This window comes from Lactuca serriola, chromosome 2 (genome assembly GCF_051521515.1).
Source record: "Lactuca serriola cultivar US96UC23 chromosome 2, Lser_US96UC23_V15, whole genome shotgun sequence".
Classification (NCBI taxonomy): domain Eukaryota; kingdom Viridiplantae; phylum Streptophyta; class Magnoliopsida; order Asterales; family Asteraceae; genus Lactuca; species Lactuca serriola.
Genome location: NC_136409.1, coordinates 201,860,796 through 201,932,567, shown reverse-complemented (window position 1 = coordinate 201,932,567; position 71,772 = coordinate 201,860,796). Strand labels below are relative to the sequence as shown.

The 71,772-nt window shown below is 37.7% G+C and overlaps 5 protein-coding genes across 7 annotated transcripts in view; 2 read left to right on the top strand and 3 right to left on the bottom strand.

Moving 5' to 3' along the window:
• Positions 1 to 3,300, bottom strand: part of LOC145088154 (AT-hook motif nuclear-localized protein 14-like) — a 3,714-nt gene extending 414 nt beyond the window's left edge. The window contains exons 1-5 of one of the 2 annotated variants that reach the window (XM_079026377.1): positions 2,767 to 3,300; positions 2,411 to 2,463; positions 2,168 to 2,299; positions 1,025 to 1,177; positions 667 to 952 (exon numbers count right to left, since the gene is read on the bottom strand). In XM_079026377.1, the coding sequence (XP_078882503.1) occupies positions 667 to 952; positions 1,025 to 1,177; positions 2,168 to 2,299; positions 2,411 to 2,463; positions 2,767 to 3,196 (1,054 nt within the window). In that variant the 5' untranslated portion in view covers positions 3,197 to 3,300. The remainder of the gene's footprint in view (positions 1 to 666; positions 953 to 1,024; positions 1,178 to 2,167; positions 2,300 to 2,410; positions 2,464 to 2,766) is intronic. The other variant, XM_079026378.1, reaches the window with a different exon arrangement.
• A 28,117-nt stretch (positions 3,301 to 31,417) lies between these two features.
• LOC145088153 (c-Myc-binding protein) lies at positions 31,418 to 33,132 on the top strand. Its single transcript, XM_079026376.1, has 5 exons — positions 31,418 to 31,573; positions 32,401 to 32,473; positions 32,566 to 32,614; positions 32,697 to 32,820; positions 32,905 to 33,132. The coding sequence occupies exons 1-5, from the start codon at positions 31,571 to 31,573 to the stop codon at positions 32,983 to 32,985; spliced, it is 330 nt and encodes a 109-aa protein (XP_078882502.1). The 5' UTR covers positions 31,418 to 31,570; the 3' UTR covers positions 32,986 to 33,132.
• Positions 33,133 to 33,177: 45 nt separating this feature from the next.
• Positions 33,178 to 36,418, bottom strand: LOC145088151 (uncharacterized). The gene is made up of 2 exons (XM_079026375.1): positions 33,721 to 36,418; positions 33,178 to 33,630 (listed from the first exon to the last, which is right to left on the bottom strand). Exons 1-2 carry the CDS (start codon positions 36,398 to 36,400, stop codon positions 33,254 to 33,256), a joined length of 3,057 nt encoding a protein of 1,018 aa, XP_078882501.1. The 5' UTR covers positions 36,401 to 36,418; the 3' UTR covers positions 33,178 to 33,253.
• Positions 36,419 to 42,675: 6,257 nt separating this feature from the next.
• SWC2 (DNA binding protein SWC2) lies at positions 42,676 to 45,434 on the top strand. Of its 2 annotated transcripts, none has more exons than XM_079026373.1 (11): positions 42,676 to 43,170; positions 43,336 to 43,405; positions 43,488 to 43,559; positions 43,645 to 43,688; positions 43,760 to 44,012; positions 44,099 to 44,174; positions 44,269 to 44,388; positions 44,486 to 44,554; positions 44,651 to 44,693; positions 44,781 to 44,846; positions 44,906 to 45,434. In XM_079026373.1, exons 1-11 carry the CDS (start codon positions 43,106 to 43,108, stop codon positions 45,105 to 45,107), a joined length of 1,080 nt encoding a protein of 359 aa, XP_078882499.1. In that variant the 5' UTR covers positions 42,676 to 43,105; the 3' UTR covers positions 45,108 to 45,434. The 2 variants fall into 2 exon arrangements, with proteins under 2 accessions (XP_078882499.1, XP_078882500.1); XM_079026374.1 differs by having other exon boundaries at positions 42,678 to 43,170; positions 44,915 to 45,434.
• Positions 45,435 to 45,902: 468 nt separating this feature from the next.
• Positions 45,903 to 51,418, bottom strand: LOC145088149 (Homeodomain-like transcriptional regulator). Its single transcript, XM_079026372.1, has 16 exons — positions 50,992 to 51,418; positions 50,381 to 50,439; positions 49,974 to 50,276; positions 49,851 to 49,904; positions 49,558 to 49,774; positions 49,362 to 49,462; positions 49,177 to 49,263; positions 48,932 to 49,063; positions 48,701 to 48,841; positions 48,487 to 48,609; positions 47,987 to 48,403; positions 47,521 to 47,913; positions 46,835 to 47,443; positions 46,652 to 46,756; positions 46,341 to 46,539; positions 45,903 to 46,261 (listed from the first exon to the last, which is right to left on the bottom strand). The coding sequence occupies exons 1-16, from the start codon at positions 51,254 to 51,256 to the stop codon at positions 46,233 to 46,235; spliced, it is 3,234 nt and encodes a 1,077-aa protein (XP_078882498.1). The 5' UTR covers positions 51,257 to 51,418; the 3' UTR covers positions 45,903 to 46,232.
• Positions 51,419 to 71,772: the final 20,354 nt, after the last annotated feature.

Genomic DNA, 71,772 nt, shown 5'->3' with positions numbered 1-71,772 from the left:
ACTTAAAGTTGCCTTAAATCCTGGTTATTGATTTGAATGTATTAACAAGTTCTTTATAATAAATAAATAAATAAAAAGTGAAAACATAAGCGAATGAGTGCTTGGATATTGCACAAAATAGCTTTTGTTTATCGACTTAAATAATCATTTTCGGATAAGTTTGTTATATTTACACTTATCCATTTATTGTGTTTTGGTATCGCATAAATTGTTTTATTTTAAAACTAAATGATAATTTATCAACATATTGAGTTTAGGCATCAGATAAGCTCTTGCAACCGTTTTCTACAGTATTTTAATATAGCTAATAGACATTTAGTTAATTTAGTTAAAGTATAAGTTGTTTTATGTAAGCAATCCCAAACACCCTTTAATATATAAATTTATAAAGAAAGTAAGTGTAAAAAAAGTTCTTTTAAATAACATGCTTTTATATTATTAAAAAAAAAAAAAAAAAAAAAAAAAAAAAAAACGTTTAATAATATATTAAAAAAGATTGTTATGCAAGTGGGCGCCCACATGGTTTTTTTGTCAAACAACCCCATATTTACAGATAGATTTAAACTGCCCTATTTTGCAAAAAAGATTTCTAAACAATTCTATAATCGAGAAAAACTCCAAACTGTGTGATGTTTCATTAACCCAAAAATGCAGGGTGATATATACCTGAGAAATCATAACCACCAGTGTTCCTTGAATCATTGTTATTCCTCCAATCACCTACAGGCAAACTCCTATTGGCAATCATGAACTGGTACCCATCAATACTTTGCTGCTCCTCACCACCACCAACCACCACGTTTCTTCCGGAAGACTCTGGCGGCGATAGGAAGCCAAGGTTCGGAACTGGTGGCGGCCCGACATTATGTGGTGGCAACTTGGTAGAAGCATCACCTTTTATGACTGTAACAGCTTCTTTCTTACCCTCAATAGCAAAGGTGCCAACAATTACCTGAAAAAAGCAATCAAAATATGAGAATAAATGTCACAGCAAAAAGTACACCCCAACTTAAATGAATAATACCTGCACGGGGCCCGCGGCTATGAGCGGCCCATCGATGCTGCCGCCTATAATATGCCCGTCTTGACTAGATAAACACACGCTTAATCCACCCGTGCTGCCACCAAAATCAGTACGTACATATGATCCACAGAGTGATAGGATCTCGAAACGACCCTGGTATCAAATAAAAAACTCAGTGTCTGTTAAGTCCATTAAGTAAAAGAAAAACAAAAAATTATCGATATGTCAAAGTGATAGAATTGTTACGACAAAAAATAGTTTAGAGACCTTTAATGGACAAAAAAAAAAATCTATAGTTGATTATTACTATATAATTTAATTAGTCATATATATTTTTTTGTAATTATATAAATTCCTTAATTTATATTATTTTTATCCATCAAATTAAGGTTAAATTTAATAAATAGGAGCTTATTATTTGTATATCAATATATAATTTTAGCTGCTATAATTTGGTAGATTATTCATATTATAATTTTCGAAAATTTTGTAGATTATATAAATTACAATGTTTTAACAATTTATTATTGTTATCACCTAACTATTTGTTGTTCATATTTGGCCACTTTAGATTTTTTTTTTGTCCAATAAAGGTCCTAAGCTATTCTTGTTGTATTGATTATACCCAAGGTTGTAAATGGTGTGAGGCGGGGCGTGGCGGCTAGGTCAAGCCTCAAACTTTTACGTACATGACGTTGATGTTTTTCAACATCTAACTTAAGACGAAAATTATATATATATATATATATATATATATATATATATATATATATATAATATACTATTTGGTTTTTAAAAGAGTTATATGAGCACCTAATAACAAAAAGTTAACAAGTATTCAATGGTTTTATTCATTAAAAAAAAAGTGTCATAAAAAAACCCGTATCATAACACGTCTTGACCCGCCATGATACGCACCACACCTAATATTTCTGCCATGAGATGGCGTAAAAACCATGAGTATACCATTATAACCGTCAGACAACATGCTATAAAATTAAAAGGTGTTGATGGTGCATTTTTTTATGAATTTAAAAAGTTTAGCAATTTGGATGTTGACAAAAATATGCGAACACTTATATAAAGGATTTCAACATAAAACCTATAAAAATGGTGGATATAAAAGTGCTTGAACTAGTTTACCTCATAAGCAATATTTCCCCCGGATGTGGCTGGCTGGCTTAAAGATGCATTAGAAATCGAACCAGATGCTGAGAGGACACACATCTCTAGCTTACTTTGTTGCATAAACGACATGATTTTCTGGCCAATATCCTGCAAAGAATCCAAAAATATCACAAAAGCAAAAAGCAAAAAGTGTGGCATTGTTTAAACTTAACACCTTCAACAAAAACTATAAGGGAATTATAGTTTCGTATTTCATACCTCTCCAGCAGTCACTGTAATGACATGAGGTATAAAACCTTGCCCGGTGTTCCCTAAATTAACAGAGAAAGAAATGGAGTTAAGTTTGTAGATGATTTTCCAACTAAATCGAAGAAACAACAATGGACAAATTCATGTTTGCTGAAAAAAACACATTAAAAGTTTGGAGTAATATCTGGAGATATTCCAAGCACAAATCAATAAGCAATGCATCATATGCATGAAAGAAGCAACGAACAGAGACATATAGCTCATATACAAAGCAAATATAACAAAAGAATACTCAACAAACCCTTTAAACTCAATGGGATTTAATTCATAATGGTATAAATTACAGAAGTTAAAGAGATACCCACCAAGAGAAGATTTCTTGAAAGAAGTAGAAGCGGAGGAGCCGCCGACACCCAAAGATAAGTCCTTTTTCCTCGGCGACAAAGGTGGAACAGAGGTGGACGGAGAAGACGAGGAGGATAATCTCTTTGCAGCGGCGGCTTGCTCCGGCGTTCCATACTTTCTGGGTCTCCCTCTCTTCCTCCGGACGGCGGTCTCTAAGGGAGACGAGACGGCGGAGGGGGCAGAATTATGAGCATAGAGTATTTGAGAGGGTCTGGGATCGGTGTTGGTGTTTTGTAGCATTCCATTGGTGATGGTTGTGGGAGGTTGTGATGGTTGCTGGTGTGGGTGGCGTTGCGGTTGTGGTTGCGGTGGAGGCTGGGGCTGGGGCTGCGGCTGCGGGTGGTGGTGGTGGTGATAGTAGGAGCCTAGACCAAGGTCATCCGGTTCCATCAGAATGGTGTGAGAAAAAAAAAGATTTAAATTTTAATTTATTTTATAATTTCGGTTGATATTGTTTCCCTATTTTTGAGGAATTTGGATTGGGATTAGTTTGTGTTTGTGTTATTTTACAGTTCTTTCGGATGAGGTGTTGATCCTCTGCCGCATGATTGGTGGCGGGTGTGAACAGTTGATGGAGTTTGACCCTCGCAATTTTGACTCTTGATCAACAATGTGGTCAAATGTATCAAAAAGTCAAAACTATTATACTTCATAAATTTGGATTATATTTTTTCTATATATACAAATACTGGTACACTCATACATTAAGTTGTTATCAATAAATTACAATTGAGAAAAAAATAAATTAAACATACCATATTTGAATATACATGGAATGAAACTTAAATAAAATACCTTCTATTCGGTAGTACAAAATAATTATAATAAGACTATTTTGATATTTATTGATTGAGTCATATATGATTACGTCAATACATAATTAAGTCGGACACAACCTTTTATCAGACCAATAAAAAACATATAGATTCTATATGACTTATGCATCTAATTGAGATATCAAATAGTTTTAACTTAATCTTTGCAAACTTAGTAAGAAGCATATCAAAGAGTCTCTAAATTCATGAAAAACATAATATAAGAATTTTGGATCGTAAACAAACTGAATACTCAATTAACCATTCATGAATCATTTGACATAGAACTCTTTTATATTTATCTATTTAACAGACCGACAAAAATGAATAATTTTTTTCATTTACTTAAAAAACATTATGTTTGTTTTATATTGATTATTACGTTGTAGTATATATTATACAACCGATGATAATAAAGAGGAACTTCTAAGTGTGGTTCGATCTTTGCAACATATAAATATCGTAACATATCAAAATTAACACCTTTAGATACAATCAAAGAGAAAATGACAATTAATTTTTTCTCAAACAAACAATCATGTAATAAACATTCACATTAATGAGATAAAATATTTAAAAAGCAATCCTAAAACAGGAACAACACGAAATTAATTTATAACTCAATTCCAGACAGATATTTCTAGGCTTTTGATAATTATAAAGAAGAGGCTTAAACTTAAAATCAATGATTCAACGTATTTTAATAAGAAAAATAAATTAAACGGTACATTATTTAAACCATAATATTATTTAATATAATATTAAAAATACAATGTTATAATTATGTTATAATTAAAAAAGTAACGTACTTTTGTTAATTATAACATCATGCTTTTGTTTATTTTTTATTATAGCATTGTACTTTTAATATTATATTACATAATATTATGGTTTAAATAATGTACCGTTTAACTTGATTTTCTTAGCAATTTCATAATTTTATTAATTATAATCATACATTTGCGGTTAAGTTTTTCTTTAATAGTAACATACTTTTCTTAAAGTATTCTATTTTCACTTCTTTTTTGTTATTAGTTTTTTTATCTTCATTTTTCTTTATCTTTTTGTTGTTTTTTTGAATTATAGCATTGTTTTTCATATTCATATTACCCAAGCACTTATCAATGTAGAGTTTTTTCCATTTCATATTCAATTATACCATTGTACTTTTCTTAAATTGTATTGTTATCATTAAGCATTTATCAATGTAGCACTTTATCAATTTACATTTTAACCATTTAATCACCAAACACTTATCATAAAATGAAATACAACACTTTAAGCACTTATCAATTAAGCACTTTATTACTTCATCTTATATGCACTCAAACTAATAAAACTAAACAACTTACACAATCCTATATATTATACATTTTAGACATCCAATTCCGGTTTCCTTCAATCATACAATACTACTTTCATACAATCATACAATACATACAACCACAAAATCAAACAAATTATACCTAAAATTAGTGAATCTTAATCATAAAACATGAGCAGAATCAGTTCAATACAAACAAATTATACCTAGAATTGGTTTCATTCAACCAAAACCAGAAAAAAAAAATGGGACTGAAATGAACTTACCTATGATGTTGGGACAAACGACGGTGGCCGACAATGGTGGTGATGTTTGGTCCCCAAAAAACCTCAAATCTTTCTACGAAATTAAACCCAAAATCCTCAAAAACTTTCATAAAACATTAGAAAACAACAAAAACACGAAGGAACGAAAAAATTATCAGTTAAAAACTGATGGAATGTGTCGGAGTCACATTTTCGTCAAGAGAGAATGTGGTGAAAAGTGGCGATTGTGAATGGGATCGATTAGGGTACCAAATAAGATGAAACCATATACCAAGGTCGGCATAGGGTACATAAACACGACGTCGTTTCGAGTTTGCCTGCTAAATTTCAAATAATAATAATAATAATAATAATAATAATAATAATAATAATAATAATAATAAACATATTTCAACGACTTGTTTTCGGCATACATTTAACATGGATCGACCTACCTTTATTCCGACGACTTGTCATCAACATAGAGGTAAAAAAACACGACATCGTTTCTCTTTTATATGCAGCATTAAAATTTAAAAAGTAGACATTATTTATATAAAATCTATACTGACGACTTGTCGACGGAATATATTTTCAGAAAAGCGAGATTTTTTTTATTTACACGCCCTATCTACGCAGACAATATGTTGTCGGATTTTGGTCAACATGACATTTGGTTAACCCTATTTCCACGACATGCCGTCGATATAGTCTGACTTGTACAGAAGACGGTTGTCGTCGGCATAGGTGTCGTCAGCATAGGTGTGGATTCTTGTAGTGAGATTATTTACTATTGATTATTAAAAGAAAAAACAACGATATTTTATTTTAAGATATGCCTAGAATCAAAGATGTTTACTCTTAAAAATAGCTATTACGAAGAGACTGAGACTCCGACATATATGGTAACTAGGGGTATAAACGAGCCGAGTTGAACCCGAGCTTGGACAGACTTGGTGATAGGTGCATTTTATGCACCTATTTTGCATGATTATTTTCGTCTTTTTATAGCATTCTACTTCATAATTCTTGCATTTAGTTGATTATTAGGGTAGTTGCATATTTCATTAAGAATGTCTGGTACTTCACTATATTTGATTTATTTTGCAGGCATTATGGAGCATGAAACGTGGAGCTTGGATGCATGGATGCATGGAGCTTGGATTCTTGGAGCATTGGAGCATGTAGAGAAGATGAACCGGTCATTCCATGGAGGAAAGCATGAAGACATAACCCGAGTCGTTGTTGCATTATCTTCATAGCAAAGGATTACGTTTAAAACGCGGTCCTTGTCACTTTGACACGGGTCGTGTTTGTCCTTTATCATCTCATATTTGAGCAACATGACTCGTGGTGAAGCTAGATTGAAGATGGAGTCAACAGTGAAGACGTTTTGGAATTTTAGCAAAAAGCATGGGCCATGCCAAAAACACATGGTCAAGACAAATGGCCATGCCAAAAACACATGGGCAAAAGTCATGGCCATGACAAAAAACGCATGGCCTCATGGCATGTCACGTGAACTTTAATAAAAGAGCAGGAGACGTCATTTTGAAGAGAACGGTTTTGGGAGCAGTTTCTGGCGATCTAGGGCAATTTTGGGAGAATTCTTGGAGCTTTTGAGAAGACTTAATCATTTCAAACATTTGGATTTCATTTTTGTAAGGATTAAACATTCCAATTCCATCTTTATTCTTGTTTGATTTGTTCTTAGCCATGTGTGGCTAAGAAACCCTAGTTTTTAGTTCTTGTTCAAAACATGTTGATTGCTTGACTTGAAGCATATGATTTGATGTTTGATTTGTGATTCTATTATAATGATTATCTTTTTGTTTAAACTAGAATCCTTGAATTTGATTTGTGTTTGATTGGCCACTTTCATGAATTGAATTTTTGTGCAGTTAATTAAATTTTAGGGCACCTAATCGTTCTATTGAGTTAATAATTGGTAACAAGCAATAAGTTTTCTTATTGTAAAACATATATCACATGTTTTCACACTTCCGAGCGTATGAGAAGAAATGAACATTGTTGGGAAGCTTGTACAAAACTTAATGCAGTTTTTCAATACAATCTAAGAGCGTGTTTAGATTGAATTAGTAGAGCTAGGTCTAATCAAAGAGCGTGTTTTGGTTAGATAATTTGGCAAGGGAGAGGTATTAGAGCGTGTTAATATCTTTTAGTACCAACATAGAATAGCAATCTTGAATTACATCAAGTCATAATGTTACGACCCGTCTCTGGTATGTTGCTTCCATGGCATTTAATTAGAAGTTTTCAAGAGGGACTCGGCGAGTCTATAGCCTGACTCGCCGAGTAGGGACGGGATTTTGTGCACGTGTTAGTCGGCGACTTGGCGAGTCCATATTCGGGACTCGGCGAGTCTGCCTGCCTGGAAGAAACCCTAAATCCCCGGGTTGCACCCTATTTAAACAACCTTATAGCCCCCAAACCCACCTCCTTCACCCTCAGAGAGCTGTGAGAAAACCCTAATCCATCCTTTGAGTGATTTAAGTGTTTTTGTGTGGATTTTGAAGGCTTGAAGAGGAAGAAGAAGAAAGGAACAAGGAAAAGAGGTGTATAGCAAAGATCTAAGGGCAAAACCAGAGTTCATTGAGGTATTCTTCGGATTCCTTCTGTTTTATGCTTTAAACCTCCATTAGAACACTTTTAGGGCTAGTTTGATGTATTTTCCAAACCCTATAGTTGTATGGATGCCTTAATAGGTCGAGATAACCTTAGATCTGTTCATTTAGGAGTTGTAGAGCCCGAATCTATTGCCTTTTTGAAGATACTTTGCATGAGAACTCTAGATCTAGCCTTTATATGCTTTTTGAGCCATTTTATCTTCATGGATGCATATGGGCACGTAAAGATAGAATGTTTACGTGCTAATCGAGTTAAGGGAGCCCAGATCTATAAGTTTTATACATTGGATTCAAGCAGAATCGAGTTTAGAGTGACTGCATGCAAGCGACTCGGCGAGTCGGAAGAACGACTCGGCGACGAGTCGCAAGTCCCCGATTTTCCCTGTTTGAGTGATGCCGAGTGGGGACCAGTGAGTAGTAGAGTGGACTCAGCGAGTTGGAGGTCAGACTCAGTAATGGAGGGACTCGGCGAGTTGTTCATACAACTCGGCGAGTCCAAGGCAATCTTCTTAGCTCGAAGAACAATTCGTCGAGTTGTTCATACGACTGGGCGAGTCGGATGCAGATTGCCTGAGTTGTAGATTCGAAAGGGAACTCGTCGAGTTGATGCCATACTTGACGAGTAGCAGCGAGTAGAGTTGAGAAGTGAGAATAGGGACTCGGCGAGTTGGCGGCCCAACTCGACGAGTCAGGTCAACTGTAGGTTGACTTTGACCAGGAGAGTTGACTTTGACCAGGGGTAAAAGAGTCATTTTATCCTATGCAGTGATTAGCATCTGATTGAGTGTGTTATGGAATTGTAGCCGGGGAGATACCGGAGCAGCAGCAGTTAGTTTTCAGAGCCATACACACAGCAGCCAGTTCACGAGGTGAGTTTCATTCCAGTAGGGACGGGTCTAAGGCCGCAATGCCGGCCCGTTCAGTTAGCAGTAGTTTCAGGACTTCGGTTCAAATGCAGTAGTTAGTATGTTTGACGCCTCTGTGGCTCAGACAGGACGTATGTGTTTATGCTAGTTGATATGTGATGCTATGCTGTGATCAGTCAGTCAGCTTCAGACTTCGGTCCGATGTAGGGGACAAGGTCCCAGTCAATCAGCTTCGGACTTCGGTCCGATGTAGGGGACAAGGTCCCAGTCAGTCAGCTTCGGACTTCGGTCCGATGTAGGGGACAAGGTCCCAGTCAGCCAGCTTCGGACTTCGGTCCGATGTAGGGGACAAGGTCCTAGTTAGTCAGCTTCGGACTTCGGTCCGATGTAGGGGACAAGGTCCCAGTCAGTCAGCTTCGGACTTCAGTTCGATGGAGGGGGCAAGGCCCCAGTATGTGCTTTATATGTTATTGCATGGTATGTGGTAGTTTGGGGGAGCTCACTAAGCTTCGTGCTTACAGTTTCAGTTTTGGTTTCAGGTACTTCCGCAAGCAAAGGGAAGAGCTCGGGATGATGGCATCACACACACCACAGCTTTAGTTTTGTACTGGGAGTTGATTCAGTTTTTGACATATTTGGATACAGTTGTGATACATCTTTCTCACAGTGTTTTATTATGGATCTTGATCACGCAGCATATGGTTTTTGTTATGTGATACTCAGTTTCATGGTTTTGTTATAATAAAAATCAAAAAAAAATTGGTAGTATTTTTGGGTCGTTTCAAGTTGGTATCAGAGCCTTGGTTTGAGGTATTCGGGCGCACTCCCGAGTGTGTCTGAACTCAAACTAAGGAAGTGGTATAAAGTTTTCAAGAGAAAAACCATGGTTACAAAAGAATTTTTGAGAAAAGAAAACAATTTTAGAAAAATTATAAAGAAAAGAGTTTTAGAAAAAGCAGAAAGAGTTTTTGAAAGAGAAAAGGGTGTGGTGCATGCAATCAGCCGAGCTCAAGTAAGTACCCCAAAATACCCATACAAGTTTATGTTATGATTATCAGTTGATAGAACAGCATGCTAGAATAAGACTAAGGATCTAGGGATGATGCCTTATGTGCCTGTTATTTGTGCTTTTGAGCTGCATAGTAGTGTTGAGTAGACAGTAATAGGATAGCCTGTTTAGGTTATGCCTGATTTATGAGTTCGTGTTGCATGCTAGTTCAGATTCTTGCTATGTGGATATGATTGCTTGAGTATGTTATGGTTAGATTTTCCCTTGTTCGAATGCTGCTTGCTTTGTGCATTGTGGGATTCTGAGTGATGGGAGTTAGCCATTAGGTGGATACGACAAGTCACATGCGATCAGGGTTGAATAATCTCAGAGTGCTGGATTTGGTCCTATTGTGCAGCTCTCGTTTGAGTCCAACCGTTGTAGGGACGAGTATTTTACTTGAAGGATTATCTGAGCCTCGTCGCATGTGATGGTATCCAGGTGATGGCTAATTGGCATCACAAGGAGACCTTCAGCAGCTGAGGACTGTTTTGAGTGGAGTCAGAGATTTCCCTAGGGCAAGCCTAGGATAAGAGTAGCAGAGATTAGTGGCAGTAGAGTGACTTGGTGGATTTGAGGTAACTCTTGAGGAAAGTACGGATAGATGTGGAAGGTAGTATGGGCCCGTATTACTGAAAGCAGAGGATCCGTACTCGATTCAAGAGGGGCCAAGGAAAAAACCAGGAAACTAGTAGAGTGTGTGAGAGATCCCTCAGCAGTAGTGTATAAATTGATCAAGAATTGTTATATTTTCAGCATGGTGACATTGCGCGAGATACCAGTTAGCAGTTCAGGCGTCGAGAAGGGATCTGACTCGGGCTTTGGAGCTGGGCAGCTTGATGATCAGATGAGGGGTTTCATTTCCGCAGAGATCATGCGCAACATCATTGATCAGACTCTAGTGATTTTCAGTTCGGTTAAGGAGGCCATTGTGGAGCTCATGGACAGTCATCTTGAGGCCTTTAAGGTCGGGATAGTTGCAGGACAGATTGGTGCATCATGTTTCCAGGAGGGTCAGTTACAAGATTGGATTGCTGCAGAGGTTTCGCAGGCTCTCCAGGAAGAGTTACAAAACACCATTGGGCGCATCACCAATAGAGTGGTCATCGGGATTGAAGGGCGGACCTCAGCTGTCCAGACAATGGGAGAAATAGTCACCATGACCCGTGAACAGGAGATTGGCTCGGATAGTCAGCTAAGGAAGAGGAAGCGGTCTTCCGGTCTAGTTCGACAGGATGGGCAGTCGGATACTGTCGTAGTTGGTGTCAGGGGCACGCAGGGTCGAGATGGTTGCACAAGGAAGAAGGGAGTACGGGCTGGCGTGCACAGCAAGTCTAAGTGCGGCAGATGCGGATGGAAGGGTCATAGACGCCAAGAATGCACGATAGGAGTAGAGTTATGCCATCGTTGTCATCAGCCTGGTCATGTCAAGGCAACTTGCCCCGCTCAGCGGAAGGAGCAGCCTTAGTATCATCGGAGGCCTCGGAAAGAAGGCGGATTTGGGGGTTCTTTTGAGCAGGATGTGGGTATGAATCTTCCTCTTTCTGTCAGCTTATGTTACGATTATATTGTTATGGTTCTGCATCAATTTTGGTATAAGTATTGTGTTATGGTGTGGCTTGCTTGTGATTATGTTATATGCCATTTGCATACCTCGGATAATTGTTTGGTAGTTAGGGGATGTGCTCTTATGGAGAAGGTTTCGGAGGATGCAGTAACTGTAGCATGCTTGGAAGGGATTTGGTACGTTTCGCTAGTTCGGAGTGGTTAATGATTGAGATGGATTTGTTAAATTCCTATCTGGCGGGATTGGGTTCCCCAGTAGATGGGTTATGGAATGGTAGTAAAGATCGGGATCTCTTTTGAGTATGAAGCGGCAAAGGGGTAAGCAGGATCGAAGTGGGGGAGAACCCTCCGGGTATACATGGATAAGAGTCACGTAGACCCAGAATAAGTGTGCGGCCTCTGAGAAGAAATGGTAGTAGCACAGTGATGGATGGATTGAGAAGTTCATAATTGGGAGTTCGAGAACTTTCCCAGCAGTTAGTTCATGTAATCGAGATGGTTAGAAGCTGGTTGGGAATCCAGGGTTGGAGGGCCACCTGTAGGGCTCAAGTGAGTCGGAATGAGGATCCTGAGAACGGTTAACAAGAGATGTTTTTCGTATAAGTAGCCAGTGACTGAGTCAGCATGCAGGATTATATAGATTCAGGAGTTAGGAGTTTGGAAACTTCCCAACAATAGCTTCTTGTATCCGGATTAGTAGACGGTTGGTTTGGGAACCAAGCCGAAGAGCTCCTCGGCGAAGCGCTAAGTATATCAAGGATATAAGATGTCGAGGATGATGCAGTATTCAAGGACTGAGGGTTGAGGAATCAGGATGAGGGATCACTAGCAGGACTAGGGATAGTCAGGATGTCCTCGGGATAGTAGTAGAGTGTTGTAAGTCTGCGGGAGTAGCCGTAACATTCACTAGCAGTCAGATAGTAGTAGAGTGTTGTAAGTCTGCGGGGGTAGCCGTAGCATTCACTAGCAGTCAGATAGTAGTAGAGTGTTGTAAGTCTGCGGGGGTAGCCGTAGCATTCACTAGCACTCAGATAGTAGTAGAGTGTTGTAAGTCTGCGGGGGTAGCCGTAGCATTCACTAGCAGTCAGATACTAGTATAGTGTTGTAAGTCTGCGCGGGTAGCCGTAGCATTCACTAGCAGTCAGATAGTAGTAGAGTGTTGTAAGTCTGTGGGGGTAGCCGTAGCATTCACTAGCAGTCAGATAGTAGTAGTGGTGCTATAAGTCTGCGGGGGTAGCCGTAGCATTCACTAGCAGCCAGATAGTAATTGAGAGTTGTGAGTCCGCGGGTGTAGCCGTGGCTTTTATTAGATTGGTACGCAGCATGAGCGCGTTGTTGGACGTCTCCTGAGCATTTGAAGGTTCGGTTCGCGCTGAACCAGCTTCGCTTGGGAGCGAAGGACTGGTGGAAGTTTATGAAGGCGCATTATACGTCTGCTGAGCTTTCGGCAGTGACCTGGGAGAGGTTCACTACCATGTTTCGGGATGAGTACGTTCCCCAGGTGGAGAGGGAGCGTTTGGCATAGGAGTTTTTGACCCTCAAGCAGGGTAGTGAGTCAGTTACAGCGATTACGAGGATGTTCCATGAGAGGGCGATGTTCTGCCCTGAGCACGTGTCCACTGAGCAGGCACGTATGAGCCGCTACTTGAGCATTCTGAGGCGGGATATTTGGGAGTTCGCTGCGAACTCCTCGTACCGGACATTTGCTGAGCTTCAGGCAAACGCCCGGAAGAGGGAGATTGAGCTTGAGACTCAGGCCAGGGAGGAGGCGGAGTCTCAGGGGAGGGATCGGCGACCGGCACAGTCTCAGCCGGCAGCCAAGCGGGCCAAGCCCGCTGATCCCAAACCAGGGAGCCAGAAGGGCCGCACTTGCGGGAAGTGCGGCAAGGGTCATGACGGATTTTGCCGAGCGGGGTCTTGCTACAAATGTGGCAAGGAGGGGCACATGGCCAAGGACTGTCCCAAGGGGTTTGCAGTGTGTTTTCACTGCAACCAGACCGGACACTGGAAGGCCGAGTGTCCGCAGTTGCGCGGAGCATCTCAGGGATCTGCTCCTGCCGCCATCAGAGCTATAGAGAGTCGGCCTGTGAAGGCCGAGGCGCCGAGAGCTCGAGGGAGAGCCTTCCAGCTGACTGCGGAGGAGGTCCGCGCTGCGCCCGATGTTGTGGCTGGTATGTTTCCTTTCATGTATTTATTTTGATGTTGAGATATTATGCTTATATTATGTTATGCGTAGGTACTTTTCTTGTGACCTCTGTACCTGCTTTAGTGTTATTTGACTCGGGTGCGAGTCGGTCTTTTGTATCTTTGGCCTTTAGTCAGCATATCAGTGTTAGTCGTGAGGCATTGAGTCGACCTCTGAGAGTTTCCATAGCTGACGATAGAGTGATTTGTGCCACGGAGGTTCTCCGGGGATGTGTGTTAGAGATTTTCGGGGTTGAGTTTCCGATTGATCTGATTCCTATTGCGATGGGTGATGTCTGTGTCATTGTGGGCATGGACTGGTTGAGCCGATTCGGCGCGGTTATCGACTGTGAGCGTCAGCTGGTGACCATACGAAACCCTAGTGGAGGAGTTCTTTCAGTGTACGGCGAGGGCACACGTTCAGGATCAGCTTTTTGTTCGGCCGCTAGGGCAAGGCAGTGTCTACAACAGGGCTGTAAGGGTTTTGTGGCGTATGTGATGGATACGCGAGCGACTTCCGAGAGACCGAGTTCAGTTAAAGGGGTACCGGTGGTGCGTGAGTTTCCAGATGTTTTTCCCGAGGAGTTGCCGGGTGTGCCTCCTGTGAGGCAAGTGGAGTTTGGTATTGATTTGGTTCCAGGGGCCGCTGTGACATCCCCATTTTCACGGCCAGAAAAGACCGATTTTACTTATGCTTTGTTTTATAAAATCAGAGTAATATTTTAAAGATACGGTCGCGGAATTTGTTCCCAAAACAAGATATGATAATAACTTATCAAAACATTTCTCAAAAAGAATGTATTTTCATTCAAAAATAAAACCTCGGGGTGTCATGTTTCGATACAGACATATAAGCATAAGCAGAACTTACATTTAATTACACAATTGATTTATATCTCCTTTAAATCTCTCTGTGAAATATGTCTTCGTATTTAATACCTGTGATACAGAGAAAACTGAGTGGGTCAGGCTTGGGAGCCTGGTGAGCATATAGGGTTTTCATCCCACAATGTTATATCATATAATATATATATATATATATATATATATATATATATATATATATATATAGAACATCCAAAATTATATAATTTCACCATATAAAAGCAACTCTTATCCCACCCCATCGATCCTCACAACGACACGATCTAAACTCTCGTATCTAAACTTTTCCTCTTTATCTGATCCCTACTCACGGATCTAAACTAATCTCTCCACCTGATCCATACTCTCGGACCTAAAACTAACCTTTTAGTCTAATCCATACTCCCGGATCTAAACTAATCTCTTGGTCGGATCCATACTCCCGGATTTAAAACTGTGCCCAATCCATACTCCCGGACTAGGGACAATTAACTATGTCTTAATCCATACTCCCGGATTAATAACAAGTTTACCTATTGGTCTGATCCATACTCCCGGATCTAAAACTGTGCCCAATCCATACTCCCGGACTAGGGACAATTAACTATGTCTTAATCCATACTCCCGGATTAATAACAAGTTTACCTATTGGTCTGATCCATACTCCCGGATCTAAAACTATGCCCAATCCATACTCCCGGACTAGGGACAATTAACTATACCTTAATCCTGATCTGATCCATACTCCTGGATCTATAACTGTGCCCAATCCATACTCCCGGACTAGGGACAATTAACTTAGTCTTAATCCATACTCCCGGACTAATAGCAAGTTTATCTCTTTACCTGATCCATACTCACGGATCTAAACTAACCTCTTAATCTGATCCCTACTCACGGATCTAAACTAACCTCTTGATCTGATCCCTACTCACGGATCTAAACTAACCTCTTGATCTGATCCCTACTCACGGATCTCATCTACCCATGTCCTACCCAACATATTTGTAGATATAAAATACATATATAGTTTAACTCATTAAAAATCTATATAGTTCATCCATTCCACTAATACCTCAATTAAACAACAATATATAAACACATAGCACGTATTTCGTAGCAAATACTTCATACTTATGTGTTAGAAGAAAGTAACCACACACTCACACATATAAATCACAATATACTTAATACACTTAAACCATACTTGTATTATTATCGTGTTTATGAAAGGTAGTATACACTCACTTGATCAGAAGATGATCGGACAGCACTACGACTTGCAGAAGTAGTAATCCTCAGCAGATCTGGAAGATCTCTTCAAAAATCGAACTTCTCGCGGGCAGAGCTTCGGCTCGGGAACTGCACTTCTCGGGATCTCAGGACTTGCCTCGGGGCTAGAGAATAATATCGGGGCTTCAGGATATTTCTGGCACACAAATCGATGCAAAACGGGAGAGAGAAGAGAGAAAATAGCAACCCTAAACGGCTGGCCCTTCAAATATATTTATAGGGCAAATTTGGCCCTTGCCACGTCGTGGCAACCTTGTTCCACGTCGTGGGCTTGGTCGTCACTGCATGCGTCATCCCAAGTTGCATCTGGGGGCCTCCCGGAGGTGTCAGGACACTTGCCACGTCGTGGCAACCTTGTTCCACGTCGTGGGCTCTGACAGTTTTGGGGTTTCGCGCCCCGAACTTCAGAAATTCATAACTTTCGCATACGAACTCCGTTTTCGACGTTCTTTATATCGCCGCGAAGGTGAGATTATGCTCTAAAACTCTCGTTTAGACTCCATTGGCTAATTTTGACTTTATTTTTTATATATTATAAGTATATTACTTATATATTATCTTTAGTAGGCCGGGACAGGAAAACTCCGTTCGAAATTCATAACTCCTTCATCTGAACTCCGATTCCATCTGTCTTTCCGTCGTTGCACTACTATCGATGAGATCTTAAATTATCATTTATATCACTAAGGATAGATATCTATCTACCTTAAATTCACTATTTATGTCGCGCTGGGTCGCGCTAGGTCGTGTCGGTTCTGTCGTGAAACTTCGACAGGTCATAACTTCTTCGTTATAACTCGGATTTTGGCGTTCTTTATATGCACGGAAACCTTGTGACATATACTACAACTTGGTTAAGATTAATCCTTATAAATAATCTTCCATCAAAAAGTCATTTTGATGCTTATCGTCTCTAAATCGACTAGCCCTGATCTACGGGCGTTACAGCCGCACCTATCGCTACGGTGCCTTATCGTCTTGCACCTCCAGAGATGCAAGAGTTATCCTCGCAGCTTCAGGAGTTTCTGGGGAAAGGATTTATTCGGCCGAGCAGCTCGCCGTGGGGAGCACCTATTCTATTCGTCAAGAAGAAGGATGGTTCACACCGGATGTGCATTGACTATCGGGAGTTGAACAAGCTGACGGTCAAGAACCGTTACCCGTTGCCGAGGATCGATGATTTATTCGATCAGTTGCAGGGAGCATCTTGGTTCTCCAAGATCGATTTGAGGTCGGGATATCATCAGGTGCGAGTGCGGGATGAGGACGTCCAGAAGACAGCGTTCAGGACGCGTTATGAGCATTATGAGTTTGTGGTGATGCCTTTTGGGCTCACCAATGCCCCGGCTGTGTTCATGGATCTCATGAACAGGGTATGCAGGCCGATGTTGGATCGGTCGGTGATTGTATTTATCGATGATATTCTGGTATATTCGAGATCTAGAGAGCAGCATGAGGAGCATTTGAGGGAGGTCCTTGGGGTTTTGAGATCGGAGAAGCTTTATGCAAAGTTCTCCAAGTGTGATTTCTGGTTGCGGGAGGTTCAGTTCCTTGGACATCTCGTTAATCAGGATGGGATATTGGTCGATCCGGCCAAGATTGAGGCAGTGATGAGTTGGGAGGTACCAAAGTCACCCTCTGAGATCAGGAGTTTCCTTGGATTGGCGGGGTATTATCGAAGATTTATCAAGGATTTCTCCAAGATCGTAGTGCCACTCACCAGATTGACCCGAAAGGGTGTTGCATTCTCATGGGGTCCCGAGCAGCAGACCTCCTTTGAGACCCTTCGCCAAAGGTTGTGCGAAGCCCCGGTATTAGCTCTCCCGGAAGGGATGGAGGATTTTGTAGTATATTGTGATGCATCGATTTTGGGGCTGGGTGTGGTGTTGATGCAGAGGGGACATGTGATAGCATATGCATCGAGGCAGCTGAAGCCTCATGAGACGAGATATCCCACGCATGATCTAGAGTTGGGGGCAGTAGTGTTCGCCCTCAAGATTTGGCGTCACTACTTATATGGGGTTCGGTGTACAATATACACGGACCATAAGAATTTGAAGTACTTAATGGATCAGCCCAACCTAAATATGCGGCAGAGGAGGTGGTTAGATGTGGTCAAGGATTATGATTGTGAGATCCTGTACCACCCGGGCAAGGCCAATGTGGTGGCCGATGCGTTGAGCCGCAGGGCGGAGAGCACTCCACTGCGAGATTTATGTTTGAGATTGACCGTGATAGCTCCGGTATTGGATGCCATTCATGGGGCACAGGCCGAGGCTATGCAACCGGAGATGCAGAAGAGGGAACGGTTCGTTGGTTTGGTTTCAGAGTTCGTTACGGATGGTCGAGGGCTTATGACTTTTCAGGGTCGGATTTGGGTACCGTTTGTGGGCGGTACGCGTACTACTTTGATGGAAGAGGCTCATCGGTCGAAATTTTCGATCCATCCGGGGGCTACGAAGATGTATTTGGATTTGAGGAAAGAGTATTGGTGGCCCTGTATGAAGAGGGACGTCGCCTGGTTTGTTGAGAGGTGCTTGACCTGCCGCAGGGTTAAGGCCGAGCACCAGAGACCGCATGGCAAATTGCAGCCATTGGAGGTTCCCGAGTGGAAGTGGGAACAGATCACTATGGATTTCATCACCAAATTGCCGAGAACTGCCAGAGGAGTTGATGCAATTTGGGTGATTGTGGATAGGTTGACGAAGAGCGCTCACTTCCTTGCCATAAGTGAGAGTTCTTCAGCGGAGAAGTTGGCGGAGATATATGTGAGAGAAGTGGTATCTCGGCATGGGGTGCCGATCTCGATTGTTTCAGACTGTGATGTGCGTTTCACTTCCAGATTCTGGAAGAAATTTCATGAGGAGTTGGGTACTAGATTGCATTTTAGTACCGCATATCATCCCCAGACAGACGGTCAGAGTGAGCGGACGATTCAGACACTTGAGGACATGCTTCGAGCATGTGTGTTGGATTTCGGGGGTAGTCGGGATGCGTATTTACCCTTGGCAGAGTTTTCCCACAACAACAGCCATCATTCGAGCATTGGTATGCCACCCTTTGAGCTGTTGTATGGTAGGAGGTGTCGGACCCCCATTTGCTGGGGAGAGGTTGTGCAGAGAGTGATGGGCAGTACAGAGATCGTTCTTCAGACGACATAGCAGATTCAGCAGGTCAGACAGAGGTATTGACCGCCCAGAGCCGACAGAAGAGTTATGCAGACAGACGCCGGTCCGAGCTTGAGTTTCAGGTCGGCGACTTCGTTCTCCTGAAGGTCTCTCCTTGGAAAGGAGTGATTCGATTCAGGAAGAGGGGCAATTTGGGGCCCCGGTATATTGGGCCATTTCGTGTGATTGCGAGGGTAGGCCGGGTAGCCTATCGTTTGGAATTGCCAACAGAGTTGGGGCAAATCCATGACACTTTACATGTGTCGCAATTGAGGAAGTGTATAGCCGACGAGTCGGCAGTGGTTCCATTAGAGGATATTCAGGTGGATGCGAGCCTGAATTATGCCGAGAGACCAGTAGCTATCAGAGATTGGAAGATCAAGGTTCTGAGGAACAAGGAGGTACCTCTGGTGTTGGTTCAGTGGCAACACCGGAAGGGATCGGAGATGACCTGGGAGCCGGAGCGCGAGATGCGGGAGCAGCATCCGGAGCTATTTTCAGAGCGATACTTTGAGGGCGAAGTCTAGTTCTAGTGGGGGAGAGTTTTAACAGCCCGGATTTCCAGGTATCCTTTATTGTTTTTGATTTTTGGTGTTTTGAGAGGGGACTCGGCGAGTTGGAGCTCAGACTCGCCGAGTAGGATCGCGATTCTGGACGCGGGATTCGTCTGGACTTGGCGAGTCCGGGATATGGACTCGGCGAGTCCGTGCTGTTTAATGAAACCCTAATTTCTCAGGTTTGGGACCTATTTAAAGGGCCTTATGGCCGTCATTTGTATCCAACAGTCCATAGAGAGAAACCCTAGAGTGCTTTGGCGATTTGAGAGAGAAAGGGAGCATTTCTTGACCTTTGTGTGTTGTTTAGCAAAGAAGAGGGAGATTCTAGCCAAGAGGAAGCAAAGGAGGTTGTTATTCTGTGGATTTGAAGCTTAGATCTTCGATCTAAAGGTATGATTTCGGCCCATCTTCTGTTTTGTGAAGTATGTTGGGTTTTAGGGTTTCTTATGGCCTTTGTTGAGTTGATTTGATGGCCAAATAGTCCCTTGCTAGTGATGAGGCTTTGGATCTGGATCCATAGAGGTCCAGAGAGTCTCCTTCATCAAGCTTTATGAAGAGCAATGGAGGTTATGACCTTGGGTAGTGATATTTGTTGATATTCCTTCATTTATGGTCATATAGAGGTTGTATGTGCATCAAGTTTAGGGCTTTACGTGGTGAATCAGTCTAGAAAGGCCAGATCTATAAATTGTTGGAACAGATCTGACCATAGAAGCGAGTTTGAGGGATTGCATGGCATGGACTCGCCGAGTCCGATGAGCAGACTCGGCGAGTAGCTTGAAGATTGCCTTGGACCGGCCAGTGAGTGGTCCAGTCGAGTCATGGGTTGACTCAGTGAGTCAGGGCGAGTTAGAGAGGGTTGACAGGTGGTCTGAGTCGAGCTGGGACTCGCCGAGTTGTTCTTGGAGCTCGGCGAGTTGAGTCGGGGTGGCCCTGCGATTATGCCAGATGGAACTCGTCGAGTCAGGGGGAGTACTCGACGTGTAAAAAGGGAATCCTAGAGAGTTGGTGAAAACGTCTAGACTCGCCGAGTTGCCCTTGTGCACTCGCCGAGTCCGGTCAAAGTTAACCGTTGACCGTTGACCAGAGTTGACCTGTGTTGACTTCTTAGGGATAGTCAACCTTAGAGATAAAAAGTGTTAATTAGAGTCATGTGATGTTATAGGAGGATTAGAGCTCGGAGGATCGAGCACGAGGGATTTCCAGGATTCGTGAGATACCGAGATACGCGAGGTGAGTCTTCTCACTATACTTTACCTTGAGTAGGTAATCAGAGCTATGTGTTAGTGTATGTATGTTATGTGTATGCTATGTGTTGTACCGCATTATTTCTATGTGATTTATGTTGTGCATGTTTACAGAGTTGGAACCGGAAGGTTCCTAGAGTTAGAACCTGAGGGTTCACAGAGTTTGGGTGCACGAACCCATAGAGTTATAGCCTCGAGTGGCTAATATGTGTTTTATGTGTGGTATTTTGGGGAACTCACTAAGCTTCGTGCTTACAGTGTTAGTGTTGTTGTTTCAGGTACTAGCGATGACCGTGGGAAGGCGCCGGCTTGATCCGTACACTCAGGGGACTTTTGATAAATATTTATGTGATCTTGGGATTTGTATGATACGAATTGGAATTTTAAACTTAACGTTTTATGAAATTAAATGAGAAATGTTTTTATATTTGCGAAAAATTATTTTGAAAATTCACGGTGTTACAGTGAGTAGTAGAGTGGACTCAACGAGTTGGAGGTCAGACTCAGTAATGGAGGGACTCGGCGAGTTGTTCATACAACTCGGCGAGTCCAAGGCAATCTTCTTAGCTCGAAGAACAACTCGCCGAGTTGTTCATATGACTCAGCGAGTCGGATGCAGATTGCCTAAGTTGTAGATTCGAAAGGGAACTCGTCGAGTTGATGCCATACTCGACGAGTAGCAGCGAGTAGAGTTGAGAAGTGAGAATAAGGACTCGGCGAGTTGGCGGCCCAACTCGGCGAGTCAGGTCAACTGTAGGTTGACTTTGACCAGGAGAGTTGACTTTGACCAGGGGTAAAAGAGTCATTTTACCCTATGCAGTGATTAGCATCTGATTGAGTGTGTTATGGAATTGTAGCCGGGGAGATACCGGAGCAGCAACAGTTAGTTTCCATAACCATACACAGCAGCCAGTTCACGAGGTGAGTTTCCTTCCAGTAGGGACGGGTCTAAGGCCACAATGCCGGCCCGTTCAGTTAGCAGTAGTTTCAGGACTTCGGTCCAATGCAGTAGTTAGTATGTTTGACGCCTCTGTGGCTCAGACAGGACGTATGTGTTTATGCTAGTTGATATGTGATGCTATGATGTGATCAGTCAGTCAGCTTCGGACTTCGGTCCGATGTAGGGGACAAGGTCCCAGTCAGTCAGCTTCGGACTTCGGTCCGATGTAGGGGACAAGGTCCTAGTCAGTCAGCTTCGGACTTCGGTCCGATGTAGGGGACAAGGTCCCAGTTAGCCAGCTTCGGACTTCGGTCCGATGTAGGGGACAAGGTCCCAGTTAGTCAGCTTCGGACTTCGGTCCGATGTAGGGGACAAGGTCCCAGTCAGTCAGCTTCGGACTTCGGTTCGATGGAGGGGGCAAGGCCCCAGTATGTGCTTTATATGTTATTGCATGGTATGTGGTAGTTTGGGGGAGCTCACTAAGCTTCGTGCTTACAGTTTCAGTTTTGGTTTCAGGTACTTCCGCAAGTAAAGGGAAGAGCTCGGGATGATGGCATCGCACACACCACAACTTTAGTTTTGTCCTGGGAGTTGATTCAGTTCTTGACATGTTTGGATACAGTTGTGATACATCTTTCTCACAGTATTTTATTATGGATCTTGATCACGCAACATATGGTTTTTGTTATGTGATACTCAGTTTCATGGTTTTGTTATAATAAAAATCGAAAAATTTTTGGTAGTATTTTTGGGTCGTTTCACATAATCAGGTTGAACAACATCATTGAGAACTATAACTAGAACCATTCAATCAATTTGTTTACAAATCTATTTCATTTTGTGCATGCTTTTAAAGTAGATTGTTATTTAGTTATTTACTTTTGCAAACAAACCCCCCTTTTGTGACCAAAGTACCTTGCGCAAAGAGGTATAGACTTTTGTCCCGTGTCTCTGTGGTTCGACCCTGCTTGCCTTGTACTACTTTTTAGTGCATTAAAGCAGTGTATTTTGGAGTATATCATACCCCTATTATTTGTTGGGTCTGACACGCCTAACAAATTGGCGCCGTTGCCGGGGACACGGTGTTACTAATTGTTTATGCCTAGGTCTTTTCGTACAGGTATACCACTGCCAATTGACTCGTAGATAGAGAAGACTGCAAAAAAGTTAAGGAAGCAAGCCAAGCTTCGTAAGAGGCAACCGGTTTCCGGTACTTCTTCATCATCCAATCCCCCGGTCATTAACATTTGGGAGGATATTACCCTCTCAAGTGTGTCCGCATCCGAAACAGAAAGTCCATTACCTTCACCTCAACCATCCTCATCCAGAAATACCACCCCACCCTCTTCACCTACTCATCACAACCCAAACACTACACCCACAGAAACTTCAACCACTACTCATACCATGGGAGACAACCATGGAGGTAATCCGCCTCCAAATCCACCACCCGAACAAACCCTTCGCCAATGGGCGAGGCAAGAGGTTACTCAACAACCTCTTTGCATCACCTATCCGGCAGCCACAAACCTTGAATTAAAATCCGGTCTCATTCACTTACTCCCAACCTTTAGAGGCTTAGAAAATGAAGATCTCCACATGTTCCTCACGGAGTTCCATGTTGTGTGTGTTGGCATGAAACCGCACAATGTCACTGAAGACCAAATCAAGCTTAGGGCATTCCCCTTTGCAGTGCAAGACTCAGCAAAAGATTGGCTTTATGACCTTCCACCGGGGACGGTCAACACATGGGTAGATCTTGCACGCCTCTTCTTAGACAAATACTTCCCAGAAATGAAAGCCTCAGCCCTAAGAAGAGAGATAATTGGGATCAAACAACACAAAAGAGAAGCCTTTCATACATATTGGGAGAGGTTCAAAAAGCTTTGTGCCCGTTGCCCAAAGCATGGTATTAGTGAGCATCAAATCCTTCAATACTTCATTGAAGGCATGACTCCTTGGGAAAGAAGACTTCTTAATGCTTCAAGTGGAGGATCTTTGACTGACAAGACCCCAACGGAGATTCGGGATCTCATAAAAAACATGGCGGAGGATTCAAAGCATACTAGTCAAGATGAAGATTGGTACACAGATGCACCTCGAGGTGTAAAAGAGGTGCACACTCCTCAAATTGAAGCTCAACTATCTGAATTGACTAAGGTGGTAATGATGCTTGCTAAGGACAAAGGTGTGCAATCCACACCCCGTCCCTGTGGCATTTGCACTCAAGTGGGACACCCGACTGATATGTGTCCTCAATTGCAAGAAGAAGAATATGAAGAAGCAAATGTTATAGGAGGCTATTCCGGGCATAATCAAAGAACTTATGATCAGCCCCGAGGCAATCAAGGGTGGAACAACAACCAAAACATGGGTTATCAACAAAGACCCCCACCCCATTACCAAGTAAGGCCTCCATTCCCACAACAAAATTACCAACCGAGGCAATTACAACCTCCTCTTCAACAAGTTGGATCCTCAAGTATGTCCTTAGAAGACATAGTCAAAAGCCTTGCCACCAGCACCCAAAGTTTTCAGCAAGAGACCAAGGCAAGCATCAAGAAGCTTAGAGCAACAAATTGCACAACTTGCTCAATCTGTGAGTATATTGGAAAATCAAGGCGAATTACCATCGCAAACCGAAGAGGACCCAATGCATACTATTTTTGCGATGACCTTGAATGATGGAAAATTTTTTGATGACCCAAGATTGCAATTTGAAGACAGGGAAGAGGAGGAGGAAGTAGAAGTGGAGAATTTTGTCAAAGAAGAAGTAGAAATTAATAAGGTTGTCACGGAAGCTATAAAGGAGGTGTTGGAGGTTGATGAAAGAGAGGTTGAGCCACCCACTACCAATAAGAAACTCCTTTCACTGGTAGACCAACCACGAGATTCGGAAATGATAAATCTGTCGGGCCCTTCAAAAGATATGTATCCCAAGAAGGAAGACATTCAACCGGTCATTTACTCGACATTCGTATCAATGAAAGAAGAGTTGATCACCTTACTAGACAAGTACAAGAAAGGGTTCGGTTGGATGATTGTTGTCATCAAGGGTCTAAGTCCAGTATGGTTCCCAAGCAAAAAGAAAGTTAGGTACAAGATAAATGTCCCATTTGAGGAAGTGGTAAGAAGTTTACTGAGTTGGAGAGACCCAACATTAAAAAAATAACATATGGTAGGGGTCAAGTCGAGCCAAAGACTTGAAACACGGGCGGCTAATCGAGAGGCAACTCGGGGAGTATTTTCTTTCCATTCTTCTTTTATTTACTTTATTTTGTTGTGTTGCAATGTTTTTTTAGTCTTTTTAGAGTTCCAAAAAAAAAACTATCTAAAAGATTGAGAGGGAGTCATGTGTTAAAAAAAAACGTTTGTGTGAGCTTAACAGTAAAAAAAAAAAAAAAAAACATGAGTTTTTGAGGTGCCTAATTTTTTGACCATGCGTGACGATGAGGATTTCAAAAGAAAAAAAATCCCGCATGGGCCATGCTAAAAAATGCACGGGTAATGACAAAAACGCATGGGCTGAAACTCACGGCCTAATGCAAAAACTCAGGGGCCATGCTAAAAACGCATGGGTTGGACTGAAAACACACAGCCTGGCTTGGACCATGTGTTTTGTGTCATTCTTCCACCTCACAACTCACGAACGTGCACTCACTCCTCCTAAACACTCATAAACTTTTGACTTTCATCAATCAATCCAACATTAAAGCTCAAAGGTTTGTTGTTTTTAGTTCCTAACTCCATCTTCTTCTTCATCTAGGTAGAATTCCCTCCATTAAAGTGTACAAAATCGAATCTGGCATAAAACCCTAGTTTTTTTTTCTTTGTAAATTTTGACTTGATTCTTGTATTAGGTTTCAAAATTCTTTTGTAGGGTTTCAAGAGCAAGCTTGGGGAAGTATTTTGTAAAGAAGAAAGGAAGCTTTTACCTCCGTTTGTGCATTCCACCATTGAAGAGCTCAACTTTTCTTGAGGTTGGATGAAGCGAAAAAAAGTCAAGCACACATTACAAATTCAAGCATTTGAATGGTACATTCCTTCCATATCTCAAATTTGATGCATAAATCCTAAGATTGTTTGACTAGAATTGTTGAGAATTCGTTCATATGCTCTATATAGCTATACATTCATGGTAAGTAGGTTGCCCTACCCTCTCCGAGCATCGCGGACGATGCTTAATCTTAAGCATGGGGAGGGGTCTTTGTACATTAGCCTCTTGTTTCCACATGCATTTCATCAAAAAAAAATCCAAAAAAAATTGCTTTTCTTATTTTCATTTTTTCATGCATTCTTTGTACATTAGCCTCTTGTTTCCACATGCATTTCATCAAAAAAAAAAATCCAAAAAAATTGCTTTTCTTATTTTCATTTTTTCATGCATTCATTTCAAAGCATACAACAAAAAAAAACATTCAATCTAAAGAAACCTAATCTTCTTGAATAAGTTAAAGTGGTAAATTAGTCGTGGCTTGAGATTAGAACTTGTTCTTTTTTCATTAAAAATCTTGAAGCAACCTAATCTCACACGAACACGTCTCCCGAAGCTACTCGTGCAAAACAAAAAATGATAAGGTTATCAACATCGAAGCATAACGACAAATATAGTTTAGCCCTTGGAACACACGATCGGTCTTATGAGTTATTGCTCATTCATATCCAAACTCCAAATTCAAAAGAGTCATAAAATGAATATAAAATTTCAGTGACTCGAATTCTCCAGCGCTCTAAAAAGTCTTTTCTACCTATTCCCTTCTAAATACCCTGCTTGGGGACATTGTTTCCGACTATACTTACGGGTCTTTGCGCGTTTACATCAGTCCCCCTAAAAGAGTCAAATTAAAATATAAGGAAATAAACCTCGCAAACAAGAAAAAAATAAAAAAATAAAAAATAATAATAATAAAAAAATAAAGATAAAAATAAATAAATAAATAAATAAAAATATTATTAAGTTGATCTGTGACCTTTGGGATTCGAACAAGTAAACTCCGAGGGGTGTTTTACACCTAATCGCCTAAAGCTGAATAGTTTGGGACTGATTGGGTTGAAAGTTCGCTACACGGGTTCCATAGAAAGTCACGAACTTAATAATAACAAATAAAGCTAATTTGTGGCCTTTGAGGTTCGGGCAAGTAAACCCGAGGGATCCCTTTAAATCTAGCACACTAAGGTCATTTGATTTGGATGTGTTGGTTGGAAGCCCGTTACACGGATTTCAAAGGAAGTCATGAGCTTTATTTGTAGAAAAATATAATTAGATAGTTGGTATATATCTATGCTTATAGTTTAATTGAATAATGTGTTTGAAAAATGTTTGGTTGTAAACATTGGGACTGACCGTAAACTACTTTGACTGGTGTAAGTGGTTTGAAACATGTAACCAATCTGGGTAAATATTAGGGAATTTTTAGAAAATATTTTTTAGAAAAAGATTGTTGTCAGTCAACAAATAGCTGGAGTCGGTCATTGTCATGATTTGAAAAATGAAAATGAGCATATTTTGCATCACATGTTTTCACGAGAGTAAGACCATAATTTGTTCCATGTGCTAACCCAATACCTGTAAAAGTGAACAAGTGTTGTAGCTTTTGATTTTGTTGAGTTGCGTTAGGGAATGGCAAAAAAAAACCTTGTTTTACTTGTTATATATCTTTGTGGGGTTAATGTCAAGTTATCTCAAGGCCCGACAGGTACACCTTCGACTGTATGACATAACGAGGTTAATTGGATTGAATATGTTCGTTTGTTTTGTTCATTGCATTAATGTTTGAAAAAAAAAATATATCTTTATGTACATATGTTATTTTCTTTAGTTCTTCTTTTATTGCATGCATGCATTCTTAATTCCATTTAGTCATTTTCGTTCCTTCCATTCTTTTCATCTTAGTTTCTTTTTAGTCGCCTATCGTCTTCTCTAGGTCGATTCTCAATTTTGTTCTTTCTTGAGGACAAGAAAGGTCTAAGCTTGGGGAGGTTTGATAGGTGCATTTTATGCACCTATTTTGCATGATTATTTTCGTCTTTTTATAGCATTCTACTTCATAATTCTTGCATTTAGTTGATTATTAGGGTAGTTGCATATTTCATTAAGAATGTCTGGTACTTCACTATATTTGATTTATTTTGCAGGCATTATGTAGCATGAAACGTGGAGCTTGGATGCATGGAGCTTGGATTCTTGGAGCATTGGAGCATGCAGAGAAGATGAACCGGTCATTCCATGGAGGAAAGCATGAAGACATAACCCGAGTCGTTGTTGCATTATCTTCATAGCAAAGGATTACGTTTAAAACGCGGTCCTTGTCACTTTGACACGGGTCGTGTTTGTCCTTTATCATCTCATATTTGAGCAACATGACTCGTGGTGAAGCTAGATTGAAGATGGAGTCAACAGTGAAGACGTTTTGGAATTTTAGCAAAAAGCATGGGCCATGCCAAAAACACATGGTCAAGACAAATGGCCATGCCAAAAACACATGGGCAAAAGGCATGGCCATGACAAAAAACGCATGGCCTCATGGCATGTCACGTGAACTTTAATAAAAGAGCAGGAGACGTCATTTTGAAGAGAACGGTTTTGGGAGCAGTTTCTGGCGATCTAGGGCAATTTTGGGAGAATTCTTGGAGCTTTTGAGAAGACTTAATCATTTCAAACATTTGGATTTCATTTTTGTAAGGATTAAACATTCCAATTCCATCTTTATTCTTGTTTGATTTGTTCTTAGCCATGTGTGGCTAAGAAACCCTAGTTTTTAGTTCTTGTTCAAAACATGTTGATTGCTTGACTTGAAGCATATGATTTGATGTTTGATTTGTGATTCTATTATAATGATTATCTTTTTGTTTAAACTAGAATCCTTGAATTTGATTTGTGTTTGATTGGCCACTTTCATGAATTGAATTTTTGTGCAGTTAATTAAATTTTAGGGCACCTAATCGTTCTATTGAGTTAATAATTGGTAACAAGCAATAAGTTTTCTTATTGTAAAACATATATCACATGTTTTCACACTTCCGAGCGTATGAGAAGAAATGAACATTGTTGGGAAGCTTGTACAAAACTTAATGCAGTTTTTCAATACAATCTAAGAGCGTGTTTAGATTGAATTAGTAAAGCTAGGTCTAATCAAAGAGCGTGTTTTGGTTAGATAATTTGGCAAGAGAGAGGTATTAGAGCGTGTTAATATCTTTTAGTACCAACATAGAATAGCAATCTTGAATTACATCAAGTCATAATCAAATTGAACAACATCATTGAGAACTAGAACTAGAACCATTCAATCAATTTGTTTACAAATCTATTTCATTTTGTGCATGCTTTTAAATTAGATTGTTATTTAGTTATTTACTTTTGCAAACAAACCCCCCTTTTGTGACCAAAGTACCTTGCGCAAAGAGGTATAGACTTTTGTCCCGTGTCTCTGTGGTTCGACCCTGCTTGCCTTGTACTACTTTTTAGTGCATTAAAGCAGTGTATTTTGGAGTATATCGTACCCCTATTATTTGTTGGGTCTGACACGCCTAACACTTGGCTTGGGAAGTTCGGGCTCGTTTAAGTTATGAGGGGCTTGAGCTCTGTCACACCCCCGAACCAGGACAACGGAAACGTCCGTGGGCAGTTGACATCATTGAGTAATATCATAGCAGTTGAATATAAATGATACATAGCAACCAAACATCGTACAATGCAATATACCAACATTCATTATTTACAAAGTGTATTTGTTCTTTGATTACACAAAAATCACCAAAAAGTATGATGTCTTTAAAAATAGTAACATGTCCAGATCCGAGTTCCTGAGAATACAAGTCCTTTTGAAAAGCATCAACATAGAATGTTGGTGAGTTCATAAGCATAGTTGTAGAAAACTTTGTATTAGCTTTGTTCATAGTAAGTTGTAAAACTCCAGAAAATCCAATATTTTCTTTAAAAAGTAGTTTGTGAGTTTCGTTCCAAAATTGTGTATAATTGCATGCATATTCTTTAGTTTTCCTTTGTTCGTTTCTGAAAGAGGGTGTTCCCGGAAAATCCTATATTTTTTGTATATAAAAGATGTTGTGGTCTTAAAACCCCGAGACTGGAGTTGTAAATTCAGTTTACAAAATATGCGAATCATAGTTTTGTATATTATAAAACTAGCAGAGTGTATATTCTTTGTAAATTCCAGTGTTAATAGGACCATACTCTATGTGAGTCGTTACAACCATACTAATATGACGAGAACGATTAACCTGACGTTCTTCAGGCGTCAGCTACTATGAAAGATATTTGTTACCTTAGACTGGCATGTCCAGATGAAGGAAAAGAGGACATGTGGCAAAAAAAAACCTTCATTTATTAAGGAGCAATGTTTTAAAACCCGGGTTTTTAATTGAACCGGTCGGGTTACGTTTTCTGGTTCAACCGGTTTAACCAGTTCAACTGGATGGTTAAATCGGTTCTATATTTTTATATGTTTTTAATTATCTTGCATACATTTATTATAAAACTTGTCATCTTTTTAGTATTACAAACGTAAATAGAATCCAACATATAAAAACAATCATTATAGAAGTCAAAATCAAACAAAGAAGCACAAAACAAACACAAAAATCCAAGAATGTTCGTTCAAACCCGGTCCATTCCGGTTCAATTCAGCCGGTTGAACCGGTTTTTTACCAAAACCGGTCGGTTAAATCCGGTCAGGAAATCGTTATAAAACCGGTCCAAATTGAACTGTCCTTACCCCCAGTTCCCGGTTCGACTGGTTCAACCGGTCGGTTCGAATCAATTTTTAAAACACTGTTAAGGAGGATGCTCTCCATTTCTTTTTTTGATAATTATTGGTGATTAAATTATTAATTAAGTTGATAAAAAATCTATTCACTGTATAAAAATGTGTAACAAAAATTTTACTATATTTTATCTAGATACAAAGAAAAAAAGCGAGAAAGATATTCCGGTCCAAACAAATTCACATCGTATATTTATGCCATCTTCATGATATGAATCACAAAGTATCCATTGAGAAAATTCGCCAAATAACCAAAAGGAACAGAGGATTTGAAGATTTTGACCATTAAAAAAAAATCGATTTTGGTAAATGACCATCACTTCCGCAAAGGGTGCTCTGTGGAAACCTTAAATCATTACTAGGAAGGTGAGTAGTTCTGCGGAAATGAGGTGGAATGGTAAAATTGTAATATCACACCAAAAAAAACGGTTCTCACTTTGTTGGCTGCGGAAATGACGAATTTTTGGAATGGAGGTTGGGGCTTTGCTGCGGAACGAAAGGAAGAAGACGAAGAAGAGATGTCGATGAATGGCAGAACACGAGGATGGTGAGGCGATCCCGATTTTTGTCATGGTTAGCCAAAGAACAGTTCCTCAAAGTCATAGGTGTGTTGACAAAGAACAGATTTGCAGTGCATCAGCAACCTTAACAACCTTTCCGCAGAGCCCCCTCTGCGGAAGTATGCAACAAACTTTTTTTTTTTTTTTTGTCTTATTCCTCTGCCATCTCAATTCCTCGTTAATATTCACACTCCTCAGAAGGTAAAAGGTTTCCACAGAACCCCCTCTGCGGATCCCTTAATCATTCTACAAAACTCAAATTTTCATGGTCAAAATGTTGAGACATCTCCTATCTTTGGTCAGTGGATGAAATTTCTCGTATTTATTTGCTTGAGTCAAATTTAGATATCTACTATAAGATTTAACAAGAGTAGATAAATTATAAATCACGATTAATTTCATAATTTTTTAATAGTTTGTATAATAGATAAATACTTACAAAAATATTTTACAAACAATTTATTGCTATATACTGTTTTAATTTTGTTGTAACAGTATTTCGGGTTTTCCATCTTTTGCATAAAAAAGGTGATGATCTTTGGGTAGTTATTCCCCACCCGAAATACCATCAAACATACCTTCCCGACATTTATTGCTCGAGTTGTTCCACATCTATCTCTCCATTCCAGTGATTCAAATCTATGATTCAGTAGAAGAACAATGGTCAGTTTTTACTAAATTTATTCGCTTATTTACTTCTCTTAAGTTCTGACTTGGTCATAATTGTATAAAGATACCGCTTTGATCGATCCGTGTGTTCTTATTGCAACCAAATCGGAGTAACTGTTGTGCTCCTTTTCCTCCCGATTCTCCTTATTTGTGTTTGTAGAATGGATTAGCAACTTAAGTGAGTAGTCTAGCGTATAAATTTGTTGTCGGTGATGCAAAATGAGAGATCCCAAATTCCCAATACCTCCGATTCAGGAAATATCTACGATTTTCAATTGAGATGTCAAAAGGGTTTCCTATAATTTTCTGGGAATATTTTTTGTATTAAATTCAATTCTTTAACAGGTAGTACTATAAATTGCAATAAAATCGCTGTATTGTTCTTGAAAATTGTGGGTTTGACATCCAAAATCATGATTAGGGTATCTACTGTTTCAGTCACACCTGCACAAACTGATTTTTTTTAGTATTTTGTATGCAATCAAATGAGAATCAGCAATGCAGTGCATTTTTTTAGTTTAGATCTATTAGGCCATCTCTCACCAAAAAAAAGCTATCATTCGATTTCTGGTTTTCATATATCTGACTTACTCTTTGCATTTCATCCCATCAGGGAACCAAAAAGACCTTTGGAAATGGCTGCACTAATAAGTTAACATAAGCTTCTATAATCATATCTAAAACATAAATTTTAGAATCTTGATTTACAAAATAATGTGATTACTCAATCATTACAAGCACGTTGTTTCATTTGATTTAGGAGCACATCCACATCAAACCCTACATATTGTTAACTGCTGAACCCTATTTCTTGTGTACAGGAGAAAGAAGCAAAGAAAGAAGCTTTTAGAAAGTATTTAGATTCTAGTGGCGTTCTAGATGCTTTGACTAAAGGTTGACCACATAATGATAATGTTGTTTAGAATTAGATACATTACTTGTTTCACTAAATAACCTGTCTTTTGAACTTTCTATATCATATGTAGTTCTTGTGGCTTTATATGAACAGAGTGACAAACCTTCATCAGCTGTTGAGTAAGTTCAAATGAATCTTTGTTTTTTCCTTTTCTTGAATGTTTCATGTGGAAAAACTTAAACCTTATTATTTGGTCAACAGGTTTGTCCAGCAAAAACTAGGTGGTCCTAGCTTGTCTGAATATGAAAAATTACAAGCCGAAATGTCTGATTTGCAAATTAGATATAATGAGCTTTTGGCACTTCATCAAGAAACATGTAACCAGGTATACTTTCTTTTTGTTGATTCTTTTCATCTCATCATAGCATAATAATAATAATAATAATAATGGAGGTTTGTTTTTTTGCAGCTTGAAGAGTTAAAAAACACCCACACTGTAGTGTCATCAAAAGAGAAGGTTGAAGGGGAACTTCCAACAGATAATTTATGAGGGTATTTTGGTAAAATACACGAAGAAACAAAATGTAACAATAACCACTCTGTATACAAAAAATTCATATTTCCCTTATCTGATGCTCTGCTATGCTGGATGCTAATTTCATTTTTATTTTCTCATATGTTGTACTTTGTGACACTATTTCTGAGTTCTCTCACCTTTATGCTAACTTCAAACGTGCTCTACTTATTTACCAAAAAGTTGTTAATTTTATGATAAGTATATGAGAATACAAGTACATTCGAAAACTTTAAATAGAAGATTAGAAATCATTAGAATTCCCTAAAATGGCATCCTTGATCAGATGAAGCTCATGGATAACAGTAGCTGTATCTATTCGATGCCTTGGTGACTCCATGGAGCATGAAACTCCAATTTTAAGCAACATAAGGCAACACATGTCGTTTTTCACATAATCTTTATCTTCCTTATTGCTTCTTATGTCATCATCTTTCAGAAGAATTGGATCAATAACCTCAACTGAACCATCATCCATGGCTGCTTTAGCATAGTTGTGTAAACCGACACCATCTTGAAACATGACATATGTAGGTTTCTTACCTGTCATCATCTCCAACAACAAAATCCCATAACTATACATATCTCCACTTGTTGACACCTTGCTTCCAACCCCATATTCTACAATAAATAAATAAAAATTCATTAAAATTCCATTCACAAGAGATAATGTTATCAAGTTATAAATTAAGAATTAAGAATATAACATACCTGGAGCTGCATAACCGATGGTTCCTCTAACTCCAACTGAGCTACTATGATTCCTGTTTTGATGCTCAGAATCAAGAATCTTTGAGAGTCCAAAATCTCCAACATGTGCAACCATGTCTTCATCAAGTAGAATGTTGCTTGGTTTCAAATCACAATGAACAATTGTTTTTCCACCATGATTATGAAGATAATCAAGTGCGTAAGCAACATCTAATGCTACAGACAGTCTTTGTAAGAGATTGAGTTGAGGGACCTCATGATGCAACCATTGGTCTAAAGTTCCATTCGACATGAACTCATAAACTATGGCTTTGAATTCGTTTCCTTGAAAGTCAATCCCACTGCAACAAGTTATCACCTTTGTTAAGTTTCTATGTTTGGCGTTTCTGAGTGCTTCACACTCAGATATGAAGCTCTTGGAACCACCTTTACGATGGAGGTTTAGTACTTTGATAGCAACAATCACATCATCTTTATCGAGGTATCCTTTATAAACTGATGAAAAGCTACCTTCACCTATGAAGTTCTTGTTGGAAAATCCATCGGTTGCTTTGTGTAGCATTTCGTAAGAAACTTGAACGAAGGATTCCCCAGAATTAGGCTCGGATACTTCATCTTCAATCTCCTTTCTTCTTCGATAGAACACGCAAAACAAAACCATGGCTATACAAATCAGAACTGAAACTATCGAGATGGATAATATAACTGCAAGGCTCAACCGATTTTTTCTCTTAGGGTTTGTGGAAGGGCAATTAGGTAACCGGAGTTCAGGTAGCCCACCACAAAGACCATTGTTGCCGATAACAGAAACTGAAGATCTGTTACCAAACACTCCTTGGTTCGATACCTCCCCTTCAAAACCATTGAATGATAGATCGAGATTCACCAAAGGAATTTCTTCCAGATAACTTGGGATCCGACCAGTGAAGTTATTACGTGAAACGTCAAGGTTTTGGAGGGCGCGTAAAGAGCTCAACGATGGTGGAAGAGAACCCTGGAAGAAGTTGTTGCTTATGTTTAGGTTTTCAAGGCTGCGGCAGTTGCCTAGGGTGGTCGGAAGGTTGCCTGAGAAGCGATTGTTTGCCAGGATAATTTCTTTTACGTTTTGAAGATCGCCGATCTCTCGGGGAATCTGTCCCGATAAATGGTTGCTGCCCAAATTTAGCGTAATGGATAACGACGAGAGTTCAAATAGTTGACTAGGAACGTCTCCGGTAAGGTTATTCCGATCGAGGGTTAACCCTAGCAGCCTGTTACAGTTCCCTAAACTTAATGGAATGGCACCATTCAGTTCATTTAACCCCATGTGAAGTTCAATAAGTAACGATAGGTTTCCAAAAGAACCAGGAATGTTTCCTGAGAAAGAATTGTTTGTAAAATCTAGCATCCGTAGATTTACAAGATTGCCGATGCTCGCCGGAATTGTGCCGGTGAGTTGATTACTCGACAAGTCGAGGGAAGTTAGGCCGGAGAGACTCCCAACTGATGACGGAAGGCCACCGGAAAAAGAATTCGAACCAAAGCTCAGAAAATACAACATAGTCGACAAGTTTCCAAGAGATTCCGGCAAGAAACCTCTCATCTGATTGAACCCAAGATCCAACACTCCTAAGTTATTGCAAATCGACAAAGCATCTATAAATTTCATTTCATCGTTTTCCCCACTCCCGAAATGATTCGTACTTAATGACAAGATTTCAAAACTACAGGCGTCCCGGGAATTGATAACTAGCTTTCCGGAGAAATTGTTTCTAGCTGCATCTATGACTCCTAATTCTGAAGAACTGAGAACAGAGGGTGGAAGAGGACCTGTAAATAAGTTATCGGGTATAGAAAGAACTTGAAGACGAGGCATGATTGAACCTAAGTTCATGGGTAGTCTACCCGAGAGTTGATTACTATCGAGGAATAGTTGTTCTAAAACGGAGAGATTGTAGAAAGAAGGTGGAAGGTTGCCAATGAGGTTATTTCCGGGCAATGCAAGTCTTCTCAGGTTAATCAGTCGGTGGAAGAAATCAGGAATGTTTCCCCCGAGTCCACAATTACCAAGGGAAAGAGTATCTAGGCTGGTAAGATTTCCGATGAACAGTGGAATCCCACCTCCTAGATTGTTCCGGTGAAGAATGAGTAAGTTTAGCTTGGATAACGATCCAATCCCATCGGGGATTTTGCCGATTAGGTTATTGTTACCTAAGTGAAGCGCTTGCAGGTTGGAGCAATTAGCTAAGGTGGCAGGAATGTTGCCTTCAAAAGAGTTGTTGTAAAGACGTAGTTCGTCTAATCGAAACAACCGGCCGATTTCAGGCGGAATCTCGCCGGAAAATGAGTTGTTATGGAACCGAATCGACCTGAGAAAGCTAAGGTTTCCGATGGAAGGAGACAAGGTTCCGATTAAGCCTCCAGAAGAGAGGTCCAAGGCGGTGACTCTTTGGTGGCGGGAGCTGCAAGTGACACGTGGCCATTGGCAGAATTGAACGGAATCGTTCCATGAAGTCATGATACCTTGTGGGTCATCTTGAATCATGGATTTGATTGCTAGCAACGCCGCAAGGTCACCTACGACACCGGTGGTGGTGTTCTGAGCCGCCGCCGTGGGGACGACTGAGGAAAACGCTGCAATGTGCAGCAAAGTGACGAATAGAAACGTAAACAATGATAGCCGTTTGGTTTTGGCACTCATTTTTACTTGAATCAAATCAATTTTCAAATCTGATATTTTTTTCTATAAATTGCTCTTCAATATAAAGGAGGCGTCTCAGCTGACCAAGTCAAAATTATCCGGTTCGATTATGACGTGAGTGGGCTGGTTTTGTTTTGTCTTCCACAATCCAATGTCAACTACTGGATTATTTTTTATTGAACTAATTTATAATTCTTACGAAATCTAAGAGCTCGATTTTGAGATGATTCACCCGTTACTCATACAGTTATACGACAATATGTATTATGATTAACATTATGTATTTATGTTATCTTTTAATATTAATAACAACTAAATATTTAAATTTATAAAAAGATACTTATTATATTCTGCTTAACGGAATCGCATTTATGAATTATGATAGAGTTGAAGTTCGTACCCAGTAAAGTCCAGCTAAATTGATTGTGGGTCACCCCATTCAAGTCAACGCTGCAAACTCAAAAGTCAAAAGTCAACTAAAGTTCATTCTATTTTATTCAGGACGTCTTGGACTTTGGAGGATCTGTATAGGGTTAGGTTCTGTATATAACAAATGAATTATATTACGATTGATCGATTTATTTCACGTTAGACTTTGCAACAGCATGGCGCTTGGCCATACGTTTGAATTTTGGGTTTTATGATATATACAGTATATATTTTTTTTTTAAATGTATTGAAATAAAAATATATCCTTTATTAATCCATGCTATGATTTAGCCATCTTGATAAAATTTATAAAAAGTACATACGCATAGTATGCCAAACTGCAATCACGGGATTTCGTAGTGGGCTGTATGGATATTGCATATTGTGAAAACACATGCACAAGAATACTTGTGCATGTGTAATACTTAATTTATAAAATTATGAAACACGTGATTTATTCAGAAATCACATCCAGAGTACTAGTCTAGAGTAGTATAATACTTGTCTCTTCTAACATATAATTTTATTATTTATATAAAAGGTGCGTTTTTTGTAAAATTTAAGCGCAAGTTGACGAAGTAATACAAAAGAATGAATGAAACATGTTCTCGATTTTGTTTGAAATTTTAAATTCCCTTTTAACTTTCTCAAATAATAATTTTGATAGTAATGCTAAACATATAATTTATCGTCAAAGTCATTATAGGTGCATAAAATCTGGATTGAATAAAAGCAAATTTTGCCATATCAGATTTCAGATCGTCATGATTTTGGGATATTGGATTGAAATGGTATGATTTTTCAGATAAAATTCCGGTTTCAAATTGTTTTGGGTATCCAATCCATATCCAACGGATCAGATCTACTTTTGAAAATCTAAAAGTCGGGATTAGGTTTGAGCAATTTAGTCGTTGGTTGTTAATACATTGTCAATACTTTGTATTCTAGACGCTTAATGGTTTTGTAGACGTAATCGATTATTCGAGTTTGTTAATATTAATCTCGCCAATCCATGACTGGGATTACCGGTTTCTTTGTTAATTTGACATATATGAATCATACATACCAACTACTAACTATCACCGTAAAGTTATTTTTATTGAGCTTCAAATTATTTTTGTCGAGCAAGCTCATATGCCTTGATTCACAGATATCATCTTCATAACAATTCTATGTATATTATTGTCAGGGCCGGTTCTAAGGAATTAAATATCCTTAAGGCCCATGACGAGTTAGATAAAAAAGGTCTTTATCGTTGTTATAAGTTTTTATTTTTAAATAAATTAGGTCTATGTATTGTTACTCTCGAAACCAATGAGAAGGAAGACATGGCCAGAGGATAAGCCTACCTAGAGTTTGCGGTAATTATTTAGTAATCAAAGGTAATATTATCTATGTTAGACCATCCGTTACCCACCACATACCACATATGTGGTGGGTGCCACATCAGCACCACATTCTTCTACCACTAACTTACAATCTCACCTTATTTTTTTTATTTAAATTTAATTCAAAAATACATTAAAACACAATAACACATTTTTTTAATTAAATTTAATTCAAAAAACACAATAAAACATATTTATTTATTAAACTAGTTTTTTATTTAATAAAACAAGATTACATTAATTCAAAACAAACAACATTTAAAAAAAAAACATAAAAAACCTTAAAAATACAACCACAAACAACTTAAAACTATTTTTTAAACCTTATTTTTACTCACTAAATTTTGGGCACTCTCTTAATATTCGCCAAGCTTCAACGTGTTTAAACGGTGTGTGTTTCGTGTCTTCATATTGGTTCATGGTCAAAGCAAATAGGTCGCCTTCGTGTACGTTGTTTATAACAAAGTTATAAATACCATTGAATTCAACGCATTTAATTTTTATATCGCGATACTTCGAACATATTTCATCAACACTACGATTTTGGCAACCCATTAATTCATGAAAAATGTTTCTAACCTTTATCCAAAAATTAGGACGCGTTACTGGGTCTTCTAAAGCCGCTACCCATGCTCGTGCTAAGTTCTCTTCTTCATTTTCTGACTAATTCATCATTTTAGGAGCCATTGGTTTTGGAATAATGTAAAAGAAGTGTGTGATTTTGTGAGAAAAAAGAAGAAATTATGTGAATATGTTTAATAGAAAGTGTGGTATTTATAAAAGAAGGTTAATATGTTTGAAAGGTAAAAAAGAAAAAAAAATCCGTTGGAATCCAAAACTAGCCGTTGCAACATTGAACCAATAGAAATGTCCGTTTGATTTCGTCGTCGGGAGCACGGACGAGTACGATCACGCTCGACCACAGAACATCGGGGTGGTGTGCATGAGAATCTCTTGTTGCCAACTAGACAACGATTGGCTTCGTGGTATGTATACCACAAGACCTTATTTGCGTTATCTTTAATTTTTATGTTTTCTTTCATGACGTAGGATTCGAAGATGACATCTGACTTCTTTTGAGTGGATTGTCCCAAAACTTCCAAAAATGACATTAATTGATTATTTTGTAAAAATAAAAATAAAATAAAATAATAGAAAAGTCTTGATATTATAGAAAAAGTTTCACTTTAGTTTTAAATTTTATTTTTTGAACAGAAAAGTCCCGATTATTTGATTTTACACGATAATATGTCATTTCCTGTTAAAAGAACAAAAATTTGAGTTTTTTGTTAATTTGAGCCAAATGAAATAATCGATACTTTTCTATTCAAAATAAAAATTTGGGATAAAAATGAAACTTTTTCGAAAATATTAGGATTTTTCTGATAATTTTCCTTTATAAAAAAATAAATCTAACCAATTTATTAATTACATTTCAAACAATAGCCAAATCTCTCTCTCTCTCTCTCTCTCTCTCTATATATATATATATATATATATATATATATATATATATAGGAGTAGGATCAAATGAGAACACCAAAAAGGTTGAGAACGCGAGAACAAGTATATTCATTTGTGATTTCATGTATTCATTTGTGGAGAAATGATAAATTTTTACGTCTTTAATTTCAATTGAAAAGAAAAAACATATTCATGTTGATTGTGCGTAAAAATGTATCATTTATCCACAAATGAATACATGGAATCACAAAAAAATATACATGTTCTCGTGTTCTAAACCTTTTAGGTGTTTTATATATATAGGGGATGACTCATGCAAAAATACAAATAATTTGCAAAAACAATGAAAACCTGTGAGTTTGTGTCACCTCAACCTTATATTTTAGACAATAGTTCATCCAAATTTTAAACTACATGATGATAATCGATGATACATGAGAAATTGTGTCATATTAACAAAACATGTTTTTTCACTTTTTTATTATGAAAATTTGAATTTAAAATGGTTAAAGACGTGAAAAAAAAAACATTTTTTAAAATCACCTTTAAATCTATATTAACATAATAGCCTCCCATGTAAACTTATTATCTTGCTAATAAATTTAATTTCTAAAGTATATGCGTATATGTGTTTGATTTTTTAAGATAAAATCTGTTTTCGTATTTTCGCAAAATATTTATGTTTTTTCATGAATCTAGTTATATATATATATATATATATATATATATATATATATATATATATATATATATATATATATATATACACACACACACACACACACACAAATTGAATATGTTCATTTTTTTGCTAGACAAAATTACAGATGGCATCTGACCAACTACGATTTCCTCTATCCACCTGCGATTTCCTATTGAGTATAATTATTTTCTTCAAACCTTAAATACATTGGAATAACAAGATTGGTGACCAAACCGCAACCCATATAACGTTATGTTATGCATGCTACAATGGACTTACTAAAATGATGATCATATGTTGTTTTAAGGCGATATTATGCGATATTTGGTAGAATTTGAATGATTCAATGTTGAACTATTAAGAGTATTGAATGATTCAATCTTGTTTATTAATGTTGATAAACATAACTGTTGATGAGAAAAATTATCATGTTATCCTTATAACAAAAACAAATTTAAATACATATAATACAATCTTTTACAATACAAATTCAAATACATATAATACAATCTCTAAGAGTTACAACTTGGAATGCGGTGTTCAAGTGGATGGATATTCAGCAAATATGGTTTGTTCGGTGCAATGATTGTTTTCTTTAATTGATAAGTTGGCCATCAATTCGAAGAAGGATATTATCAACACTAATGTATGCATTCCGATATGGTACATTTGGAGATTTAAGAATGATTTGTTGTTTGGAACAGACCGATTGAAGAAATGTGATATTTTTATTCGATTAAAGAGTTCTCTTTTATTCGATATTCTAATAGAAATAGGAAAATGTGTGTTTAAGTTGGGTTAATTGGTTAGAATTCCCTTTAAACCCTTTGTAATTGATTATTTTCTCCGGTTTTTTCATAGAGTTTTTATATTTTTATATGACTGGTTGTTTCTAATAAAAAAAACATTAATAGCAACTTAATTATAAAGCATGATCTATCTCCATGAGTATTTTATGCACCTCAATACTGTCTCAATGGTTTCAGAATAACTACCAAACTCGTAAAAATCCATCACAAATGAATCAAAAAGAGATAATACTAATAATCTAATATGCTCAATCAACAAGAATTACAAGGAGAATGTTCCCTTCTTGCATTCACTTGTACTTGAATTCCTATATAAACATTCACACACACTAGTGAACTCGACATGTTTGATGTCATAAATTATAAGGGGATGTTACGTTCTGACTGAGGTTTGCACAACTCATAATCATATCCAAGGTTGTAGAACTCGCTACTCGGTACCTGCCCGGCCGAATGGGGAGTAGCGAGTACTCGGGAGTACTCAGATTCGGTAATTCGTGTAGTAATATTTTTTGAAAAATTATATATGCCAAAATCATAAGTTAAAATCTTAATTTGATTGAAATATATAACCAAAATTAGATACATATGAATACATAAAAACTGAAATACACACAATTGTCTCACTATGTGAATAATTACTGAAAATTTAAGATATATATCTAGTAATAATCACATGTGTGTGTTAAATAATAAATCATTAAGTGCGTTATATATATTAATCTTGAAACTCTTGATTTTTTCTCTTTTAATGATAATTTTGACCTTTTGACCGATTTTGACCGAGTAAGGCCGAGTAGGCCCGATTTTGACCGAATCCGAGTTTTTTGACCGAGTTCACATTACTCGCCTCGGTACATATCATACTTATATGTTCAATACATAAATTACAAGGAGATGTTGCGTTCTGACTGAGGGTTGCACAACTCCTAATCATATCATACTTATATGTTCAATACATATTGACAAAAACCATATTGAAAATTGATGAAAATTTGATTAAATACATAGAAGTAGAGAAAAAAAATATGGAATAGAAATACCATGTTGATTGTTGCGTGGTGACCAACTATAATGTCTTACCATCATCATTTGAAATTTGTTAAAAATCGAGCTTGCCACCATCGTTGATAACAGATTTGTATCTCAAAAAGAGAAGGGTGATGCTATTTACCCACAAGATGCAGAGGTCTTTGAATGATGTTATTTCAATATTTTTATTTTATTAATTTCGTTTAAATTAATTTTAAATTCATAAATCAACTTATAATTAATATCAATAACATAATTAGTTATAATAAATTTTTTATGAAAAAATGTAATCACATACGACATGCATTTATTTAATTAATTAAAAACATACTAAATGGTTAGTTGATAGCTTATTCTTAACCCAAAAGCAAACAAGTAGAAAGTTGGGTCGTCATATTACATTTCAGCAATATATTAGGGACTGTGTTTGTAATCACTCTAAAGTATAGAATCCAAAGGGGGCTATTTTCCCCCCTGTATGACTGTATCTATCAGGCTATCACCACTGCCGATATATAAAATTTCTCCGGCGTTCTTCTTCTTCACACCCCCCCTCCGTCAATCTCATTATTTTTCGTTCCCTGCCCACCTCGATCAAACGCCGGATTTGAGTTTTTTGACGGATAAACGAGTCAAATTTTACTAGGGTTCACTCTAAGGGTTCGGATTTCGCGCAGAGGAGACGATTTGGCATTCAAGTTAAACGAATTTGGTAACTTGGATACTATAGTCTAGAGATATTGGTGTGGCCCAGGTTATATTTGTAACGTGTTTGTACAAAATTTCCGTTGTCGTATGGTAGTGCGTATTTTGAGATTGTATCAGGGTCTTCTAGAAAGCGATCTTTATTCTAGAACATAAGGGTTTATCGATTGAATTCATGGAGTCTGATAAAGAGGATGTCGTTTTTCTTGATCGAGCTTCTCGGGCAACGAGAGGAAGACGGTAAGCATCGAAATTCTGCAACTTTGACATGGATACGATTATGTGCATCGATTGCGCTCTTGAAGTATTCGTTAAAACGCATTTCGTTTGAGTACTACAAAACACTAGATTATGCTCTTTAGTACGATTTAATTCGTTGATTGTGGATTTTGACTGTTATTGTAGGATGACCAAATTGGTTGATGAGGAGATTGAAGAAGATGATGAGTTCTGGAACCAAGAAGCTTTGAAAGATGTAATAAACTAAGTGTGATTTGAGTTGTACCACTTACATGATCTGTTATTCATTGTCTCACACCATGGTGCTTTCTTTTTAGGAAGAAGATGATACAAACTACGTAGAAGAAAAGGAGGTTGCTGATGTTTTTGACAGTGACTTTGATGAAGATGTATGTGTAATATGGTTCGCCATGATTTTGAATTTCTATTTGAATATAGGTTGATTTTATGACCAATTACTTGCTTTGACTACAGGAACCAGAGCCAGAGGAAGAAGCAGAAAATGAGCCAGATGAAAGGTTAAATTTCTCTAGTGAATATTATAAACTGGAATAAGAAAAAAAAATCTTGAATGTAAGTTTTTATACAGGAAGAGGCCAAAAAAGAGATTGGCATTTCCAGGAAAGCAATTGCCAAAAAAGAAGAAGAAGAAGGTTGTTTCAGAACCTGATAGTTCTAATGAGGAAGAAACAAATGTTGACCAGTCAACGCTCCAAGAAGAGCATGAAGTTCCTGATGATACAGAAGTTGAGAAAACAACCAGAAAGTCAACAAGAACTTCAGTTATTGTTAGGCAAGCTGAAAGAGATGCAATACGTGCAGCACTTCAAGCAACAATGAAGGTTCATATGATTATTCTTCTTGTTCTTTAAATTTGGTGTTTTCAGGATGAATATTGTATTTATGTAATTATGTTACGAATTCTTAGCCAATAAAAAGGAAAAAGGAAGGTGAGGAAAAGAGAATGACCCAAGAAGAGATGCTTCTGGAAGCTGCTCAAACAGGTTTTTTAACACATAAGCTTGTTGAAATAAATCAGAATAATAAGTAACAAATAGTATAGATTTGTGAGTTTTATGAGTAAATAAAATTTTGCAGAAATTATGAACTTGAGGAACTTAGAACGGGTTTTGGCAAGGGAGGAAGAAGTAAAAAAAAGAGCAATTGTTCATAAAGCTCACTACACAGGCCCTCAGATACGATATCTTTCTAAAGATGGCAAGTTTTCTGGATTTAAAAAAAAAAAAAAAAAAGCAGTTGTCCAGTTTTTTTTTTTTAAAAAAATCGTATGATAAAGTTCCTGATTCCTTTTCAGGTTATACATACCTTGAATTTACAAATGGGGTGTCATTTCAATCACAGATTCCTACAACAGCCCCTCCATGTGAGTAGTTGTGTGCATATGAAATTAACATTAAACCGACCGCTTCTATTATTTTTAATGATGCTAATTTTGATATATGTTTTATATATTTTCAAGATCCAGAGAAAGCTGTTTGTGTGGTTACAGGATTACCTGCAAAGTAAGCTTTTTCTGTTTGTTCTTTTTCATAAGGTCAACCAACATTGATTATGAGTCAATGATTTTGTGTTTCATTTGTTCATGACAGATATCGTGATCCTAAGACAGGCTTCCCTTATGCGACAAAAGAGGCTTTTAAGATTATTCGTGAAAAGTAAGGTTTTTTTTTAAGAAACTCAATATAATGTTGTGTTTGTTGAAAAAACTAAAAAGCTTGTGTAGGTATATGAATGATGGGAGTGGGATTAAAGAGAAGAATAACATGGGAGTGGTTTATGAATTGGCTTGTGGGGAAGGAGGAGGTTTCAGAAAAAAGAAGAGAACAGTCAATCCAAACAGCAAAGAGAAGTCTTATATGAGATCATTGGCTCGTTTTCGCCAGATTCCAGCTTTCGAATACCAAGACTCTGAATGACACTGCAAACATGGAGATGGAGAGAGCTTTTTGCATTTTTTGAAGATGGCTTGGCTTCTAATGTATTTGAGTGTCAAAAATGGCTGGAAAAAGAAAGGCTAATCATGATTATCAATTTTAGAGGGAAGTTTTAGTATATGCATTCTTGTATTGGTAGTGATTGATTCAGTCTTTTGGTTTCTACCAAAAGGCCTCATCTCTTCTCTTATGGGCGTGCACACATGGTGACAAGTACAAGAATAAATTACAGTTTTTATTCTTGTGTACTATCGTTTTTTCCTTGTATAAATTTGCATTTCTAATATTTTAATCTATTGCTGTTAGTAATGATCTTCAAGAAACCCTAAATTAGTAATGATCTTGGGGTTGATTTGGATAAGAAAGATGGATTGTTACTTGTTCAGCTTGGGTTTTCTTTAATTTGTTCTTTGTACTTTTAAAGGTGGTTGAAGATTTGAAAATGAAGCAAGATTGTCGTTTAGGCTATGGGGTATCTTCACTTGTGAAATACAAGCCATTCCACAACGGTGAAATATAAATTTTTGTCTTCAGTCAAAACACTAATTCAGTTCAATAAAGGTGGTCAAAGGTTTTTGGCTGAAGCGCACCAATCTAACAGCACAAAACACATGTTCATTTTAATGTCTAATAAAAACAATTTATTTATATTTAAAAAATGTAAACACAAACACCAACAAGAGATGCTTATTGGGCCAGTTGCAAATTTTGTTAATAGAACAAAAAGTAGGTGTTCTCAAGAAACTACAGCATACATCTCTATAAGGAATGAAGAAATGTAAAATGTAAATACATTTTCTCTGGTAAAAAGTCAAAGAAAGACTTGAGGAGCACCAGTAGGCAGTAGTAGTATTATTATTATAAGGTACCTAAAGCTGTAAAAGTTGTTCAAGATTTAACCACCGTCTATTTCCCTTCCCTGTACAATCATATTTCTTTCTATCATCTCCACTAACTCCCTCCCAAGTAATCACCAAAAATGGAACCCAACTCATGCATCTACCAGTCCTTACACCATTATAATTATCGTTTTTTCATGTTCAAATCTAATGGTGATTTTTGCATTTGGTATACATACAGTCTTACTCATCACATAGAATAGAATATCTACTTCACTAGAGTGTCTACGTCTTTACCTGAAAATGTACAAATCATAATTATTATTATTATTATTATCATGATTATTTGTTGGTGGTTGGTAAGACTAAGACATACCTTTTGATCTATTTCTTGTAGTAGTCTTTTCAGCTTCAACATTTTGTAAATGAGGAGCAATTAACAAATCCAATTTCACCAGCCACAATGCAACCGCAGATGATGTTTGTGGCATACATCCAAAACTTGCAATAACATTATCCCCCTCACTTCCATATAACCACCCTTTATTGATCGCACCAACAAAATCACCAAGAACCTACATAAGATTATATATAACAATTAAGTTATATATATACATAATATATGTAATATAAGTCCACTAAGTTTTTTTTTTTTTTTTTTTTTTTTTTTTTTTTAAATAAAAATACCTGTAGCAACTCCACCAGAGTTGAAGTACGTCTTAACCGCTTCACCCATAGATTATGAGCACATTTTGTCCAAGCACCCACCATCGCACCCTCAGGCATACATGACTACATTTACATATATAAATTATAAAAATGAAAAAAAATACATGAAATCAAGCAAACAGATATGGGTCTATGCCTCACCTCAAGTGTGTATGCTGCAGCCTTGAGTGACTGTAACTGTGATGACAACACTTTATGTTTCGGAAACATATCAGGAGCTGACTCATCCCGACACGTGGCAGCATGAATCGCGTATCTTTCTTCCAAATCAAAATCAACCTCAAACGTCGTATGACAAATCCTACAGTGTTTCTCATCTCTCCAAAACAAATCATGACACCTTTCACACCTCGCAAGCGAATCGAGAAACGATTTTTTCCCATGTTTCACAGCATTAAGAACAGAATGAAACGAATCCCATAACCAGACATCAAACTGTTGAAGGCGACACCATTTCTGTTTAGCTTGTTCCCTGTTTCCAACAGTGCTAGTGGAAACAAGATTATTATTATTATTATTATCTATATTTAGGACGCCCAGTAGGTTGTCCACGTCAGACACAGCAGATGAGCTGTCGTCTCGGGAAATACTCCTTTCAGATTCAGACGAAAGGGCAGGCTGCCCGTGCCCGACTCTTGCATCACTTGACATGGATTCATAAAGAAGAGCTGCCCGTTTCTCCAAAGATGAAAGAAGATGACCTTCTCGTCTTCCCCTTTGATCCAAACATGATAACAAGTTGGCTAATGCCTGTGACAATTGACAATTTTTATATTTAGTTTTCTTCGATTAAGAAAAAAAAAAAAAAAAAAAAAAAAAAAAGGTACCTCTTCTGTTTCGATAACCTCCCAATGACCATCTTCAGATGATTCAAAGTAAATCCTTTTGTGGCCTGGATCACATGTGGTACACGGGCCCACGAAAAGCCAGTATCGATTATACCTTCTATCAGATCCCAAAAATATCGATTGCATAGGATGTAAATCATTTATAACTTCTATTTCTGTTGCATTTTGGATTAATGAGATAATTGCTGATGAATCAACAGGTTGCATATCTTGCATTTCATCTTTCTCACTATGAATCAGCTGGTTGAACTCGTTTTCAAGTTGCTTTGATGTTGATCTCTTTATTTTTGCTCCAGAACCAATATGATAACCATTGGGAGGAACACACTGAACACCCGATAATGATGATGATGATGATGATGACACAGGTTCCTGAAAGATTATATGAATTATGATGCAGTAAATTTGCAAAATACTATGAAAGAAATTATATTAGTTAACTTACCTCTATTCTTATACTGGAACCTGCTTTTAATAGATCAATCAGAGCCAAAAGAGCATTCAATTTCTCTTCAATATTTAAATCTGAATATTCACCTTCCATCAGTCCAGACAACCACATTTCTCCAGGATGACTCTCATCGATTTCAGAAGTTACAGTTAAAATGTTGTCTTTGCTTTTAATGTTCTTTTGTCCATTTTCACTTGACATTAATGCCCCTGAATCATTGGGATTATCATCAACACTACCACAGTCTTCAAGGTCAGATTGGTCATCTTCGGTATCCTTAACAATGGAGTTGCTACGAACACGATAAGCAGAAGAAGAGATTTTCTCAAATAAGGTGATGTCACTTGACAACATTGAGCTTATCAATTGCTCAATGTCATCACTCATGGTTGCAAGCTTCAATCCAATGATCTTCATGATTAAAAATGAAGTTATTAGATTAAATATTCAGTGAAACTGACAAGAAAAGATGTGGTAAGTTACTAATTACTTACTGATGGAAATGTAGCCAATTCGGAAATTTTCATCCCATTATTTCCTTTTGATGATAATATTGTGAATATTTCACCCTTCAGAGTACCTGGGCTTAAGCCATAACTAGCCATCAGAGCAGCTTCCTGTTAATCAAATCAAATAGTTTTTGTATGTGAGAGATGATGTGTCACGTTTTTAGCAAAAACCAGCTAATATTCTGAATTTTTTTATTACCTTATTGAGAGGTTCCTTGGATGACATGTCACGTTTTGAACCAAAGCCAGCTGAAACTAACACCTGGCGTAGTATCTCTATCCATGTCAGCGAATTTAAGGATCTTTTCCATAGTTTCAGAACAGATTCTTGATGTTCAACCTGCCAAGAGACATGCTATTATGTTAATAAGAATTATTAATGCCAAAGGTTCTTTTTGAAAATTACTATATCGCCCTCTATGATACTTACTGACTGAAGCAATCCACGATACTTCCAGTTTTTGATGATATGAGATAGATATCCACTTTCTAGTTCCTTTTCAACACCAGTGAGAAGCAGTTTCAGAAGGGCTACATTAAGTTTCCCAAGTAACAAGGAATCCTGAAAAAATAAGCACAAAGAACAAAATATAAATCCTTACTATTAAAAAGTTCATTCAGTTGATATAGTGAGTAACAACCTTATGACAACTTTCCAACACAATAAGCACTAACCTTGTCTACAAATGCTTGCGCCAGCTCATCAAGCGTGAAGGACTGGATACCGATTATTACAGCATAAGTGCTTATAAAGTGAAATATCTGCTAACAAGAGTCAGGTTAGTAAGAATAAACTTAACCCTATTTTTCATTGAAATTGGATATAAAATCTAATGTTTGTTTAAGGACCTGAAATGTACCTTGAAAAGTTTTTTGACAAGTAGTGGAGAAGAATCCCATGGTTGGACATGTAATGGTTGCTTCATTCTTATAGAGTTTGGAGGGAACTTTGCCAGTAAATCTACACCAAATTAAGAGCAATTATTTCACTTTGAAAGGTTTAATCAAGAAAAAGAAATGAAATGAGTAATAAGAAAGCAGCTAAATGAACCAGACCTTTGCAAAGGGAACAACCATGCAACCTATTTGCTGAACAATGAGCACAACATGTTAATGGATTTGATGTTGCTTGTAGTTCTCTTAGTTCCAGCTCCTCATCATCTTCTAGCATAGCATATTGACTTGGGTCTTCTTCATTTCTCCCTTCATTCAGAGCAATTTCACATATTTCTCTCCCTTGTTGCTTTTCCTTACTAACTTGTTCACATCTCACCTTCAGTTTTTAACACAAGTCAATGATAATTGGCAAGCAATATAGTAGATACTTACATCAACGTATATTAAATTACCTTTCTACTTCTGGTTGAAGACTTCTTCTCTTGTAACTTGTTCGCTAGCCTCCTCTGCAAATGAATCACTGTAAGTTGTCATGCTGGAAGAAACAAGAACAATATCTAGAAAAGAACACAAACCGTGACAGGTTGTTGTTTTCTTGACTTCTTTTTCAATTGAATAGGTGGTTTTTGTGATGTAAAAGGTGGAAACTGAGAACAAGCTCCATGACCATTGTCAACACATGTTGGAAGGTTTCCAGAACCAGGATTTATTAACCTCTGAATTGTCATCAAGCCTTTTCCAACACCATGTTTCTTCACTGGATTAGTCTCCTGGTTTGTAAGTCGCCATACCGTCATCAAACCTTTTCCCATACCATGTTTAACTGGAGCACTATCAAGAGGGGTAGTTTGGTCCTCAACATTGGTAGGCTTCAAAGTCTATGATAATAAAAAAAAATGACATCTTTAGATCAAAACTAGAATAAAACAGATGATTTGACAGCATGATACCAACTGAACAAAAAGAGATATACTCTATGTACCTTTTGCCTTTTAAATGCTCTTTGTTTTTCTTGGCAAGCACGATGTGACATCCCTGAATCTGGTAAGAACAAATAAAATATTTCACAATTAACTAGGATTTCCATTATAAAGGTGCTTCAAACTACTACCTACATTCATTCTCAGTATCAGCAAACCAAAACACAAAAACAACAATAAACAGGAGAAAACACTTAAGATAAGAAGCCTATAGAAGAGCATCAAGGGGGAGGCGGGAAATGGAAGGTGGAATTCATGATTATATCATAACCTCAGTTCAGAAAATGTTGCATACGGTTGTATCACTCAACAAAGCAAGACTGATCAACATACTAGGAAGTCAAAAGGCTAACTTTATCTGTATAGCGGAAAGATTGATAACACTTTTAGGAAGCCACAATATCAAAATTGTCAAGTGCAAATGAATTGAAACACACGATACAAGTTGCTGAAACTGATTGCTAACGGTATCTCTGAAATAATTAAAGCCTTCAGACATTTCCGCTCGAATTGAATCCGCGAAACATTAAATCAATCGCTGAAATTAACATTCCTCCGCCTATAATTACTACAACTATACCAAATAAGAGATTGAGAAAATGATTGTAATCACCTTTGACATTACAGAATCGAAAAGCATGAGAAGGAAGATTATCAAACTCCACGCCGAGGGGAGGCCCATCTTTCCTGAACACTTTCCTCAAAATATAATCAGGAGGTAACAAATCGTCCACCAAGCGTAAACCAGATTTCGAATTCAGCTGTTGCGGCTGCTTTCTCTTCTTACGAACATTCGAATTGGCGGCAACCTTAATATTCTTTTCATTACATTTCTTCCGAGGAATTTGCTGCTTACCACGAGATTGCTTGTTCGACATCTCACAAAATTAGAAATAAGAACAGAAAGAAGAAGGCTAATTCGTTAATGACTTCTTGATTTTCATGGTGATTATACAGTCACTCTCCCTGTGTGCGAGTGTTAAGAGGAGAGAATTGCAAACGGACGAAGCGTTTGGGAGGTTTACAGGAGTAGGGTTTTGGGTTTTGTGGTGATATTATTTCGACTCATTTTTACTTTTTCTTTTTCTTTTGGATTAAAAATCAGGTTATTTTCCAAAGGATATTTTGGGCAATATTCACCCCTCCTTCCTGTAAGAAATATCGTGCGTGTTTCAAAAATATTTATTTTTTTTTACTTAATCTCAAGATTTTAAGAAAAAATAATAAAAAGATAAATTCAAAGTTCAAACAATAATTTTGCAAAAACCCCAAATACCCATCGTTTTTGTAGAAATCCCTGTAAAATTAACAAAGTCTCTACGAAAACATTAAATGATGCCGTTTTTGGCAATTTTGTAGGTTTTTTTATATTTTCACAGGATTTGATGAAAATGAGAAAATTCAAAATTTTCTGTATATAAACCTTAATTTTCATATTTTAAATTTAATTCAAAAATTAAACTTAAAATTCTCTGAATCCATTCTAAACACTTAAATGAGAAACTTAATCACAAACACAAATATAGATTTAAAGTCCTTATTTAAATATATTATTGATTCCAAGTTTCTACAAATCCATTCTCAAAAACTTAAATGAGAAGAATAATCACAAACACAAAATTTAGGTTCAAAGTTCATATTTGAATTTATTCCAAGTTCATATATTGTGTTTAATATGAATAAAATAAAAACCCAAATAAAACAAATGATTGAAAGAGCACTTATGTTTGTAGGAAAATACCATGTGTTTGTAGGAAAATATAGTGTTTTTATTTAATAAAACATGAAAAATACCATATTTGCGTAGGAAAGTATGTGTTTACTCGTGAAGACATGAGAAAACACCATATTTTTTATTTTTAGGATAACTGAGCCAAAGTCATATATTTGTAGGAAAATATGATGTTTTTTTAGGAAGACATGAGACATCATATAATTAATTAAGAATATGGTGTTTAAGAAAGCCTATTTGGTAGCAATTTTGGCCTATGTTGTAGAAAAAGGTTGTGAAAATTATGGTTAATGGAGTCTTTTTGTTAATTTTTAGATGAATCGGGTACAATTTATTAGATTTGTCTAAAATTGTATTTTCTCTTTAAGAAATTTCGAGTATATAAACGTTTGGTTAACACCCGAGCTTGAATAAATTTTATATCCTGCAATTAACATTATTGTTGGTTTACAAAATCAAATAAATTATAATTCTTTAGATTCTATTAAACTTTGTGTTCGAAAAATTGGTTACTTGAGAAATTTTATATCCCATTTCATAATTCTTTTATTATAAAGACATAAATGTTCTTCTACATCATCTTTATTTTAGAAATGATCCGTCGAATTAAAACATATCATCAAAGTTGTAAAAAATAGTTTTTAAGTTGAACCGGTTTAGTAATTGGTTTGAGAACACCAGTGAACCCAGTTTCTAGAATTGTTCATGTCTTTTTATTTTCTTGTATACATATATACATCAATCCACACTCCGTTGTCTAGGAGATTCCTGCCCCGCCCACACTCCGTTGTCTAGGAGATTTGGGCCCCGCCCACACTTCGTTGTCTAGGAGATTTGGACCCTGCCCACACTCCATTGTCTAGGATATTCGGGCCCCGTCCACCCTTTGTTGTATAGGAGATTCGGGCCCCGCCCACACTCCGCTACTAACAAGCATACAAGTATCACATAGAAAACAAGTATATCTATCAAGCAATCACATAACTATCTCAAATAATACTATGAGGTTCGGGCCCCGCCCACACTTGACTGCTAACATATCACATATACAGGTCGGCCTTGGTGCCTTAGACCCGTTCCTACTGAAAGGGTGTAACGCCTGTGTTTCCGGGCTTGCCATTTTTAGCAATGTAATAGTCTAGGTTAACCTCTGTAACCCGTTTTGAAATAATAAGATTGTATTAATTAAGTATTGTGTGTTTTGTGCTTAATTGCTTAATTATGTGGTTTGATTAATTAAGAATAAAAATAAGCGTCAAAATTTAAGTGTAAAATAAACTTAATATCTTTGAATAATGTTGTAGTAGTTGAAACGAGGTTTCCGAATATATATAGAACGCCCAAATCTGACTTCGTATGGAGAAGTTATGATTTATCGAAGTTTCGGCTTAGCGGTGTGCAGCCCGAAATACTCGATTTGAGATCGAGCGGTTTTTAGCCGAAGCAATCTAAACAAGAATCGAAGGTCTCGTTGTTGGTATCAAAGCGATAAAAAGTTAGGCGAGAACGGACGTCAAACGAAAAAGTTATGAATTTATAACGAAGTTTTTCTGTCGCGGCCTATTAAAAATAAATAATAAAAATAAAGTCGAAATTAGCCGACGGAGTCTAAATGAACGTTGTAGAGCGTAGTCTCACCTTCGCGTGGATATAAAGAACGTCGAAAACGGAGTTCGTATGAAGAAGATATGAATTTCCGAAGTTTATTAAATATTTTGTATTTAAATTTAATTGAAAATTCGGAGGCATTATCCGAAGACGAGTCACCGGTCCGATCCGACGTACGCCCCGCGTATGCGCGTACGCGAGTACGCCCCGCGTACTCCGAAGAGTGTCGACATTTCGGATGACGCATGCAGTGACGATTTCGAAAGCAGTACGCGTTGCGTACTGCAGTACGCCCCGCGTACTCCGAGGCTCCAGCCTCCTATAAATAGGAACCGAAGGCAGCCGAGTCTTTTGCCAATTTCCTCTCTTCTCTTTCCCGTTTTGCATCATTTTGCGTGCCAGAAATATCCCGAAGCCCCGGTATTGTTCTCAAGCCCCGAGGCAAGTCCCGAGATCCCGAAGATCCCGAGAAGTGCGGTTCCCGAGCCGAAGCTCTGTCCACGAGAAGTTTGATTTTTGAAGAGATCTTCCAGATCTGTTGAGGATTACTACTTTTGCAAGTCGTAGTGCTGTCCGATCATCTTCTGATCAAGTGAGTGTGTGGTTACTTTCTTCTAACGCATAATTATGAAGTATTTTATACGGAATACGTATTATGTGTATAATTTTGTGGTTATGTGTGTGAATGTGTATTCACTTTCTTCTAACTCATAGATATGATTTATTCTCTATGAGATATGTGTTATGTGTGTGTGTGCCTCATCTGTTATGTGAAATATGTGTTGATTAAAGCATGCTATACAGGTTTTTAAACTATGTATACAAAATGTATATTTTATCTACTAATATGTTGGGTAGAACATGGGTAGATAGTTGGTGTGTAATAAACAGATAAGAGGCCTCGTTGTTGTTTGATTTAGTCATCTAGCGGAGTTTAGATGACGACCACTGGCTATTCTAGACAGTCTTGTGGAAACATTAGCAGGTTCGCCACATGTAGGTGTTAATGAACTTGGGTGTTCATTTGTTGTACTCCATCCCCCTCATGGTTGCCTTATTTGACTTATATTGCTGAGGTACCCCCGAAGCATGTGTTGTCGCCCCGATGATATATTCTTAGACTAGGTCCCTTGTGTTAGTTGTTTTAGGGACATAAAGTGAGAATAACGGGAATGGGTAATTGGGTTATTGTTGGTTGGTGAAAATTAAATATGATTATTGTGGGTTGAAAACCCTATATGCTCACCAGACTCCCAAGCCTGACCCACTCAGTTTCTTTGTATTACAGGAAGTGGCGCAAGGGCATGAGATGGATGAACCATCAGTTGTTTTGTTTACAAGTCTGTATATGTATATATTTGTTGAATGACTTGTAATGTTATCGTTTATGCTTAATGGTTTGTATCGGAACATGACACCCCGAGTTTTGATTATATAATGAAAAATACATTTCTTTTATGAAATGCTTTGGTAAACATTGTTTTATCATGTTTTGTTTTGGGGAACAAATTCCGCAACTCTTTCAAATCAAAAGGATTTACTCTGAAAATATTTTAAAAGCATAAATGAAAATCGGTCTTTTCTGGCCGAGATTTTGGGGATGTCACAGTTGGTATCAGAGCATTAGTTTAAGCGAACTAGGAATTTGTAGGATTTCTAGACTTAAACTTAGAATGTTAAGTGGAATTTTGAGATGTGTGTCTGTTGTGTTTTAGACACAAGCATTGGTTTATTTTAGGAAAGTTGCCTAAAATGCTTTATGTGCTAAATGTTATATGTTGCCATATATGATATTATTTGTTCGGATCTATGGTCTGTTGCCGACCGGATCTAGAAACCTTATGTGTGTAGGATTCTAATCGTACGTCTACGGTATTAGAACTAGCATGTAAACGTTTCGGAGCGATAAGGATGATTTGAATATCTATCGTGATTGAGGATCTAATTTCACCTTATTCAGTGTGTAGATCAAAATGGTGAGAACAAGAAGTGGAGTTGGAAATGCTGACGAAAACAGGAATCAACCACCAGTGATTGAACAAGTACCTGTCGTAGCAGCAGTACCTGAGCCAATAACCATGGCTGGTGTGCAAATGATGATTCAGACGATGTTGGATCGTCAGATGGATGAAACTAGACGGTTGCTTCAACAGCATCGTGAAGAACTGTCAATTCGTGTGGAGGAGCCTGAATTAAATGAAGGGCACTCGGAAGGTGGAAACTTCAGTGGGTCTATTGGTCAAGCCAACCCACCGATAGTTAGGCAAGATAAACATGTTGGAAGGAATGATGGAATGGGATGCAAGTACAAGGACTTTCTAACTTGCAAACCATCGACCTTCAATGGAAAGGAGGATCCGATTGGGGTTATGGATTGGATCTCCGAAATGGAGTTAGCCTTTATGACATGTGGCTGCAGAGGCAAGTTGCAGACTATCTATGCCGTGCGAAAATTCCGAGGTGGAGCCGTTCGTTGGTGGAACACTCTAGGGAAGACGTTGAGCCCTAATGAGCCACTGCAATTATCATGGGCAGAATTCTTGGTGCAGTTCAAGCGCAAGTTCTGTTCGGCTCAAAATTTGTTAGAGTTGGAGAACAAGTTCCTGACATTGACGAAAGGCAGCATGTCAGTTGATGAATACACCAATAGCTTCACCGATAAGATGGAGTTTGCCTTGCGTATCGTCCCAGACGAGTTGACAAAGGTGGACCGGTATGCGAAGGGACTCCCATGGGAGTACGAGGTGCCAGTACGTCAGACACTTACTCTACAGGCAGCTATCTGGGCTGCCAAGTCTGTTGAGAACATGATAAAGGGAAGAACTACCGACAAGGTTGAGGTTGGTGAGAAAAGGAGGTTTGAGGGAACATCTGGTTCCGGTAAGAAAGGCAAATTTTCAAAATCTGATTCGAAAAAGTTTGGTGGAGGAAAAGGAGGCGAAGCGAAGTGGTGTGATAAGTGTAAGAAAAAGCACTTTGGGAAATGTAGCGAGGATGTAACCTGCTACAAGTGTGGAAAGGTTGAAAACCCTATATGCTCACCAGGCTCCCAAGCCTGACCCACTCAGTTTCTTTGTATTACAGGAAGTGGCGCGAGGGCATGAGATGGATGAACCATCAGTTGTTTTGTTTACAAGTCTGTATATGTATATATTTGTTGAATGACTTGTAATGTTATCGTTTATGCTTAATGGTCTGTATCGGAACATGACACCCCGAGTTTTGATTATATAATGAAAAATACATTTCTTTTATGAAATGCTTTGGTAAAAATTGTTTTATCATGTTTTGTTTTTTGGAACAAATTCCGCAACTCTTTCAAATCAAAAGGATTTACTCTGAAAATATTTTAAAAGCATAAATGAAAATTGGTCTTTTCTGGCCGAGATTTTGGGGATGTCACAAAGGGAACTCATCTCGTATGACTAACTGCTGAAAACTCAAGTGAGGAAGCCCTGTCTACTGCTCCGGCGACTCTCCGGCTATCGATTCCATAACAACGCTTAATCAAAATATGGTAATTCTTCTTAGGGTAAAATGACCATTTTACCCTTGGTCAAAGTCAACATCCCGGTCAAATTCAACCTTTCAGGTTGCCCTAACCCGCCGAGTCAACCTATTGACACGTTGAGTTCTAGAACTCATAGACCCTAACATCGCGATTCGGCTCGCCAAGTCACCCTATGACTCGTCGAGTTCCTAGGCTACCCATCATCGCGACTGGACGAACTAACTCGTCGAGTCGTCCTCAGACTCGCCGAGTCCTAGCATAATCAGAAAAAGGGACAAGATGATCCACTCGTCGAGTTCCTTGGCAACTCGCCGAATTTCATGAACATCATCGGAGATCCTCGATCGGACTCACCGAGTTCCCTTATGAACTCATCGAGTCCCTTGCAGATCTACCCTAAACAGTTGGTTTCACACTTCTAAGGCTCCAAAAAACATATCCATATTGTTTCCATGGTCCATTTCTATAAAGTTGGATACTTGACGGCTGTGCACGCCTCAAATGGACCCAAACTCAAATTATAACAACCTACTTCCATGAACATGACCATTGCTTGGACAAAAACGGGTTCAACACCTCCTATATGGTTCTAGAGGCTAAATATCACTAGAAAAAGGGATTTCTTGGCATACAATCCATGGAGAGTAACTCATTCTTCTCAAAGGGGCCAAAAAGACCCATAAATCAACACTAAAAGAAATCTAGGGTATGGGTTATGAAGCTAAGAGCTTTTTACCTCAGAAGGTTGCCAGAGATGGATGAAATCCTGGATCTTGATCTTTCCACGAACTTGATGGATCCAATCTCTTCCAACTCTCTTCTAGATCACAAAACACACTTAAAATCTCAACAATCACTCGAGGATGAACCTCACAACGAATTAGGGTTTTTGGAGGACATGGAGGCTGGTAAGGGAGGCCCAAAAGGAGTTAAGTGGCTTAAATTGTTGGATTAGTGTATAAGTCCATAACTATAATTGGTATATACTTGACCCCACCCGGCATGGTCCATTTGGGTTGCATGGCATCATGCATTTGGATAAACTAAAATGAGAGAAATAACACTTAAGGTTTATTAATATATTATAAGTTCTAATATATTAATAAGATTATTTAATTAGTATTGATCAAGAATTAATCTAGAATTAATTAAGTGATCAAAAGAAGACTAATTAAATACATGGGTTGATTGTGTAAATCATCCATACTTATATAGTGGGCTATAGCTCCATGGATTATCAAGTTGGGTTAAAATCCATAGGATGCTCCATGGGGTATTTGAGCCCATGGATCCAAGGAAATGGAAAGTCATGACAATTAGGGTTTACCCTAATTGTGTCACACTATATAAACATATCATTCTTGTCAAAATCGGCCACTAAGTCTATGTGTGGAGAGCAAGCCGATTTCATGAAGTGATGATTTCTCTCTAAGTTATTCCAAGTGCATTTGATGTTGTGTGAACCATTTGAGGTGTCACACTTGGGGCACTAGGCTCTCAAGCTACTTGGAATCAAGCACCAACAAAGAGGTATGTATTTCTACTAGTTTCTATATTACTTATGCTTCATAATATGCTAGTTAGAATAAATACCTTGGAAATTGATATTTGAATGTATAATAGAGAAACACATAGATCCAAGGTATTTAGGGTTGCATGTACACCATAGGAGTGTTAGATTGCTCAAAACCCAACATAAATAGGGTGCAAAACCCCCAAAATAGGGTTTCCTACTGACGGACCTACTCGTCGAGTCCATGCTTCGACTCGCCGAGTAGACCATTTAAATCTCGCGTCCCATCTGGCATCTACTCGACAATTTAGGGCTACCAACTCGTCAAGTAGCTTTTACAAAAATGAATATTAATTGAACTGATGCGTACCAGGAATGGGGCGTTATAGGCTGTCTAAGAATGAGAGGGACACTGATATCTAGGGCATTATGTTCTTTATATGGTGCTTAGCCCCAAAAATTAGGGTTTAGGAACTCCGAGCCTACGTTGGGCGTACTTCTCGTACGCTGGGCGTACTTCTCCCACACCTGCGTCCACTTACTCCTCTACATTGGGCGTACCCTTAGCTTACGCTTGGCGTACTTCCGCATTGGCCACCTTGCATGCATGGTATATTCTTGCCACTTTTCTCCATTAGGGACCAATATTGCCCATAACTTCAAAGTGCTATAACTTCTTCATTCTAAGCCCGTTTCCGACGAACTTTATATCCACGAAAAGGTGGCGGGAAGCTCTACACTCCTAGCCACACCCCTAAGCCTAAAACCTTCCAAATAAGACCCGAGACCCATAAAAGACCGAATCGCCTATACCCTTGGCCTCTAAAAACACAACCAATTACTTTCAAAATTGGGTGTTACACAACTAGTAATCGATTGTGGTTTTTAGATTCATGAAAAGCTTATTACAAAAATATAAAAGATGAATAACCATAGATCCTATATTAACAATTATAGATCAAACATTGAGAAATTAGAGAATTAATAATCATAAATCCACTCCCATGTATATTTGTTTCCCTTCACCATCATATCTTTGTACTTTCCACCGTCGTTGTTGGTAATGTAGTAGCATCATCTTTGTTTCTCTCAATTTTCGTTGCTACCATATACTTCATCATTTTTGTCGGTAATGTAGTAGCAGGTGTCTAGATTCTACTTTCTAGTACTAATTTCACGTGTCGAGCAAAAATAAAGGGTGTAAGAGGAATGAAGGGGTTGGATGGACGCGTCAATAGAGTGGTCATAAAAAGGCGAAGGTAGATAGGTACTCACCGAAGGTAAAAGATATGGTTGAAAAGAGAGACATTGATGAACGAAGATTTGAGTATATAAGCAAAGGGAAAGGGAACAAATTAGAGAGTGATAAGAGATGGTGCTTTGTGGTGTTGGCATCGATTTGAGATGCCAAGAGGGCTCGACATGTCATCTTCATATGGGCTAGCAGTTTTAGAGTTTTTTTTTTTATTTTTTATTTTTAAATCTTTTACATAAATGGTCTTTATAGCATAGTAAACAAATAATAAAATACAAAAATGTGAAAAAGAAATGTAAAAATATCTACAAAAATTTAACAACATTTTTTGACGCGGTGTGTCGGAATGACCATTTACACAATATTGTCAAAACAAAAAGACTAAGTTTGTCTTTTTTTTTTCTAAAGTTAGACTAGAAGCGTTTATTTCCCCATACCACAGGGACTATTTATGTAATTTTGTCTTTAAATAATTAAGAGTTTTAAAAAAGAAATAAAATCCGAGCTCCAAAAACAAGTTCAGAATGGGAGCAGCCGGTTGCGGTGCTAATTAATGGCGCAGTTACTCTAGACTCTAGAGCCTCGAAAACCCAGCAGTCGCGCACCCTCCAAAGACAAAGTCCAATCACCTTTTTCTCTCGATCTTTCTTCCTGTTAGCTTTTTCTCAGCAGTCAGGCATCCATTTCGACCTGTATGTGTTGGAAGCTTTATATAAATAGCTTCATATTGTCTTGCAAATAAATCAAGCCAGCGAGGCTTCTGCTCTCTAAAATTCTCTCCCTGTCAAACATTTTTACGTGATAACTTGCATATTAATGGAAAAACGGCCTACCTTCGATCAAGGGCGAAATGGGATCATACCGAAGGAATGGGGAGAGCTCAACTACCAACCATCACCAATAATGGGGGAGAGGTTTGATCCTGACTACTTTGTACCTGATAATTCGGCATCCGATACCAGGGATGTTGTCTATTCCCTTGGATGGAAGTACGCAGCCAATCTTGATAACGAAGAGGAGATTGCCTGCATGTACGCTAGTACCATATCAGCTTTCGCCCTTGAACTGGAAGATGAGTTTTTAAGGTCCATGAAAGGCAACAAAATACGTCCCCACCGAATTCATATCCCAAGTCAAGCAAAAGCGAGCCGAATAGCACTGAACGAGCAGGAGAAATACGGGCCAGATGAGAAGCTTGTGCTTTTCGGAACTGGCCTGCATATTCTGTTTAAGAATATTCACATGGTGAAAGAGGTCAATTATAACCGATTCGTGACAAATAGTATCAATGTGTTAGGAGGAAAGCTGGGCATGCCTCATGAAGTGTTAGCTCAGCTCAAATTCCCACTAACTCATAAGCAGGCTTGTGCTGTGGTAGGAGTGTTTTATTGCTTCGAAGGACTGAAGGCCAAAATCATAAGGTATATATCTGATGTCAGCATGTAAAGAAAAGGGTAATCTGTCTATTGTTGCCAGTTATATGTGTGAAATTCTGGCTTGGTCTGAGATGACCGTATTCTTCACTATCAAAGAGATGCTTCATGAAACCAAGTCGCCTGTTTTGCAAGACATGTTTATACAACACGAAGTTACAGCATTCTATTGCATCAAGAAGAAGATTGACAATTCTGAGTACCCTCAGTTCTTTCGCTACATCTGCAGAGGGTTAGACGATATGTATTTGGAACGAGAGAATTTTCCTGTTTTAGCATTGGTGGCTGAAACTGTGAGGTCTGATGAACTCAGGGCTTCCTCATCTGAGCAGGTTGTTGCACAGCCCAAGGTAAGTTCAGCCAATGTTGAACGGTTGGTACGTCGTCACCGAAGCTATGTTGCACTAAGCAAAATCAAGTCTACTGCTAAGTAATTTTCCTTGTTTTTCTTTAAGTTTCAGTATATTAAGCTATGTTCAGGCATGTTTGCGATCCATGTATTGTCTAGGTTGGCAATCTTTTTTTTTTTTTTTTTTGTAATGGTGGGGGGTTTAGTCATGATTGAAGTAAGGCGGTGGTATGTTTTAGGATCTTTAATATAAGTAATTATCCTTGCCTTGTAATTTTCAGTATATTAAGGTAATATTAACAAGGCTTTAAGTTCCAAAATTCAGTCAAATATATAAATATTATTTTTCTGTTATTTGCATGGGGTTCATGAAAGATAGAAGAGATGGTGTTGGATCGAATATAGAATAACCGCTACTTTGGATAAAGATTTGCAACTTAAATAAAAGTTTTAATTAAGCACCTTATTATTTTTTGAAGCGTATTGTTACGATAACACCTGCCAAATATCTATTTCCCGTTATTCAAACTCTCGGAATTTTTTAGAATTATCAAATAACTCAAACCATTACAAAAATTTGCAGTGTGTGTAATTTCTTTTTGAATATTTAAAATTATTATCTGGGATACTAACTTTCTGAAAGCTTAAGGTTAATTGTTACAAAATAAAACTACAAAATTAATAAAACTGGAAGTGTTCATTTAAAAATATAATGCATAAGAAGCTGTTTCAAAAGTTAAAGAATTCATTTTAGTAAAATAATCATGTATGATATCAACTACTTGTTTTTCCAAGTATATTTAAAACATAGTATTTTGTTTATGAAAGTTAACCCCTCTTAAAAGGAGACGTCTTATATGGACGGGGATAGAGATATTTCATTATTACAAAAGCAATGTAAAAATATTCATCAATTTGACATATTAGCTAAAAAGATAGTCTTTTTAGCTGATAAATTAATGGATAACTGTTAAGCTAGCTTTTGAATTAAGCTTAACTGAAAGGAGGCTTGGTATATATCCTAGATGACATGCTTTTGCCCCTTGCGCTCTGGTGCATGAGATTATAAAGGCGGCAAGAGAACTAGGCATCTCAACAAGTCTCTCTTAGGGAGGAGGGAGTCGTTTCCATTGAACCCACCACTACTTCAGCTTTTCTTTTTGATTTTGTCTTCATCTTTCGGAATTCACAACACACGGAAATCCTATCTTTTTCAACCCACTCAATTGAAAAAAAAATATTAAACAACTAAAGTACAAGTCTTAAAACATATGGTACAAGAGAAAATAAGAGAGAGAAAGTAGAGAGAGAGGATGAAGTGAGTTCGTGAAACCAATTAAACAACCCGCCGAAGACGGAGTGGTACCGGCGGTAACTCTATTGCTAATTAAGAATTTACCTTGATTATTTTGTATATTTTTTTTAATTAAGTGGGTTGAGAAAAATAGGATTTCCGTGTGTTGTGGGTTCGGAAAGATGAAAAAAAATCAAAGAGAAAGCTGATGTGGCAGTGGGTTCGGTGGGTTCAATGGCAACGACTCCCTCTTCCATTAGAGATGGAATCAGGACCAAGAAATGTCGGGGACCTCAATTCTCATCCTCATCTCCGAATTATCATTACAATCCCCATCTTGATCCACATCATGGAATATAAAATGTATTCTCATCCCCACACACAATGGGGCCGTGGATCTTTAGCGGGGAATTGATGTTTTTTTTTCTTTCTATTTTAATATGAAAATTTTACGTAAAAAACAAACTCTAAATTTAAATTTTACCAACATAAGTTTAATGATTTTACAAAACATAAAAATATTTATAGATTGCATAAAAACTGCAAAACAAATTTTCTATCAAATTAAATAGATGCAAGGAAAATCAAGTAGAAAAAAATTACCATAGTGATATTTGAAGTAACAACAGATAAACTAAGGAGAAAAAATATACACGATGTTAAATTAGATAAACAAGGAAGGAAAATTATAACTTCAACCAAATAATTACTAATGAGTTAAGTTACTTGGATCAAATTTTAGGTTTTGTAAAATTTTACTATAAATATATGTTTTGTATTTTTTTTATATATTAACATCTACCGGAATCGGATGTAGGAATCGGATGTAGGGTCAGTGATTACGGGTATCTTAATCCACACTTTGTTTATTTGGGGATTCCCCATCCTTAGTGTTAGGGTGCAAAGTCATGCTTGGATGTATTGTTTAGGCTTTTCTCTTTGTATGTGTAAATGGGTTGAGTCTTTCCTATAAATAGAAGTGAGTGACTCCCATTATGTAAGGATGTAAGAGTCCATTTTGGAGTGTTAGACTAGAAAGAGAATTTGTATACAAAACCATTTGTATAATCTTTCTAGATCTAATAAGAGTTTACAAAGAATTATTTACTCCTTGTGTTCTTGAATTTGTATGATGAATCACTAGATCTTTCTAATTCCGCACATGCCATCATAATCAACATTACTACAATTGGTATCAGAGCGGATGTTCTTGATTTTCATCAAGAATTGATCCTTGATGGCGATCTTGATTCGGTGATTCTTCATGTTCTTATGGATCTTCGTGATTAGAGTGTTTTTGTGTTCTTGAAGTCGAATTTTTCCTTGATTTGATCCATAATTCGACTTTCTCTCTCTAGAATACTTGTTTGTATCACTTTCTCTTACTAGAATTTGGTTCATATTCACTTTCTCTCTCTAGAGATCTCCTTGATTTACACTTTCTCTCTCTAGAAAACTCAAGTTCATAACATTTGATTCAAAAGAAAAGAAGCAATTATGGAGCAATAGTTGGTTCGGAATGAAAGTTTTCTATACGTATACACTTCTTTTGAATGCATTCTTTATCAATTGACTGTTGGATCGCAAAGTGAAGATGCACTTATGTCAAATGGAGAAAGGGATAGAATAGGAGATTTCATTGGTTATCCAATTCATCAAAACAAAGATTTGTTTGATCGATTGATTACAACATATAAAGAAAGACGAAGAAATAAGAGGAATGGTGAGGTCATAAAAGGAATTCCTCTTGCTAATTGTAAACCGGGAAGAAATAGACTTGAATATTATGCAAATTGTCGTGAAGCGCAAGAACATGTTCTTGATGATGTTCATCGTGTTCATGATGTTCAAGGAAAAGAAGTTCAAAACAATGGAGTTCAATGTGATGTTCTTGATGTTCAAGAAAAAGGAGTTCAAATTGATTCTCAAGATGAAAAAGTTTTTTTCTCAATTGGAGTTCAAACTGATGATATTTTGTGTTCTTGTGATTCGTTTAAAGGAATGATTCCTTATCGGAAGCCGGTGATCCAAGAAAATCACAAGTATCAAACTCCAAAAGATTTGATTCAAACTCAAAATGTTCATGTTGTTGAAAGTGGGTTTGTTCATGAAGTCAAGTCTTCAAGATGCAAAAAGATGAGAAAGAAAAAGAAGAAGAAGATGAATCGGAAGAACAAGCGGGTTTACTCACAAAAATCATCAAATGTTGTGAAGCCGAAATCCGTGAAACAAATTTGGGTTCCAAAGCAACAATCTCCAAGTGTTGAATTGAATTTGAAGTCAAAAACCAAATGTGTTGGTGGTTCTTTTGAAGATGTTCTTGGTTTGACGAAGAACACGAAGATCATGAAGAACGAGTTGTACATCTCGCATGGTGGGTGGTACAATGTTCAATTTGGAGATTTTCTTATTCCGACAAAAGAACCAAGATCTTCCAAATTTGATTCGTTCGTTGAAAATGGATCTCGATTCATCAAAAAGGTATCTCAAATTCTCAAATGGATTCCAAACATCCATGATTTCAATTCGAATTTTTCGTTTCATTTTTGATCGATTTGCCTCATTGGATCTAATCCGTTTCAAACTCATTGTTGATCTAATTATTTTTTTTAGATCAATTCAAAAATCAAAATCAATTTCTCATTGTGATCAATTGTTATGATCAATTAAATCTCGAATTGTTTACTGTTCATTTTCATTCCTTGAGCCCAAAACAAGATGTCAATAATTGATTCAATTGAAAGTCAACCGAGTTTTTTGTTAAAGTCAAAATCGAAATCAATTTGAGAATTAGTTTGATTTTTTTGAAGTCGATAGCAGATGTGTTGCTTCAAAATTGAAAGGTCAATGGCTTGATGACGAATTTGGAGTCAATGTTTGAAGAATTTGGTGATGATTTGCTTGATGTCAGACATTTGGATTGAAGTCGATTCCTTGATGTGTTTATGTCACAGAGTCGAATTGAATATAGTTGAAGTAACGATTGTTTTGTTGTGTAATGTTCGAAGCATCAAGTTTGATTGCGGCTACTAGATTTTCGAATGAACAAGATGATTTGGTTCACTATTGAGGATCGATTAGGAATCGATTATGCGAAGTAAAGGCTTGAAGGCGGAATCTGAATTGATGGTCTGGATAGTCGATGATTTGCAATGAATCGATGGTTTCGATTGTTTAAGATTTGTTTGATTTTGGGATTCGCTTTTGGATGACGAGTTGGAATGATCGAGATTGAAGAACTGATTCTGAAAACTCGATTTTGGGATTCTCTTTTGGTGAAAGTTGCGAATTCGATTTTGAGTTTGATTTACTGAAAACTGGATTTGGAAGTCGATGTTTGGAGTCGATTTCTTGCCTGTATGTTGTATTTGAGTTCATTCGCATCTACAGGAATGGAAAATTTGGTTCGCATCTATGACTTATATTTGATGGGTTCGCAAATGATTGAAGTCGATTGTGGTTAATGGTCTCAACTGAATTCGCATAAGTGGAGTTCGCATCTAGATCTTCATTGAGTTCACATATGAGATCAAAACAATTGTGTTCGCATCTGGTTAATTGATTTTGATTTCGCAAGCTTGGAGTTCACGAACTGGATTGTGTTCGCATTTATGGATTGGTTTCGCATTTGGTGTTTTGTTTTGGAGTCAAAATGCGAAGTCATCTCATTCATGATTCGCATTCATGAAATTGAAGGAACGTGCGAAGTAATTGCAACATGCGAAGTTTTCACTGCATATGGTGATTTGGGGAAGAACACAAAGAATTTCAGTTTGCACCCCTGATCTTTTCATGAAATGACAAAATTGACCCAACTTCGCAAAATGGCAATAAAAGCTGAAAAAAAAAATTGCAGAATTTTCAGTTTTGGTCCCTGCAGTTTGTGCGAATTTACGCTTTATGCCCGGTTTCGCAAATGGGCTAGAGTTTCGCATATTTGGCTGTTTTTGGCGCAACGGGTCCCTGCAAGTTTCAGAAAGTGACAATATCTACTCGATTTTTGAAAAATCTTGCAACTTTCACCCGAAAAGTCAAAAATTTTCATAAATTGGAAAATTTTTTGTGGTTTTTTAGTGATTGTTTTTTCCGTGCAAGATTTTTGGTGATTCATTTTTGGTACACATCAAGGGGGAGTATTGTGAAGATTATTCCTCGGGCGCTTCTCATCCTTAGTGGGTTTTATAATCATTTTTTGATTATAAAAAGGGGGAGAATGATGGGTATTCGAAGCTTCTCGGGTTTGTCGAATATTCATTTGCGGATTTGAAGACCGGTGTTACTTCGAGGGGGAGTTTGGTCTTGATCGCGCTAGCTTGTTGGAGATTAATGCCGGACATCCAATCCTAACTTTGAGGGGGAGAATGTTAGGGTGCAAAGTCATGCTTGGATGTATTGTTTAGGCTTTCCTCTTTGTATGTGTAAATAGGTTTAGTCTTTCCTATAAATAGGAAGTGAGTGACTCCCATTATGTAAGGATGTAAGAGTCCATTTTGGAGTGTTAGACTAGAGAGAGAATTTGTATACAAACTCATTTGTATAATCTTTCTAGATCTAATAAGAGCTTACAAAGAATTATTTACTCCTTGTGTTCTTGAATTTGTATGATGAATCACTATATCTTTCTAATTCCGCACATGCCATCATAATCAACACCACTACACTTAGTCAACCCGAATGTGGGTTTCGGGTTCCCCATCAGATATGTTTTTTTTCATCCATAGTATCCCTCTTCCTTCTCTCCTTTTTTTTGCCACATTTTTTTGCAATGAACAATTCATATTGAATGACAAGTGTTGTTGGAAATTATAAGGGAACAAGGCAAGTTGACTATTTTCCTTTATCCCATATTGGTAGGTAAAGAAACATTTTGTAGGTTTATATTGCTTTTCTCTTGATAGGTTGTAACGTCTCAAAAATACTAAGTGAAATTTTTTATTTTTAAGTCATCCAAAACTATGAATCATTCATTTCAGAAACCAATCAAGTGTGACAATGTAGAAAATAGTTAACATAGTACAAATCAAAATCAAAGAACCTGAAACACAGGTGAATGTTGTGCGATCATGCCAGACAATTTCCCTTCGAATCAAAGGTACCCAAAACCATAACCATAAATTGTAAGCGAAACGCTTAATGAGTTCCCCCAAAATACCACATACCTTACATACATCGGGCCCTCTCGGTACAGATCTGTTAATAACATGTAATGGGCCCCACCCAACACATATAGTGGGTCCCACCCAAATATACATACAAATACATGCAAGAGTGTGACATCCCCATTTTCACGGCCAGAAAAAACCGATTTGTTTATGCTTTGTTTTATAAAATCAGAGTAATATTTTAAAGAAAACAGTTGCGGAATTTGTTCCCAAAACAAAATATGATAAAATTTATCAAGGCGTTTCTTTAAAGAAATGTATTTTCATTATATATAACAAAATCTCGGGATGTCATGTTCAATACAGACCAAAAGCATAAACATAACAAAATAGACCTTACAACAGTTATTCATAACTACTGGCCTATAATCCAAAATCTCTCGTCAAGTCCACCAACTTATACTCTTGTGCCATTACCTGTAATGCAAAGAAAACTGAGTGGGTCAGGCTTGAGAGTTTGGTGAGCATATAGGGTTTTCAACCCACAATAATATAATTATTATATTTAATTATCAAACAATCAATCCAATTACCCACCCCATTATCTCCATTTGTTTCTTAAAGATTTATCCTAAGAACCGATTACCCTTCTCCCATTCATTCCTAAGGATTGCCCTAAGGAACTGGCACAAAGTCTAGTGCTGCCAAGGTTCTTAGATTACCTCTGGTGAACACGCAATTCACAATAATTAATGAACACCTAGTTCAAGAACACCTAATGAACACTTAGTTCCAATATTACCCAATGAACACCTAGTTCACAAACACTTAATGAATACTTAGTCAAATATCCCTGATGAACACTAAGTTCAAATATCTAATGAACACTTAGTTCGAATATCCCTGGTGACCCCAATCACCTAAGGAACACAGAGAATGAAAGCTCTTAGTTCAAACAACGTGATAATAAAGTATATCTCGATCTTGCGAAACTACTAATATTATGAACACATATAAATTATATTTCTAAAACAATATATCCCATCCCGTCGATCCCCACATACTGACCCTATACTATGATCTTACGAGATCTAGCCTAAGGAATCGATATGAACAACAAACTGACGAAGCTGCTTCGGAAATTCCCTGGCAGCAAACGAGGATCAATAAAGACATCAAATGAGGGGAATGGAATAAGTTTCACCACAAACCTTCGTTCTTAAAAGAAAGAACCACAAGACAATTAAGTCATGGGTAGTTATCTAGATAACAATGCCTAGGTGTGGTCCGACTATCATGAGGTATTATACCCCCAGACTCTACCTATCCCAGCATCGAACTTTGCCTAACAGTGGCTTGAATACATGAGGTATTTCACCCCCAGACGCACCCTATCCAGCAATATAACACCAAACATACCTATCAGTGGTCTATTACCGACACACTTTATTAGGCAGTCTACGAAGTTCCCTTAATTACTTCGTGAAAGAAAACGCTAACATATGAAGCTCGGCCGATCACTTCATAAAAGAAACGCTGACTCCAAAGCTATCTCAAAATAAAAGTACACTCCCGTAACCGACACACAAAATTGTCAAAAAGACTTTGTATATGATAGTACTTCTGACACATTATAGTACTCTGGTATGCGAAAGAATCGTACCCGAGAACATAATAGTACCCTGGCACAAGCAGCACTCAAGACACAGAGCTTTGAAAAATACTTCATACATAAAATGTACTTCTGTACGTAGGACATACTCCGCCGATCATCAATCTCACCCCACACGTACTCTTAATAAGAGACTACCCAAAATCCAATCTTAATTGAACTAAACATCCCATTTAAGTCTTAACCCATCACTAGACAAACCTACAATGTTTATAATCAATTTTTTGATACTATCTCCGTTTAGGAAACGCTAACTAGTGTATACTTAACACAAGGTTTTAAGTAATAATATCATATATTCACATCTTAACACATATTAAACCATACATGATTCGCACGTTGTATATCATCAAACATATCTAATCCATATTTCGGACAATAACAAATGCTTCACATACATATGTATATTTCATACTTTAATCAATACACGTATTAAAATCACGTTCCTAAAGGAGACTATATGCATGATACCTTATCGTATGAACACATAATTCAAAAATACATAATCCGTACTCCCAGATCTAAAATTTACCTTCTTACCTAATCCATATTCCTGGATCTCAAACTAACCTCTTGATTTGATCCATACTCTCGGATCTAAAACTAACCTCTTGATTTGATCCATACTCTCGGATCTAAAACTAACCTCCTGACCTGATCCATACATCCAGATCTAAAACAAGTTTATCTCTTTATCCTTTTATCTCATGGTCCAATCCATCTTTTATCACCTACCAACAACCTTATATGCTCATGTTCTACCCAACATAATTTTTGATATAAAATACATATATAGTTTAACTCATTAAAACTTATATTATTCATCCATTCCACAATCATCTCAAATAAACAACAATATATTATACACATAGCACGTATTTCATAGCAAATACTTAATATTTATGTGTTAGAAGAAAGTGACCACACACTCACTTGATTAGAAGATGATCGGACAACACTACGACTTGTAGAAGTAGTATTCTTCGGTATATCTGGAAGATCTTCACAAAAACTGGCTTCTCGTGGGTTGAGCTTCGGCTCGGGAATCTCACTTCTCGGGATCTTCGGGGCTTCGGGACTTGCTTCGGAGCTCGGGAATGATACCGGGGCTTCGGGATATTTCTTGCACGAAAAACGATGCAAAAACGCAAGAGAAAGGGAAGAAATGAGCACAGAACTTGACTGCACTCGACTTCCTTTTATAGGGGGCTGGAACAACGAATTACGCTGGGCGTAATGTGGATAAGGCCGGTGACTCCCCCCCTTGGATAATATCGGATTTTATAATTAAATTAAATACTTTAATTATTTAATAAACTTTAAAAATTCATATCTTCCTCATACGAACTCCGTTTTCGACGTTCTTTATATCCACGTGTAGGTGAGACTACGCACTACAACTTTCGTTTAGACTCCGTCGGCTAATTTTGACTTTATTTTTATTATATTATTTTAGTAGGCCGGGACAGGAAAACTCCGTTATAAATTCATAACTTCTTCATCCGACGTCCGTTTTCGCCTATGTTTTTGGTGTTTCACTACAATTGACGAGATCTTCGATTCTCGTTTAGATTGTTTTGGCTAAAAACCGTTCGATCTCAAATCGAGTATTCGGGCTGCATACTGCTAAGCTGAAACTTAGAAAAATCATAACTTCCTCATACGAAGTCAAATTTGGACGTTCTTTTTATGCACGCTCACGGTTTAACAAACTCTACGACTTTCGTTTAGATCGCTAAGGATAAATATCTCTCTAACCTAAATTCACTATTTACGTCGCGCTGTGTCGTGCCGGTTCTGTCGCGAAACTTCGACAGGTCATAACTTCTTCGTTATAACTCGGATTTCAACGTTCTTCATATGTACGGAATCCTTGTAACATATACTATAACTTAGTTAAGATTATTCATCATAAATAATATTCT

Excerpts from the sequence above, each read along its gene's own strand:
- LOC145088153 (XM_079026376.1), top strand. Across the intron at positions 32,615-32,696 it reads AAACCTTCATCAGCTGTTGA|GTTTGTCCAGCAAAAACTAG; the intron begins GTAAGTTCAAAT and ends TTTGGTCAACAG. Across the intron at positions 32,821-32,904 it reads ATCAAGAAACATGTAACCAG|CTTGAAGAGTTAAAAAACAC; the intron begins GTATACTTTCTT and ends GTTTTTTTGCAG.
- LOC145088151 (XM_079026375.1), bottom strand. The coding sequence starts at position 36,400 with ATGAGTGCCAAAACCAAACGGCTATCATTGTTTACGTTTCTATTCGTC. Across the intron at positions 33,631-33,720 it reads CATCGGTTATGCAGCTCCAG|AATATGGGGTTGGAAGCAAG; the intron begins GTATGTTATATT and ends TATTTATTGTAG.
- SWC2 (XM_079026373.1), top strand. The coding sequence starts at position 43,106 with ATGGAGTCTGATAAAGAGGATGTCGTTTTTCTTGATCGAGCTTCTCGG. Across the intron at positions 43,689-43,759 it reads GAAAATGAGCCAGATGAAAG|GAAGAGGCCAAAAAAGAGAT; the intron begins GTTAAATTTCTC and ends GTTTTTATACAG. Across the intron at positions 44,694-44,780 it reads GTTACAGGATTACCTGCAAA|ATATCGTGATCCTAAGACAG; the intron begins GTAAGCTTTTTC and ends TGTTCATGACAG.
- LOC145088149 (XM_079026372.1), bottom strand. The coding sequence starts at position 51,256 with ATGTCGAACAAGCAATCTCGTGGTAAGCAGCAAATTCCTCGGAAGAAA. Across the intron at positions 49,775-49,850 it reads CTTCAACCAGAAGTAGAAAG|GTGAGATGTGAACAAGTTAG; the intron begins GTAATTTAATAT and ends TAAAAACTGAAG. Across the intron at positions 48,404-48,486 it reads AATTGGCTACATTTCCATCA|ATCATTGGATTGAAGCTTGC; the intron begins GTAAGTAATTAG and ends TTAATCATGAAG.